This window comes from Pongo pygmaeus, chromosome X, assembly GCF_028885625.2.
Source record: "Pongo pygmaeus isolate AG05252 chromosome X, NHGRI_mPonPyg2-v2.0_pri, whole genome shotgun sequence".
NCBI lineage: Eukaryota > Metazoa > Chordata > Mammalia > Primates > Hominidae > Pongo > Pongo pygmaeus.
Window position 1 is genome coordinate 74,364,698 of NC_072396.2, and position 56,552 is coordinate 74,421,249.

A 56,552-nucleotide genomic window follows, 5' to 3' on the forward strand; every position below is an offset into this window, starting at 1 on the left:
CACAGCTTCCTGTCACCTGAAATGTTTGTCCCTCCATCTCCTTTATGACCCACGTCCAACTCTGCCTTTCTGTTAAACCTACCCTTTTCTTCTGCGTCTGAACTTCTGGCATCTCATATCTGCATATGGCATTTAGGAGAAACTCCCTTGTAGTTACTCAGGTGAGTGTCTCTATCTGTCCTGTTAGCTTAGAATCTTCTGGAGTCAGGGACTACCTCTAACTCAGATTCTCAGTGGGACCTTGTAGAGCTCATCAGCTGTGATATAGTGGCCAAGTGAACAAGTTCTGGAGCCAGACTGCCTGGGTTCAAATCCAGCTTTGTTATTTACCAGTAGCTGGCTAACCTCAATTATGTCACTTAACCTCTGTGTGCCTTAATTCCCCTGTAACATGAGAATATTAATAGTGCCTACTTTGTAGGGTTATTGTGAAGATCAAACAAAGTAATACAAAACACTTTGAACATTGCCTTTAATGCATTAAGTACACGGGAAACGGTAGTCCTCTCTATCCACTACAACTTGTACTCTCAGCGGGAAGAATGGTGTTCAGCCTGTCCCCAACCCACCATGATGTCCAGCTCAGTTTTGCCTTTTACCAAGTTTACCAGGCACAACTAAAGGATTCTCTATCTGGCTTTAAATGTCCTCCATACTCTAAGCCTCTTCACTGACTGACAGCTTCCTCCACAGCCCCTCAACACAGCCCTGCCTCCTTACTGGCTCCTAGATATGCCTTGCTCATTCCTACTCTGTGCCTTCACTCACACTGTTCCTCCTCCCTGGAATGCTAACCCGGTCCTTCCCCTTCCAGCTCCTACCTGTCTTTTACTTCTCCACTCAAACCTCACCTCCTCTAGGAAGCCTTCCCTGATTACTTCAGTTTATTCTCATCATTCCCTTCTCTGGATTCTCTCAGGAATCAAAGTTAGAACCACACGACTGAATACGCACTGATATTTTTCACAACAATTTATTGGGTCTTGGTCCCCTCTCCTCCAGAAGTTCGGCAGGGCATGATAGCTCACGCCTGTAATCCCAGTGCTTTGGGAGGCTGAGGCGGGCGGATCACTTGAGGTCAGGAGTTTGAGACCAGCCTGGCCAACGTGGAGAAACCCCATCTCTACTAAAAATACAAAAATTAACCAGGCGCCTGTAATCCCAGCTACTCAGGAGGCTGAGGCAGAAGAATCGCTTGAACCCGGGAGGCGGAGGTTGCAGTGAGCCAAGATTGCGCCACTGCACTCTAGCCTGGGTGACAGAGTGAGACTGCATCTCAAAAAAAAAAAGAAGTTGATAAATCTCTTATGAACAGCTGGGATGTTTTTACCTCCTTTGCCACCTGCACCCAGCACGTAGCCCTATGCTGGGTTCCTAGTAGGTGTCCAATACTCATGGATTGATGTATCCATATGCTCAGGTTTAGCTAAGGGAAGCTGAGGTCCTGGCTCCCTTTCTAGCAGTGAGCTCAAGCTGGAGTGAAGAACAGAAGGCAGGGGGCCAGTTTCTCTGCTAACTTCCCTTATTTCTCCACTGCCATTCAGGCCACAGAACCCAGCAGGGTCTTCAGGTAAGCCGTCAGTGGTGCAGACCTTGAAACTAGACTGATCCCTCAGTTAATGGTTGACATTCTCTGTTTACCTTAATGATTGCCAAGATTCATTGCTGCACATGATACACTTTGCAGTTCAACTGCCTTGGCCTTGAGGGTAGAAAGCAATTTCTGAGGTTTTAGGGTTAGGATTAGAAATACTTTGGTCCGTCCCCAGCCACTCAGGATGTGGACAATAAGCAAGTGGCCGAAGGGCACCCTGGTACTGCCATATGGGTGGGAAGCACTGCCAGCTCCCACCTTGACCTCAGGTGCCAGCAGGCATCACCCATGGCTTTTTCCTCCCCATTGTCATATAATGTTTTTATTTATTTATACTTTTTGTAGAGATGGGGTCTTACTATGTTGCCCAGGCTGGTCTCAAACTCCTGGCTTCAAGTGATCCTCCCGCCTTGGCCAAAGTGCTGGGATTACAGGCATGAGCCACCATGCCTGGCCCTGTCATATAGTTTTAGAGGCTGGGAGCTAGAAGGGTTGACCAGGATGGCAGCCTGTACAGGATCCCTCTCTGCAGCTTGCCCGCACTGTGGATCTGCCTAAGGCCAGGGCATGGGGGAAGCCTGAGGGATGCTGAGGAGCACAGGTCCAGCTCAGCCTCCCAGAGAGACTAAACATGGGTGGGTGACAATGATGCCTCTCTTCCTCTGGGACAAGGCAGTGACTCCAGGCTATGTGATCTGTCTCTCCAAACCCATAGGGAGCTCAGAGGATCAATCTTGTTTAATGATTGTATGTGGGAGGAGGTGGGGCTGGTTAATGTTTGTCTGGTTCCTCTTGGGCTGTGGGCCATTTCTGGCTCTGGCCCTGGGTTCGTTGTCCCTCCCCTGGGCTGGGCTGACAGTACTGGTGGCATAGGGCAGACACGCCTGCAGACATTCTCTGGGAAAGGGCAGCAGCAGCCAGGTGTGGCAGTGACAGGGAGGTGAGGAGACTGGGGGCTGAGGGAGGTGGGCCAGGGAGGGCTGATGTGGCACAGTGGGCCGGAAATAGGGGCCGGGTCTTGCCTTCTACTGACCTCCGCCTTCAGCCACTTAGGTCCCTTCCATGCTTCTCTCTGAAGCTGGGGTGAGGCCCCTCCTGCCAGGTGCCAGACTTGCTTAGCCTCTCTCTGCAGCTCTTTCCAGGTTCAACATTGCTTTTCCTCTCACTTTTTTTCCTCTGGCCAAAGATTCCCCTTATTCCCATAGGGCCAGATTCGCAGGAAGACTTGAGGGACCCCCTAGGTGCAAGGTGGCCAAGTTTGTCTCTCTGAGACATTTCCTGCCACACAGGGTTAGGGTTTAGTGGGAATGTTGGGCACTGCCAGGTGCTGTTTTCCTTCCTTGATTACAAGGCAAGCCAGGCATGCACCCAACACGGGGCTGCAAGTGGATGAATAAAGCGTGCTCAGTGGGCTGCAGAGGGCTAGCCAACAGGGCCAAGGATTTGGGAGCGTGTGTTTCCACTTTCTTGAAGGAGGCAGACTGACTCAAGCTGAACTTGGAGTAATTGATGGTTTGGAGATTTTTTTTTTTTTTTTTTTTTTTTTTTGTTTGAGACGGAGTTTCACTCTTGTTGCCCTGGCTGGGGTGCAATGGCGCAATCTCGGCTCACTGCAACCTCTGCCTCCCGGGTTCAAGCGATTCTCCTGCCTCAGCCTCCCGAGTAGCTGGGATTACAGGCATGCACCACCATGCCTGGCTAATTTTGTATTTTTAGTAGAGACGGGTTTTCTCCATGTTGGTCAGGCTGGTCTCAAACTCCCAACCTCAGATGATCTGCCCGCTTCGGCCTCCCAAAGTGCTGGGATTACAGGCATGAGCCACCACGCCCCGCCGGTTTGGAGATCTAAAGGAGGGGTGTTCCCCAGCTGTTTAAAAGTTGTTGCAGCTGTTGGGAATGGCACAGCAGAATGTGTAAACTCAGAAAATGAGATGAGGAGAGGAGAATACAGACAAGAGGGGTTTTAATGGAGAGAAGTATAGATTAGAATGCAGCCTGGCAATGGAAATGGGACCCAGGCGTGGGTGAGGGGCCAATACGATTCCTACTCTGAGCTCCAGCACTTGCTTACCACCTGTGTAGTAAGTTACTCAGCTTCTGTTAGCCTTCATTGCCTCACCTGTGAGTTGAAGACACTAGCTCCTGGCTCACGGGGTTGTTGTGAGCGTGAGAGTCTGTGAATATACACACAGGGGGCACTCCATAAATGGCAGCTGTTATAATAACCCAAGCAGAGAGCAACAGGAAGTCAGGTGGGTGATGGAGGAGTAAGGGAGTAGCGTCCAAACAATGGGGAAGGGAGCTGGCATGAGCAGAAGCTCTCTGAAAAGACCACAGCAGAGAGGGGGAAAGAACAAATTGGAATGAACTAGACTGGACCTGACCCAAGCCTGGCCACGGAATATGTATGGCAGGGTGGAGAGGCTAAGTCCAGTGACTGAGATACTGCAGAACTGCAGGGTGGAGGCAAGAGAGAGAAGCAGGGGAAGGGGAAGAGAGCTGGAGGAGTTTGGCCTTAGCCACACCAAACTGATGAAAGCAGCCAGAAATTCCTAAGGAAATCTCAAAGAAAGCCCCATGTCCCTTCCTGACCAGTGACTGCCTGTGAAATGGGGGAGGGAGCATGGAGTCCGAGGCTGAATGTAACCTCATCCATCCCAGCCCGCCCCTCTTCCCCAAACCCCAAATCACAAGAATTTTCCTGTAGTTGGAAGGATAGGGAGGAGGTGGGGGCAGAAACAAAGAGAGACAGACAGACTAGACGAATGTGTGTGTGTGTGTGTGTGTGTGTGCATGTGCCAGCACACGCAGGAAAGTGTATAGGTTTTTGAATAGTAGGCCTGGTCTCAGAATGCAAACTCCTTAAAGGAAGAGAGGCCGCCATAAGCAGCGCTATATACAAAGACTTTGAAGTAAGAAAATAAACTTGGAACTTGATTCTACCATTTAGCAGCAGTGCAATTGCCGTTGAGGCAAGTTTCTTAACCTTTCTGAGCCTCAACTTCCTTGTCTGAAAAATGGGGATAATATTACAGGACTGCTGTAAGGACTAAGTGAGATCACCTGATTTTGCACTGTGCTTGAGTGCTAGGGCAAATCTAAATTTGGGGACAGGGCCAGAGCCTGACAAGGCCAGAGAAGTCCTGTCTAATTAAACATGAGAGCAAAACACGTGTGCAGCAACACCAAGGATATCAATACGGGGACTTTAACCCGAAGTCACAGAAACAGTTTGGATTTCAAAATCAGGTCACTCCCCTGGATGTTTTTAGAATGAAATCCTTGAGGCATTGATATTGACATAGGGATCAGTTCTCCTCCCAAAGGTAACAGCAAAAATTGAGATCACAGCACCCAGACAAGGGTCCTTAGAGGCCCCACAGGGAGCTACTGGCTATGTCCCAGAAGCTTGAAGAAGAAAAAAGGCCGGGAGTTACAAGAACCTAGAAACTCAGGGGTGGCCAGGATGTCTGTGGCACACCCCCGAAGGGCAGAGAAAAGAACAGCTAAGGTTTGCTTTGCAGTTTGAGGAAGCAGCCCAAGAAAGGTAAGGAAAGGAAAAGCAGACCAAATCAAGAGGAAGCAGAAAATCCTGAGACAGCAGGAGAGGGAAAGAGTTGTCAATTGCTACAACAAAAGTACCTTAGAAAAAAAAGAGCTGGGCCAGGCACAGTGGCTCACGCCTGTAATCCCAGCACTTTGGGAGGCTGAGGCAGCAGGATTACCTGAGGTCAGGACTTCGAGACCGGCCTGGCCAACATGGTGAAACACCATCTCTACTAAAAATGCAAAAATTAGCCAGGCATGGTGACACGCACCTGTAATCCCAGCTACTCGGGAGGCTGAGGCAGGAGAATCGTTTGAACCCAGGAGGCAGAGGTTGCAGTGAGCCGAGATCGTGCCACTGCACTCCAGCCTGGGTGACAGAGAAGACTCCATCTCAAAAAAAAAAAGAAAAGAAAGAGTTGTCAATTGATAGGAAAGGGGAGAAGGAGCTAAAAGAAAATAAGACATAGCAGTTTTGAATCTCCCTGTTCCTTTTTTTTTTTTTTTTTGAATCTCCCTGTTCCTAAAAAATATCCACAGAAAGAAAAGTTATACCTGTAGCCAAGTAGAGCTTATGGGAAAGAGTATGTGCTCTGCGAGAATCACTTGAACCCGGGAGGTGGAGGTTGCAGTGAGCCGAGATTGCGCCACTGCACTTCAGCCTGGGCTACAGAGTGAGACCTTGTCTCAAAAAAAAAAGTGTGTGGCCAGGCACGGTGGCTCACGCCTGTAATTCCAGCACTTTGGGAGGCTGAGGCGGGTGGATCACGAGGTCAGGAGATCGAGACCGTCCTGGCTAACACGGTGAAACCCTATCTCTACTAAAAATACAAAAAAATTAGCCGGGCGTGGTGGGGGGGCCTGTAGTCCCAGCTACTTGGGAGGCTGAGGCAGAAGAATGGCGTGAACCCAGGGGGCGGAGCTTGCAGTGAGCCGAGATCGCGCCACTGCACTCCAGCCTGGGTGACTGAGCTAGACTCCGTCTCCAAAAAAAAAGTGTCTGTTCTGCAGTCATCTTGACCTGGCTCAAATCCCAGCTCTATCACTTACTGACTATGTGACTCTTAGATAAGTCCTTTCACCTTTCTTTGCCTCCGTTTGCTCATCTGTGATATGAAGATAAAACAACCCTTACCTCAGAAAGTTCTTTTGAGGATTAAATGACAGTGCATGTGCAGGGGCCTGGCATATAACAGGTACTCAGTAAATTTTTTTTTAATAAAAATGCTACAATGTTGGGGGGGTCTTATTATTATTATTATTATTTTCTGAGACAGACTGGAGTGCAGTTGGCACAAGTGAAGCTCACTGCAGCCTCAACCTCTTGGACTCAAGAGATCTGCCTGCCACAGCCTCTCGAGTAGCTAGGACTATGGGTGAATGGCACCAGCCACCATGCCTGGATAATTTTTGTGTTTTTTTTTTTGTAGAGATGGGGTCTCACTATGTTGCCTATGGCTGGTCTTGAACTCCTAGACTCAAGCGATACTCCTACCTCTGCCTCTTTTTAATTTTTTTTTAAGAGACGGGGGTCTCCATATGTTGCCAAAGAATAACCTGGCCAGGGGCCAGGTGTGGTGGCTCACGCCTATAATCCCAGCACTTTGGGAGGCCGAGGCGGGTGGATTACGAGGTCAGGAGATCGAGACCATCCTGGCTAATGTGGTGAAACCCCATCTCTACTAAAAATACAAAAAAAAAATTAGCCGGGCATGGTGGCGGGCGCCTGTAGTCCCAGCTACTCGGGAGGCTGAGGCAGGAGAATGGCATGAACCCGGAAGGCGAAGCTTGCAGTGAGTTGAGATTGCGCCACTGCAGTCCAGCCTGGGCGACACAGCAAGACTCCCTCTCAAAAATAAAATAAAATAAAATAACCTGGCCAGGTTATTCTTTTATTATTATTATTATTTCTTTTATTCTTTTTTTTTTTTTTAAGAGACAGAGTCTCGTTCTGTCACCCAGGCTGGAGTGCAGTGGTGGGATCTCGGCTCACTACAACATCTGCCTCCCGGGTTCAAGCGATTCTCCTGCCTTAGCCTCCTGAGTAGCTGGAACTACAGGCATGCGCCACCACACCCAGCTAATTGTTGTATTTTTAGTAGAGACATGGTTTCACCATGTTGGTCAGGCTGGTCTCGAACTCCTGACCTCAGGTAATCCACCAGCCTCTGCCTCCCAAAGTGCTGGGATTACAGGCATGAGCCACTGTGCCCGGCCTTTTTTTTTTTTTTTTTTTGAGACAGCCTGGCTAATTTGAGACACCTGGCTAATTTTTTGTATATTTAGTAGAAATGGGGTTTCACCATGTTAGCCAGGATGGTCTCAATCTCCTGACCTCGTGATCCACCCGCCTCTGCCTCCCAAAGTGCTGGGATTACAGGTGTGAGCCACTGTGCCCAGCTTTTTTTTTTTTTTTTTTTTTTTTCATATAATAGAGACAAGGGTCTTGCTATGTTGCCCATGATGGTCTCAAACTCCTGGGCTCAAGCAATCCACCCACCTCGGCCTCCCAAAGGGCTGGGGTTCCAGGTGTGAGCCACTGCGCCTGGCCTAGGTTTTTTTTGTTTGTTTGTTTGTTTGTCTTTTCTGAGATGGAGTCTCACTCTTTCCCCCAGGCTGGGGTGCAGTGACGGGATCTCCACTCACTGCAACCTCTGCCTCCTGGGTTCGAACGATTCTCCTGCCTCAGCCTCCTGAGTAGCTGGGATTACAGGTGCCCGCCACCACACCCAGCTAATTTTTGTATTTTTAGTACAGACGGTGTTTCACCATGTTGGTCAGGCTGGACTTGAACCCCTCAGTGATCTGCCCGCCTAAGCCTCCCAAAGTGCTGGGATTGCAGGCGTGAGCCCCTGCACCCAGCCGGTTATTCTTAATAATTCTCTGGCCAGCCGTTCTAGAGTGTAACACATCTCACCACCTGAAGCATTTCTTTTCTTTCTTTGTTTCTTTTTTTTTCTTTCTTTTTTTTTTTGAGACGGAGTCTCGCTCTGTCACCAGGCTGGAGTGCAGTGGCACAATCTCAGCTCACTGCAATCTCCGCCTCCAGGGTTCAAGCGATTCTCCTGCCTCAGCCTCCCGAGTAGCTGGGATTACAGGTGCGCGCCACTACACCTAGCTAATTTTTGTAATTTTAGTAGAGACGACGTTTCACCATGTTGGCCTCGATCTGCTGACCTCGTGATCCGCCCGCCTTGGCCTCCCAAAGTGTTGGGATTACAGGCATGAGCCACCGTGCCCAGCCCCTGAAGCATTTCTTTATGGCTAACTGTGGTGCCTAGTGCAGCAGCTTTGCATGTAGAATCCCAGGCTTGGGAGAAAGGGCACCCATAGCCCTGCTTCCCCATGCTGGTTGGCACATGACATGAACTCACTAAGGCTTTTTATTTATTTATTTATTTATTTATTTATTTATTTATTTATTTATTTAGCTAAATGAAGAAACCTTGTTCTGAGAAGTAACCTATGTCCTGTGGACTGTCCTTCTTTCCCCAGATTCTTTCATCCCATTTCCCAACTTTTGCAGTTGCTGTTACCCCACTCCTTTCCTCTACAGCATAGAGGACCACCCAGGGCTGAATATGAGGCTTCTTCCACAACCACTTGCTCTGCTGTGGAGCATGCACTGGGGTCAGGAAATGACTCCAGGGATCACTGCACCTCCTATGGTCCAGGGCTGCATGTCCTCCTCACATTCAGTTTCCTGCTGCTAGTATGATCTCTTTGCAACTTAATGGCAGAAGTGGCAAGAGGTGGGAGAAGCCTTCTTAGCCTGCCTAAGGGATAGAGGAGAATTTCCTCCCTAGAGCAACTGGCAAGCTCCTGAAACCACGAGGTTGCAATATGCACTTGGGGTTGGGGGCTGGGCAGCAATGGGGTCTCAGACAGACCCTATAGGTCAACAACAGCATTGGGGACTGCTCAAGGTGGCTCACACCTGTAATCCCAACACTTTGGGAGGCAAAAGTGGGAAGATCGCTTGAGCTCAGGAGTTCAAGACCAGCCTGGGCAACATAGCAAGCCCCCATCTCTACAAAAAAAAAAAAAAAAAATTACCTGTGGTCCCAGCTAATTGAGAGGCTGAGGTGGGAGGATCGCTGGAGCCCAGGAGGTCAAGGCTGCAGTGAGCAGTGATTGTGCCACTGCACTCTAGCCTGGGTGATATAGCCAGACCTTGTCCCCACCCTCTAATAAAAAACAACCCACAGCATTAGGGAGAAAAAAGAGAGATCTTAGGTTTGGCAGACCATTTATTCCCCAAAAGCAACTTTGTTATCTTTTCCTGAGAAGATTTTTTTTTTTTTTTTTTTTTTTTGAGATGGAGTCTTGCTCTGTCGCTCAGACTGGAGTGCAGTGGTGCAATCTTGGCTCACTGCAACCTCTGCCTCCCGCAACCTCTGCCTCCCAGGTTCCAGTGATTCTCCCACCCAGCAGCTGGTATTACAGGCATGCGCCACCACACACGGCTAATTTTTTGTATTTTTAGTAAAGATGGGATTTCACCTTGTTAGCCAGGATGGTCTTGATCTCCTGACCTCAAGTGATCCACCCACTTCAGCCTCCCAAAGTGCTGGGATTACAGGCGTGAGCAACGGCGCCCGGCCTTTTTTTTTTTTTATTTAATGGTTAGCCTTTGCTTTCTACAGACAGTCTGCAGAAGCACAGGGAGCCTGCTGTAGAAAGACTTCTGTCTCAGATCATTGTTTCATCCTACCTATCCTACCGCTTTGTAACAGTGTGACCTTGAGGAGTTACTTATCTGAGCTTCAGCTTCTTCATCTGGAAAATGGGATAACAGGCTTCCTAAATGGGTCGAAAGAAAAAATGTATGGAACAACACTCAGCACAGTTTCTGGCTTGATAAATGAGCTCTCTTTCCTGTCCTCTTTCCTCTCCATATTCCAGAGAGGATCTAAGCCTCAGGGAAAATCCTGCTGACCTTAAGCTTCTGATGGGGCCATGGGGGAAGGCCTCAGCCCAGAGCCTCCAGGTCCCCTGGGGTCCCCTCTTCACATCCACCTGCCTGTGTTTTATCTCCCTCCCCCCCCCCCCGGTGGCCATTCTTCTGGTGGGGCTATGGGGCGGGTGCGGCGATGGACCGGGCGGGCACAGAACAGGTGGGTGCAGGCTGGGTGTCCGGCGCTGGGACACAAGTGCTCTGTGTGTAGGGTGGGCGGAAGTCAGGGCGTTTGATCTGAATTCTAAAGGGCGTTGTTCAGAGCCCCACAAAGGTCTCATTGTGCAGACACTGGGTATAAAGCAGCATATGACTCCCCAGCACCGGGCGGTGATGAATTGGGACGCAGGCGCGGAGCCCAGGGACCACTCCCCCTGCACAGACATGAGACCATAGGGGACCTGTCTGGGTGGCCTCAGGGATAGGCGCTTCCCAAGGTAAGAGGGCTTTGTTCAGTTTGCCCCAGGTCTGGAGTTAAGGAGCTAGGGGACAGGGAGCCATAGGGGATGGCTGATATCGGAATAAGATGGGCTTGGCAAGGAAAGGGGCTGGCGAGAAAAGAATGTTGGATGAAAGCGAAGAAGGGGGATGGGGCTCAGGGAGGTCAAGTCAAGTGAGTGAGGAGGAGGAGAAGCTGGCAAGGGAGATGGGGTGACGAGGAAAGACATGACCATCCTTCCTTTCCTGCTACTGGCTCTTGGAAGAGTTGCGGGGGGCGGTGCGCAGGCAGTGCTATGGCGCCTGATTTTCCACCCCAGCTTTCTGACAGCTCGCTTCATGGCTGGTGTTTTGCAGGTGTGAATGAGGCAGGATGAACTGGACGGGTTTGTACACCTTGCTCAGTGGCGTGAACCGGCATTCTACTGCCATTGGCCGAGTATGGCTCTCGGTCATCTTCATCTTCAGAATCATGGTGCTGGTGGTGGCTGCAGAGAGTGTGTGGGGTGATGAGAAATCATCCTTCATCTGCAACACACTCCAGCCTGGCTGCAACAGCGTTTGCTATGACCAGTTCTTCCCCATCTCCCACGTGCGGCTGTGGTCCCTGCAGCTCATCCTAGTTTCTACCCCAGCTCTCCTCGTGGCCATGCACGTGGCTCACCAGCAACACATAGAGAAGAAAATGCTACGGCTTGAGGGCCATGGGGACCCCCTACACCTGGAGGAGGTGAAGAGGCACAAGGTCCACATCTCAGGGACACTGTGGTGGACCTATGTCATCAGCGTGGTGTTCCGGCTGTTGTTCGAGGCCGTCTTCATGTATGTCTTTTATCTGCTCTACCCTGGCTATGCCATGGTGCGGCTGGTCAAGTGCGACGTCTACCCCTGCCCCAACACAGTGGACTGCTTCGTGTCCCGCCCCACTGAGAAAACCGTCTTCACCGTCTTCATGCTAGCCGCCTCTGGCATCTGCATCATCCTCAATGTGGCCGAGGTGGTGTACCTCATCATCCGGGCCTGTGCCCGCCGAGCCCAGCGCCGCTCCAATCCACCCTCCCGCAAGGGCTCGGGCTTCGGCCACCGCCTCTCACCTGAATACAAGCAGAATGAGATCAACAAGCTGCTGAGTGAGCAGGATGGCTCCCTGAAAGACATACTGCGCCGCAGCCCTGGCACCGGGGCCGGGCTGGCTGAAAAGAGCGACCGCTGCTCGGCCTGCTGATGCCACATACCAGGCAACCTCCCATCCCGCCCCCGACCCTGCCCTGGGCGAGCCCCTCCTTCTCCCCTGCCGGTGCACAGGCCTCTGCCTGCTGGGGCTTACTCGATCAAAACCTTCCTTCCCTGGCTACTTCCCTTCCTCCCGGGGCCTTCCTTTTGAGGAGCTGGAGGGGTGGGGAGCTAGAGGCCACCTATGCCAGTGCTCAAGGTTACTGGGAGTGTGGGCTGCCCTTGTTGCCTGCACCCTTCCCTCTTCCCTCTCCCTCTCTCTGGGACCACTGGGGACAAGAGATGGGATGCTCCGACAGCGTCTCCAATTATGAAACTAATCTTAACCCTGTGCTGTCAGATACCCTGTTTCTGGAGTCACATCAGTGGGGAGGGATGTGGGTAAGAGGAGCAGAGGGCAGGGGCGCTGTGGACATGTGGGTGGAGAAGGGAGGGTGGCGAGCACTAGCAAAGGAGGAATAGTGCTTGCTGGCCACAAGGAAAAGGAGGAGGTGTTTGGGGTGAGGGAGTTAGGGAGAGAGAAGCAGGCAGATAAGTTGGAGCGGGGGTTGGTCAAGGCCACCTCTGCCTCTAGTCCCCAAGGCCTCTCTCTGCCTGAAATGTTACACATTAAACAGGATTTTACAGTAAATGAAGAGGTGGCTTGTGTGTTTGTCAAGTTCTTTCTCCTGCAACCTCTGACCTCCCCCAGGATGAGCTGGCCTTGGTTTTTTACTGATTAAGAAAGGAACAGGGCAAAAGAAGTAGTTACTTGAGTAGCTGAAGCTGCAAATGAGGAATCATTGCGCTTCTGGGCCGCAGAGCCAGCCCCTGAGCCATTCCACCCTGTTGTTTTTGTTGTTGTGGTTCTTGTCTTTTTCATTGTCTAATAACAGCTTTATTGGGATTTAATTTACATACCTCCTTCCTCTGATTTTGAAAAGATTAAAAATGACAACTCCCTCTGAAGAGACAAGAAATGATTGGGAAATTTCTCATGCCCCAGAGAGTGGCACAATTCCCTGGGTACCTCAGTGAGAGCCCCTCCCCCACACATCTGGAGACCTATCTCCTTACTCCCTCCAAACTCAGCATCCCCTACAAGCTGATGTCCCACAGTCCACCTGTTGGGTTGCACGATGACCCTGACCCCTTTCCGCTGGACATAGCCCCTAATTCCATCCTCTTTCCCAGTTTCCTTCTCTCAGGAATCAATGCTTCCCACTCCAGAGATGCCTCCACACAGGTCAAACATTTCACAGCAGCAGTTTCCTCACCAGCATCACCCTCCCCTGTCAGCTGTTGTAGGAAAAGCCCAAGGCTGAGACTTGGAAAAGCTGCGCTGGAGTCCTGGTGCTGTCACTTAGCAGCAGAGCATTCCCTTCCCCGAGCCTCAGCTTCCTTATGAGCAAACGAGAACTGGCCCAACACATCTCTCAGCTCCCTTCAACACTCTGTGCTTCTGGGATTCCTGAAAGACTTCCCCAAGTAACAGCGCATTATCTTCCCCCAGCCTCACAGGGGTTTCCTCAGAGTCACTGCCCCCACAAATAGCCTCTCAGAGTAAAAGTTTCCCCCATGGCAAGTTTGCCTCCTCAGCTTCCTTACCTCCGAACAGGAGAAATTATTTGCCACTCCCTCTCAGAGAATGAGGACTCCATGTAGGAAGTGCTGGATATCAGAAAGGGAGAGAAAAGCAGACACAATCTCATATGAATTGTTCTCCCTTGAAACAGTTTTTCCTCTTTGGAGAGAAAGCATGGAAGTGTTCTTTATTTGAGATTTCTCCTTTAGAAAAAAAAAAAAAGAAGGCTGGATGTGGTGGCTCATGCCTTGTAGTCCCAGCACTTTGGAAGGTCAAGGGGAGAGACTCACTTGAGCCTACGAGTTTGAGACCAGTCTGAGCAACATAGAGAGACCCCATCTCTACAAAAAAATAAAAATAAAAAAATTAGTCAGGTGTGGTGGCATGTGCCTGTAGTCTCAAGCTATTTCGGAGGCTGAGGTGGGAGGATAACTTGAGCCCAGGAGGAGGTTGAGGCTGCAGTCAGCCGGGATCATGCCACTGCACTCCAGCCTGGGCCAGAGAGTGAGATCTTGTCAAGAAAGAAACAAAGAAAGAAAAGAAGGAAGGAAGGAAGGAAGGAAGGGAGGGAGGGAGGGAGGGAGGGAGGGAGGGAGGGAGGGAGGCAGGGAGGGAGGGAGGGAGGGAGGGAGGGAAGGAGGGAAGGAAAGGAGACCTTTAGAGGCCGAAGCAAGAGGATTGCATGAGGCCAGGAGTTCAAGACTAGCCTGGACAGCATAGCAAGACCCTATCTCTATTTTTAAAAAATTGAAAGAAAGAAAGGAGAGAGTAAGTATTCCTTTCCACCACACTTAGTAATCCCTGAGAGAGAGCTTCCTCTCCCTTAAAAGAGGAACATACCTTTCCTACAAGAAATTTCCTTTCCCCTTAGAAACTGACATTATGTTCCATCAGAGGAGATGTCCCCACCCCCCCACGGTGAGAGAGATTCCTTTTCTTATCGAAATCCATCCTTTTCACCCATAACAATACAACAAACACATCCCCTCTCCATACAACATGCCATCGGGAGAAAGATTTTCTTTTTAAAATTCCATCCTGGTCCTGGTCGGAAGTAGGGAACCTCATGCCCTCTCCACATTGAGAAATGCTAACCCCCACCATCACATCAGAAATGTAGTTTCTCTTCAAAGATTCTACCAATCCCCTTGGAAAGAGGCTCCAACTCTAGATCAAGGCTTTCCTCTCCAGGGGGCAGTGGTGGAACAATAAAGCTATCAGGCTGGGTGTTACAGCCCAAGTGGGGGACACAGGATTCTTGGGTCCCATGAACCAGGTAGGAACAGGCCCAAAGAACCTTGAGGGGAGCTGGTGGACACACTGTCTCAGGGAGGTAGGAGGCAGAGTTAGACTGACTCCAAGACTGACTTTTCAAATCAGGCTCTGTCACAAGAGTATAAGAGAGAGACACAGAGGCAAATGAGGCAGCTCTCTGCCACGCAGTAGAAATTCAATGTGCTGAGTGACCTGGGTTATGAAGAGGACATTGGAATTAGGAGACCTCGTTCTCCACTGATGAGCTCTGTCCCCTTGGACACGTGATATTTACCCTCTCCAGGTCTGTTTCCTCATCTCCAATAGAGAGTTAATAATAACCTCTCTACCTCTTTCACAGAACTTTTGTGAGAATCAGACAAGATGTGTTCAAAAGCTGGTTATGAACTAACGATAAAGTAAGGTAAGATAGTATCATAAGCACTGAGACCATGGCCTTACAACATGCTAGAATTCTCAATGAGCCAGAAAGGAGTGAGGCTGGTTCAGGTAGACTGAAGCTAGTTAAAACAATTTGGCAGTAATAGTGTTGGCTCCCCCAGGGAGTGGACACCAGTCCAAACAGCAAAGTCCAAGAGAGGTTGCAAACCTGAGCATGATTCATTTAAGGGTCAATATTCAAGGGGTCTGATCAGGGGGCAGAAAAGACCTAGTAACAGGAAGCTCTTGCATGCTGTATCTCATGGAACTGGTCCTTTTAGGAATGTCTATGATCTTTTAGAGGTGTCTATGCACAGAGATGCCAGGAGCTGGGGGGCAAAGGAACAGAGGCAGATGAACTAGGAGAGTAATCAAGGCCTCCAGCCAGCTGAGTTGGGATTTGAAAGCAAGCTGCGGTATCCATAGAGAATTGGCATGGCAACCACAAACTGGTTCAGATGTTCAATCAGATAGCCTGGGTGCACACAGTGGGGGCTAGAGGGGAATGCTTGCTCCATTTACTGATTCCACAGTACTTAAATGCCAGACCTGGCCTATGGTGCAGAAGGGGCTACACAATCGTACCAAGCTAAGCTCCTGTTGATTCCTGGAGTAGGCCAGGGAGAATGTACAGGGTCAAATGGAAAATGGATTGGGACATTCCAGCAAGGGGCAAATAAAACAGACAAAAAATACCCTACAGATATGACAGGAGTTGGCTGGGCACAGTGGCTCATGCCTGTAATCCCAGCAATTTGGGCAGCCAAAGCAGGTAGATCATTTGAAGCCAGGAGTTCAAGACCATCCTGACCAACATGGTGAAACGCTGTCTCTGCTAAAAATACAAAAATTAGCCAGGTGTGGTGGCACATGCCCATTGTCCCAGCTACTCAGGAGGCTGAGGTGGGAGAATTGCTTGAATCCGGGAGGTGAAGGTTGCAGTGAGCCGAGATCGTGCCACTGCACTCCAGCCTGGGTGACAGAGTGAGTGAGACTCCATCACAAAAAAAAAAAAAAAAAAAAAAAAGCCAGGCACGGTGGCTCACGCCTGTAATCCCAGCACTTTGGGAAGCCGAGGCAGGTGGATCACTTGAGGTCAGGAGTTTGAGACCAGCCTAGCCAACATGGTGAAACCCCGTCTCTACCAAAAATACAAAAATTAGCCCCGTGTGGTGGTGGGCGCCTGTAATCTCAGCTACTTGGGAGGCTGAGGCACGAGAATCACTTGAACCTGGGAGGCAGAGGTTGCAGTGAGCCGAGATCATGCCACTACACTCCAGCCTGGGTGACAGAGCGACTCTGTCTCAAAAAAAAAAAAAAAAAAGTATGACGGGGTGACACCTTCAAACTTGTGTGTTTGGAAGGTCAGCCAGCAGCTGCATGGAGACTGGATTGGGGATTGAAGACTGAGACAGATTGACCAGGTACTGCCAGGTGCAGTGGTACACCTGTGGTCCCACCTACTTGGGAGGCGGAGGTGGAAGGATTCCTTGAACCCAAGAGTTTGAGACCAGTCTGGTCAACATAGTGAGACCCTGTCTCTAAAAAAAAAGACCAGTTATGGAGCTGTTGTAATAGCCCAAGTGGCGCCTGTAGGACTAGGACAGTGGCAGAGGAATATGAAGAGGAGACAGGTGTGAAAGACATTTTGGATGTAGAACCTACAACAGGACTTCATGTCTGAGTTGTGGGGTGTGGAAGATCCAAAGGTAATCTGAGGTTTCCTTTCCCTCCTTTGACTGGAAAACTCCTAATCATTCAAAACTCATCTCAAACGTCGTTTCCTCTGTGAAGCCATCAACTCTTCTCTCCCCTCGGATCAAGTCCCTCGGAGAGAACGAGTCTTCACCTCCACTCTGAATTCCCACAATGACTGTGGTGCCAGGTGCGGTGACTCGCACCTGTAAATCCTAGCTGCTCAAGATGAGATGGGAGGATTACTTGGAGACCAGCCTGGACTACACAGTGAGACCCCATCTCTAAAAAATACCACCACCACCACCACCACCACACACACAAAAAAGAAAAGCACACAGGCCAGGCACAGTGGCTCACGCCTGTAATCCCAGCACTTTGGGAGGCTGAGGCAGGCGGATCTGTTGAGGCCACGAGTTCAAGGCCAGCCTGGTCAATATGGCAAAACCCTGTCTCTATTAAAAATACAAAAATTAGGCAGGCATGGTGGTGGGCGCCTGTAGTCCCAGCTACTCAGGAGGCTGAGGCAGGAGAATCAGTTGAACCTGGGAGGCGGAGGCTGCAGTAAGCCGAGATTGTGCCACTGTACTCCAGCCTGGGTGACAGAGTGAGACTGAAAAAAAAGGAAGGAAGGAAGGAAAGAAGGAAGGAAGGAGGGAGGAAGGGAGGGAGGGAGGGAGGAAGGAAAGAAAGATTAGCTCATAAAATCTGTGTCTTAAAAAAAGAAAGAGGCCAGGCGCGGTGGCTCACGTCTGTAATCCCAGCACTTTGGGAGGCCTAGGCAGGTGGATCTCTTGAGGCCAGGAATTGGAGACCAGCCTGGCCATCATGGCGAAACCCTGTCTCTATTAAAAATAGAAAAATCAGCTGGGCCCGGTGGCACACGCCTGTCATCCCAGCTACTTGGGAGGCTGAAGCAGAATTGCTTGAACCCAGGAGGCGGAGGTTGCAGTGAGCTGAGATCATGCTATTGTGCTGCAGCCTGGCTGACAGAGCAAGACTCCATCAGAAAGAAAGAAAGAGAGAAAGAGAGGAAGGAAGGAAGGATGGAAGGAAGGAAGGAAGGAAGGAAAGAAGGAGAAGGGGAAGGGGAAGGGGAAGGAAGAGGGGGAAGCGGGAAGGGGGGAAGGGCGGGAGGAAAAGAAAGAAACTATTGTGTGGTAATCACTTGCCTAAACTTAACACATAGTAGGTGCTTAGTAGCCTGTGGGATTCAGGGCAGTGGGGAAGAAGACATATGCATGTGCAAAGGTTCAGAGTCGTGAGAGAGTAGAGTGTGTTCACTGTGACTAGAGCAGAAAATGCATGGGATGGGGAGTGGGGTGCTTGCAGTAGGAGGTGAGACTGGCAAAGCAGGTTGGGGCTGGTCAGTGAAAAGTGTCATAGAAATGCATGCAGGTTTGCGCAGGAGTCTGGACTCCAGTATCATGTGTAGAAGCCCTTCTGACACAAAAGTTAAGCCCCTACTAGACTAACAGGCAATTCTGTACTCATGATCATGGATGGACTATAGAGGTCTTCAGGAGATCCAGATCAGGGCAGTTCTTTGCACAAGCAGATGTGTTAAAGTTGACAGTGAACTATGGAAGAAAGACCAGAATTATTTGAAAGTGGACTTCAAGGAGAAAGGGTAATTTACACAGGATGGTGACCAATTGTTCTCCATTTTTTTCACCACAACTGAAGCCCCTGTGAAAAGTCAGTGTCACATAGTGATCAAGAGCATTGTTGGCCAGGTGCAGTGGCTCACGCCTGTAATCCCAGCACTCTGGGAGGCTGAGGTGGGCAGATCGCCTGAGGTCGGGAGTTGGAGACCAGCCTGACCAAGATGGAGAAACCCTGTCTCTACTAAAAATACAAAATTAGCCAGGCGTGGTGGCACATGCCTGTAATCCCAGCTACTCAGGAAGGCTGAGGCAGGAGAATAGCTTGAGCCCGGGAGGCAGAGGTTGCAGTGAGCCGAGATTGCAATGAGGTTGCAATGAGCCGAGATTGCACCATTGCATTCCAGCCTGGGTAACAAGAGTGAAACTCTGTCTCAAAAAAAAAAGCATTGTTTACTTCCTACCTGTGTGAGTTTGACCATGTTACTTGGCCACTCTAGGCCTTAGTTTCCTCATCTGTAAAGCATGAGTACCTGTGTCACAGGGCTGTAGTGAGGATTAAATGTGTTCATTATATATAAAGCACTTCAAACAAGGCCTGGTCGATAGTAAGCCCTACACAAGGGTGTGCTGTTATTATTTCATCTCGCCATCTTCGCTGTTTCTCCAGCTATTCACCAAGTCTCTCAAACACTGAGTTAAACTCTGTCTCACCTAATTAACATGCTTGCTTTTTTTTTTTTAGACAGGGTCTCACTCTGTTGCTCAGGCTGTAGTGCGGTGGTGCCATCATAGCTCACTGCAACCCCAAACTCCTAGCTCCAGTGATCCTCCCTCCTCAGCCTCCCAAAGTGCTGGGATTACAGGCGTGAGCCACTGTGCCTGGCCTAACATGTTTTCTTGACTGTCTAACTGTCCATTGTCATGTGCATGTGCTTAAGCAAGCAAGTCTGTATGTTTGCATGCATATGATGTATCATTGTATGACCACATTCACATGTATGTGGGAGGACAGCTGTGAGGGGAGTGCCTTTTTTTTTTTTTTTTTTTTTTTTTTTTGAGATGGAGTCTTGCTCTGTCGCTCAGGCTGGAGTGCAATGGTGCGATCTTGGCTCACTGCAACCTCCACCTCCCCGTTTCAAGTGATTCTCCTGCCTCAACCTCCTGAGTAGCTGAGATTACAGGCATGTCCCACCACACCTGGCTAATTTTTGTATTTTTTTTGTAGAGATGGGGTTTTGCCATGTTGGCCAGGCTGGTCTGGAACTCCTGCCCTCAAGTAATCCGCCTGCCTTGGCCTCCCAAAGTGCTAGGATTACAGGCGTGAGCCACCGCACTCTGCCAAGTGCCTTAACTCTTAATGTAGTTTTAATGAAAAGGATGTGTCCCAATCATAATATGGTCTGAAACTTTATTACCAGACTTAGAAATGACTTAGGTGGGCCAGGTGCACCATACTATGGAGCACCTAATATGTGCCAGATTTGGTGCTAAATTAAGCACTGACATGTATAATCTCAGTACTGGCAAGGTAGCTATTATTATCCCCATACTTGTAGATGAGGAAATGGAGACTCAGAGAAGTTAAGTAATATGTCCAAAGGTTGCACTGCAGAGCTAGAATTAAAACCTAGTCCCATTCTAATCCAAAACCTGTACTGTTTCCTCTGTTCCAAAGTAACCACTCTGGCTGGGCACGGTGGCTCACGCCTGTAATCCCCACACTTTGGGAGGCCGAGGCGGGTGGATCGCTTGAGAGCAGGAGTTCCAGACCAGCCTGGCCAACATGGCAAAACCCCGTCCCTATGAGAAATGTAACAGTTATCCAGGTGTGATGGCACACACCTGTAATCCCAGCTACTCGGGAGGCTGAGACAGAAGAATCGCTTGAACCTGGGAGGCGGAGGTTGCAGTGAGCCGAGATCGCGCCACTGTACTCCAGCCTGGGTGACAGAGACTCCCTCTCAAAAAAAAGCAAACACAAAAACAAACAAACGAAAAGCCAAAGTAACCACTCTATGCTGCTTTAGGAAGTGTTTCACGATATGTGGGGTGGGGTGGGGGTGGGGAGCTCAGTATGATATGAAAATATCCCTAAGTACTAATGTGCTGGAAAACAACATGTTTGTACAGGATCCCTAAGGTTAAGAGAGAGAAATGGTGAAAGTTGAGGAAGGGGCTGCCCTGCACTCAGGCAGGGAAGGGCAGTTTTGTGGGGAGAGGGCCCTTCCGAGGATGTTTACCTGGAGCAGGATCCAGAAATTGTCCATCCCTGGGAAGGGAGGCAACTTGGGGAGTGCAGGGAAGATGTGGAGAGACAGTTATTCGGAACCCCTTAACCTTCTTTGGCCTAAGTCAAGATAAGCTGTTGAAACTGTCACCCTTTCTCTTTCTTCACCTTATGGGTCCCAAACACACTTTATTTTCCCACAGTCTCCCCTAACCCCTTTCTGTTTCTGCTCCAGCTTTCTTCAAAGGACAAAGCCTTTCATTCCTCAGTTAGAGATAATTGTCTTGAAATGCAGATACCTGGGAGAACTCATTCACACTAAAATATAATCAATTAACAGACAAACAAGTTCTGGTAATTCTGCTTCTCAAATCTTTCTCAAATCCCTTTTCTCCTCAGCATCCCCGTTGTCACTGCTGCTTTCCTTCAAGGCCTTGCCAGAATCTAACTGATAATGTGGACGAGAGTGAACTTGGATTAAAACACTTGCTCCATGCTGGGCACTGTGCTAAACATTACCTCCTTTAATCCTCATTATCACTGAGGCAAGCTCCGTCTTGTTTGCATTTGACAGATGAGGAAACCAAGGCTCAAGTAGGTTAAGTAACTTGTCTTGGTCACACAGGAAAGAAAGGGCTGAGCTGGGGAACTGGAATTCACATCTGGTGGATGCCAAAGGCAAAGCACTAACCATTTATTTTTCTTTCTTTCTCTTTCTTTCTTTCTTTCTTTCTTTCTTTCTTTCTTACTTTTTGAGATGGAGTCTCGCTCTGTCGCTCAGGCTGGAGTGCATTGGCATGATCTCTGTTCACTGCAACCTCCACCTCCCAGGTTCAAGTGATTCTCCTGCCTCAGCCTCCCGAGGAGCTGGGATTACAGGTGCTTGCCAGCACACCCGACTAATTTTTTTTTAATTTTATGGTACAGACAGGGTTTCACCATGTTGGCCAGGCTGGTCTTGAACTCCTGACCTCAGGTGATCCACCCATCTCAGCCTCCCAAAGTTCTGGGATTACAGGCGCGAGCCACTGCACCCGGCCAGCACTAACCATTTCTATGCCATACTTCCTCCCCGTAACTGGCCCCTCGAGTTTCTTCAGTACCCAGTTCTACATCTCCCCCAGACGTACTAGAGTCACCTTAAAACATGAAGCATACCCTGCCAATTCTTAGTGAAAGTCCTTTCATGGCTTTCCACTGCTTGTAGGAGAAAGTATGACCATCCCAGCTTGCCAGGACTGAGGGATTCTCAGGATGCTGAACTTTCTTTCTTTTTTTTTTTTTTTTTTTTTTTTTTTTTTTTTTTTTTTGAGACGGAGTCTCGCTCTGTCGCCCAGGCTGGAGTGCAGTGGTGCAATCTCGATCTCGGATAACTGCAAGCTCCACCTCCCGGGTTCACGCCATTCTCCTGCCTCAGCCTCCTAAGTAGCTGGGATTACAGGCGCCCGCCACCACGCCTGGCTAATTTTTCTATTTTTTTAGTAGAGACGGGGTTTCACCGTGTTAGCCAGGATGGTCTCGATCTCCTGACCTTGTGATCCGCCCACCTCGGCCTCCCAAAGTGCTGGGATTATAGGCGTGAGCCACCACGCCTGGCCAGGATGCTGAACTTTCATTGCTGAAACTGGGGAAGTCCTGGGCAAACTGAGATGGTTGGTCACTCTAGCAGGGTGTAGCATGGCATAGCATTCAATGCCTTTCACAACCTGACCTCTATTTATTTTCCCAGCAACACCTCTCACCACTCTCAGCCTTTCCACTATGTCCTCTCCACCTTCTTTGCAGCCCAGCCACCCTTTCCTGCAGACACTCGGTGCTGTGTTATGCCTCCGTGCCTTTGTTCACACTGATCCCTGAACCTCTACTCTGCCTGACAAGCTATTGCCCACTCTTCATGAAACCTCAGCTCCCATGTCACCTCTGTAATCTTTCTCTTTCTTTCTTCCTTCCTTCCTTCCTTCCTCTCTCTCTCCCTTCCTCCCTGCCTCTCTCTCTCCCTTCCTCCCTGCCTCTCTCCCTTCTTTCTCTTTTCTCTCTTTCTTTCTTTCTTTTCTTTCTTTTTTCGTCCTTCCTTCCTTCTTTTCTTTCTTTCTTTTTGAAACGGAGTTTCACACTGTCACCCAGGCTGGAGTGCAATGGCGCGATCTAGGCTCACTGACACCTCTGCCTCCCAGGCTCAAGCGATTCTCCTGCCTCAGCCTCCCGAGTAGCTGGGATTACAGGTGCCCGCCAGCACGCCTGGCTAATTTTTTGTATTTTTAGTAGAGACGGGGGTTTCACTATTTTGGCCAGGCTGCTCTCGAACTCCTGATCTCGTGATCTGCCTGCCTCGGCCTCCCAAAGTGTTGGGATTACAGGCATGAGCCACTGCACCCTGCCTCTTTTTTTTTTTTTTTTTTTTTTCGATGGAGTCACATTCTGTCGCCCAGGCTGGAGTGAGTGGCAACCTCCACCTCCCGGGTTCAAGTGATTCTCCTGCCTCAGCCTCCCAAGTAGCTGAGATTACAGGTGCCCACCAAATCCAGCTGATTTTTGTATTTTTAGTAGAGAAGAGTTTCACCTTGTTGGCCAGGCTGGTCTCAATTACAGGCATGAGCCACTGCACCCGGCCACCTCTAACCTTTCTTGATTTCCTAGGAGAGAGTGAGAAACAATTACATTCTACCTTGGCTATTTTATTGACATGTGAGTCTTTCCCAGGGTCAGGATTGGGGTGAGGCAGTCGAGGCACCTAGAAGGCAAATGTAAGGAGGCACTCCCTCTCGGGGTCATACAAATGCCAACCCTGTACGTATGTAACCCCGAGAACAAGTGCCCTTACATTTTTCACCCTAGGTGCCTCAATTGCCTCACCCAGTCCCAGCCCTGGTCTTCCCTATCAGACTAGGAACTTCTCAAGAGTAGACCCCAGGTTTTTGTTGTTGTTGTTGTTTTTGTCTGTTTGTTTTGGAGACAGAGTCTTGCTCTGTCACCCAGGCTGGAGTGCAGTGGTGCTATCTCAACTCACTGTAACCTCTGCCTCATGGGTTCAAGCGATTCCCCTGCCTCAACCTCCGGAGTAGCTGGGACTACAGGGGCCAGCCACCATGCCCAGCTAATTTTTGTATTTTTAGTAGAGGCGGGGTTTCACCATGTTGACCAGGCTAGTCTCGAACTCCTGACCTCAAATGATCCACCCACTTTGGCCTCCCAAAGTGCTGGGATTACAGGCATGAGCCACTGTGCCAGCCGACCCCAGGTTCTTATTCATGTTTGTATTTGTAGTAACATGAGGCTCAGAACAGAGTAGATATCTAGTTGAACAAATGACATCAGGCCCTTCTCTGTTTCAACAAGGGAAGAAGGTAAGAGGCAGTGGATAGTTTGGCACCCTTCTCCCATTGTGAATGGGAGAAAGAGAAGGTCAATTTAAGACTTCATCCTGGCCTGGACTGTAAGGACAGTTTTTCATCAGGTGGTTATGTCTTTGGCGTCTGTCAGATTTGGGGCTCCTCCTACTTCTCTGGTCTCTCCCTCCCAGTGCCTTTCTCTGGTTAACTGGAGACATTCTCCAAAGTACTGTGTTTGGGTTTTTTGTCCTCTTCTGTCTTCACTCTATGTTCCCAAGTGACCTTGTGTACTCCCAGAGCTTCAGTGAGAAGCTCTGCAGATGACTTCTAAATTAACACCTCATCTCTCTCCTAAGCCTCAGACTTGAATTTCTAACTGCCTAGTACATACGGTAACATGTAGCATCAATATTTGCTCTTTTGGGTCTGTTGTCTCATCTGACCTTCTCAACACTTCTGTGAGAAAGTCAGGGCAGAATATGAACTCATTTTTTAGGAGAGGCTCGAAAAGATTGTCTTGCCCAAGATTTTATGGCAGACCTCTGATTAGAAACTCAAGTCTGGGTGTTCTCTCTGCTGTGCCATGTTGCCTGGTGCACCACAAGGGTGTTTCAATGGAGTCTCGAAACCAACGTGATAAAAATCTCGACTTATTAGCAACCTTCTCCTGTCCCTCACAGAACACACACATACACACACCTAAACAAAAAAAATTTGGCTGGGCATGGTGGCTCATGCCTGTAATCCCACCACTTTGGGAAATCGAGGCAGGCAGATCACGAGGTCAAGAGATCAAGACCATCCTGGCCAACATGGTGAAACCCCGTCTCTACTAAAAATACAAAAATTAGCTGGGCATGGTGGTGCGTGCCTGTAGTTGCAGCTACTCGGGAGGCTGAGGCAGGAGAATCGCTTGAACCTGGGAGGCGGAGGTTGCAGTGAGCCGAGATCACGCCACTGCACTCTAGCCTGGCAACAGAGCGAGACTCCATCTGAAAAAAAACAAAACAAACAAAAAAAAACTTGTCCCTGTGCTACCCATCTTGGTTAAAGGCATCTCACTCTCCCAGTCATCAAGGCTAGAAGCCTGGGGTTCATGCTCAATTCTTCCCTTTCCCCTAACCTTTATAACCTTTACCTTTTATTATTATTATTATTTTTGAGACAGAGTCTCACTCACTCTGTCACCCAGGATGGAGTGCAGTGTTATGGTCTTGGCTCACTACAACCTCCACCTCCCAGGTTCAAGCAATTCTGCCTCAGCCTCCTGAGTAGCTGGGATTACAGATACCTGCCACCATGCCTGGCTAATTTTTGTGTTTTTGGTAGAGATGGGGTTTCACCATGTTGGCCAGGCTGGTCTTGAACTCCTGACCTCAAATGATTCACCCAGCTCTGTCTCTCAAAGTGCTGGGATTACAGGCATGAGCCACCCCCCCAGAACCTTTACTTCGAATGATTCATCAGATCCTGCAGACTTGACCTTCAAAATGCGTGAAATTTACTTTGAATCTATCTTTTTTTCCCTTCCCTATCCCCACGGTCCCCATTGAGGTCCACAGAACCTCTTAGCCATACTCCTTCCACCAATCTCCAGGCTTTCAGGCCTACTCCCACTCGCTATTCTTCATATTGTTCCGGGGATTGTCTCCCTAAAGAAATAGATCTGAGCCTACCACCCCTTGGTTGGAAAAATCTCAGCCTTGCACTTCCCACCCCTACATCTGTGGCCTCCCAACCCTTTCCACTTTTTGTCTGAGGCCCAGGTCTAACGCCACCTCCCTTGGTAAACCCTCACATAGCCTCCCTATAGACGTGTGTTGTCTGTTTTTGAGACAAAGTTTTACTCTGTCACCCAGAATGGGTACAGTGGGGTGATCTCGGCTCATTGCAACCTCACCTCCCAGGCTCAAACGATCCTCCCCAGCCTCAGCTTCCTTAATAGCTGTGACTACTGGTGTGCGTCACCACGCCCAGTTAATTCTTGTATTTTTGTTAGAGATGGGTTTTTGCCATGTTGCCCAGGCTAGTCTTGAACTCCTGGGCTCAAGGAATCTTCCCACCTTGGCCTCCCAAAGTACTGGGATTACAGACGCAAGCCACTGCACCCAGCCTCCCTGTAAGCCCGAAGTGAGTTATTTATTCCTCTGTCCTCCCATAGCACTATTCATTTTATTCTGCCTGTATTATGACTAATTGTGTACTCTTTGGTCTCCCCTATAGCCTGGGAGCCTGCTGGGGATTGGATCCTGGTCTAACCAGTCTTTGTATTTTTTGAAGCACGTAATCTAGGTCTTTAAACATAATAGGTCCTTAATACATAGCTAGTGAGTATTTTTTTTTTCTTAAGTGTTTGGAAACTTGTTATAAAAAAAAAAAAAAAAAAAAAAGACCACATTCCCAGTAGATTCAAAGTAAGACAGTAAAGTAAGAACGATTCTCAAACACCTGACTTGTTTACACTTGGAGAGATTTGAAGTTATCCAGTGCTGCTCCTCTATATCCATCACCCAGAGAAGACAAAAGACAATTTTAACTCTTTATTTGAAACAAACAATTTCAGAGACAGAAGGTTAGTTGTGACAACAGCTTCTCACTACAACACAAGGGTGGGCATGGCTCACTGAAGGGACAGGCCAGGCGCCTCAGAACAATATATACAATTTAAACAGTGGCTAACTGGTGACAGTTATAAAAACACAAAAAGGAGCCTGGGAAACAGCAAAGTCAACAGGGGAAGAACTGGGTACCCCCTTTTCCAGAAGCTAATTGTTTTCTGGGACCTCCAACGCAAGATGGGGAAAAGAGAAGATGTAGGCAGTGGGGGCAGGCCCTGCGCCCACAGCTCCTCGCCTGTCCTTTGACCACAGATCCCATCCTGCATGACTCAAGCTCCCACAGGCTTGGCCTAGCTCTTATGATAGGGGAACAACAGAGGGGAACCCAGCCTTAACCCAAGTCAGAAGGTAGTTTTTGCCTTGGGAGGTCTGTCCATTGAACTAAAGGGAGGCAGTTACGGAGGGGGCTAAGCATGTTGACACCATGGCTCATGGCAACCTAAGATGGCAGAGAGACAAACACAGAAACCAAGGGGACAGGAGTCTGCACAACAGGAGTCTGCTCCCCGTACTTAGTCATTCTCTGCCTCTGAGGAAAAAAAGGCATTTGGAAGATTTTAAAAACGGCAGCACCAAGGATTGGTGCTTGCCGAGGGGGTGAGGGATATGCGGTGGTGAGATGGTGCCAACAACCAATTATTTCATAGGAGGGGAAGAGTGTCTAAGCTCTGTGTTTTATGTAAATGGTCCCCTCATCGCTTTCATTGTTTATTTCATACCTTTCAGATAAGACCTTTTTGCGTGGTGCTGGGGAAGAGTAGAGAAGGGAGTGGGCACAGGGCAGAGAAGGCAGCTGGGTTTTTCCCTAGGTCATGCCTAGGAATAAGAGGCTCTACCTATGCGGGATGGGTCAGGAAACCCAAAGCCAACAGGATCACCAGAGCTATTAACACTCCACCCAGAGTCTGGACCCAGAAGGAGGGGTTTACTCTGAAGCATAAAGAAAACGGGCAAGCTGGCTTTTGCCCATCACTGGGAGACCAGCCCCTGAGTACAGAAGACCAGGGCCCCATGGTTGTCAAGTGGTATGGAAGAAGATAAAAGCCAGGGTTCCTAGAGAAGGCAGGGAATGGGTGAGCGGAAAGGAGCAGTCAGGGCCCTTCAGAATGAGTAGCATTGGTTCCTGGGCCTGTCACCCTGAGGGACATGGCCACAGGACAGACATTGACGTGAAAGATGGATATGGATGGCACACGAGCTCAGTCCAGGTCTTCCTCCCCAGGACGACCCAGTTCCTCATAAATCTCGCGCACAGCCAGGATGCGATTGAGCATGCTCTCCAACATGCTGCGGTCCATGGGGATCACAGAATACCAGAGAGGTGACTCGGCGATGCAGGACCGTTCAGGTTGCAGGTAGAACACATCATTGCGAGTCCGGAGGCTTTCAGGACTGCAACATCGGGGGTGGGGGTGGGAGTGGGGGTGGCAGGACAGAAGATCAGTACCAAGGCAAAGTAGATCCCTTGGGTCCCCATGCTAACGCTTTTCCTGCCAACCCACCAACTCACCATTTTGAGAGATAGAATTCATAGAACTTGACAGGGCAGCGGAGGGGATTCATGCGGTTCTCACGCTGCTCTAAGATAGGGGCTTCATCTTCTCTCTTCCGTTTTCCAGGACCCGTGTCTGTAGGGGAGGGAAATGACTCAGACTCATTAAGAACACAGGCTCCATGAGCCACATCCAAGAGCACAGTCCAGGGCACAGGGAGAAGGCGTCACGACACAAATTACAGTCTCATCAAGACGGAGAGGTGGAAGAAGAGGTCAGTCTCCCTTTCCCACGCCAACCCAACATCCTGTCGGGCTGTTGTTATGCAACCCTCCCCAGTTCCCACTGCCAAAGACTCTCTTTAAAATCTCCCCCAAGTTGCTATCTTGAAGAGGTGATCTCAGAAGTTATTCAAAAAACCTGATAAAACAGACCCTACTGCAAGGGTGGGCTTGCCTTCTGGGATAGAGAAACAGCAATGACCCCAACCCCTTGTGCATTAGTACAGGTAGAAGCATGGGTCCAGAGAAAGGACCTTGGAAACTTCACTCAGACAGGACAGAAGTCCAGGGACAGAAAAAATGGAAACCAAGGTGCAGTTGTTGTTAGGCCCGATAGCAAAGAATCACAGAAAGCCTGTCATTCATTCAGTCTACCCTCCCCCACAGCCAAACACACCCAGTGGTTTCCTACCTGTCTACCACCCAGAAAAAGCAGGCAAGCAAGTAAACTGCCTTAAATGAGGAAAAGGGGGAAACAGGCCACAGGGTGACCTCTTACTTATGCGACAGCTACTGCCTATCAGGTAGGAGGACGGGCTGTTTCTACCCCTTCTGCACACAGGAACAGAAGGAGAGGGAAGCTAGGGGCCAAGGAGAGGGCCGACCTGGCAGGTATGGTGGGTTATGGCAGGGCATGGAAGGGGAAGGCAGAGAAGGGGCAAAAGCACAGGGGAGGGGGCAGCCTCGTACCTCGCCCTTTCCTCTGGCGGACTGGGGCATAGTAGCGGATGCTCACCACCTTGGTGGTGCCCCGAGGGGTGGTACACTTGCGGGACTGCCGCACCACATTGGTGAAGGAGAGTTGCATGTGTTCCTCAGCTGTCTGCAGCCCAAAAAACTTAGTGTTGAAGAACATGAGGGTGTTGAGGAGGACAAAGGGCGAGTAGACCCCCAGCTGCTTACACTCCCAGAGGTGCTCCTCCTCCACTCGAGAGAACACTGTATCTACAATGGTCAAGGGGGAGAGGCCGGTCAGGAGGGAGTGGCTACCCAAACCCAACCACTTCCCGTCCCATGTGCCCTGCTCATTTCCCACACAATTCTCATTGGTGAGTAACCTTTGTATATAAAACACTGTCACTTCGCTACACTTGCTACACTACACAGTGGGACTGGGCTTCAAAAAATATATACTTTCCACACCTGCATTTGGAACGCCTCTCACCACCCTCAAGTTGTAGACAGGTAAATGTAAACCTTGAGGAGTCCCACAATTTCTTGCTTTCTTTCTTTACTTACCACCCAAACCCAGGCCATCTTTTTCTGGTCCTAGAGATAGCTCTTCAGACCTAAGTCTTGATCCCCTCCTCATGTTCAAGAACAGGCGCTCCTGTGCTCCTTTAACTCTAAACCCTGAGGCATCCAGCTACACGCTCCTGCCCTCGGGCCCTTTGTGAAGAGTGGCAGACCAAACAGCACAGGACTCTCGGGATGGTGGATTGGAAGAATGGAGAAAGGGGGTAGGGGTTGCTACGTCCCTGTCCCTTACTGTTGGGGAGGAGTGTGGGCTGCCAGGTACTCAGAGACTTGTTGAGTTCTTGAACAAAAGTCAGGTAGTAAAGGTCCGTGAAAATGTTCACCATCCGGTTATTTTCCAGCAAGTACTGGGGAAAGAAAAACAAACACACCTAAGGCTAGACTGTAGGTCCTAGAAGAAAGATAATGATGCTGAAGCCCCCAGGTACGGTGTCATTGATCATTAGGAGACGATGGGAAACAGTTGCTTGATTAGGTGGCCTCGAGTGCTTTCCCCCAGGTATACCCACAGCTCTGCGCTACTCAGGCTTTGCTGGAAGAGGAGGCTTGGAGGAGACGTTCTTTAGAAGCCCACACCTCCTTCTCAGGTAATACATGGTTGACTTCTCCCAGGGGGAACTAAACATTACCCCAGCACTCAAGGATCCCAGCTCCACCCATCCCTCCTCTCCTAGAATGGGCTTAAAGATTACAAAGGGGACCTGGATAGCAATGAAGACTGCTCCTTGGCCAACAGTCCTGGAATGCAGTTTTGATTTTAGAAGAGTATTGATATCTCATGTTCTATTTGGCGTAGGAGATTAAAGGTAAGCTGCCTGCTTCAGGTAGGGGACAAGATGAGGATCAGGGAGTGCAACAGAATAACTGCTTTTTTTTTTTCATTAAAAAAATATTTTTTGGGTAGATGGTTATCACTTTGTTGCCCAGGCTGGTCTCAAACTCCTGGCTTGAAGCGATCCTCCTGCCTCAGCCTCCCAAAGTGTTGGGATTACAGGCGTGAGCCACCGTGCCTAATCCAGAATCATTTCTGGTTAGACCCTGCCTGTTGTGTTAAGAGTAACAGGAAGCGAGGTGGTGCACAACAGGTACCTGCTGGATGCCAAGACACAAATAGTAGATACTGTCAGGTTCATATCGTTCACCATTGGGCCGAGTGATTTCTCTCACAAACTGGGCCAGACCGTAGTTGAGCTCAGCAGCTGAGCAGGCGAGAATATCCTCTTTGATACGCATGGGTTTGGCTGCAGTGATATGTTGTGCAGGGACAGGATTAAGAAAAACTCTACATGGAGAATTTCACTTAGCTCCATCACCATTAACCCCTTCATCCCTTAGTCATGCCTAGCTCCTGAACAATTACAGAAAGAGCCCCTAACCTTAAACCTAGACAGCATTTCCCTTTAATCTACAACTCCTCCCCATCTTCACAGGGCATCCTTAAGTGATCACACCCTTATCACTTCTAGACATCTTCAGCTGAATCACAGGCCCAGCCCCTTCTCCCCTTTCCCCTCCTCCTCCCTGTCCCTGCCTCCCAACACCTTCCATCTCCAAGTACTTACGGCCAAAGCGCAGCTCATCACCCTTGCTGGTTTCTCCATTGGCATATTTTGACTGCACCCAGCACTTCCAAGCATTGACACCATATGAATAGTTGAGCCCGGTACAACTAGGCTGACTGCTCATGGAGTCCCGGGAGCAGCTTTCGGAAAGCACCAGCCGCTTTTGACCCTGGAGGGGAAGAGAAAGCAGGGGTGTGGCAGAGGTAAGGCCAGAGGCAAGGTGAAAGCTAGTCAGCACCATATTTACTGCTGGCCGGGGCAGGGGCTGATGTAAGCACACAGCAAGCTTCCATAGCACAGAGCCCAGGAACAGCTTTGATGACCTTGTGAGATGCGGGGAGAGCAAAGTTTGGCTTTATCTCAGTACTTCTAGTGTTGGAGAAAGGAGGTTAGGGAAGGTCAAACTATGGTTGCTGGCTTGGCTCTTGCATCCTCTCCCCTTTGGGCCTCCATACTTCTTTTGTACATATAGTAGCCCCAGCCCTACCTTCCTCATGGTTCGGGGAAGGTCTTGTTCAGTAGACACATCCTCAGGCCCTACCAGGCCACAATCAAAGAGGAAGTCTACACTGGGATTAATGTCCAGAGGATCTAATGAAAAGGAAAGAAAGAAGAAATCAATTTCTTAAGATCTCAACCCTGCAGCCCTCCTGCCCCACCCCTGCTACTTGCCCACTTGACACTAAATGAGCCAAAGGAACCAGTAAAGCTATACCAAAAAGCATGCTCAGAGGCACAGAAACGCAAAACACAGCAATGTGAACTACTGAAAACATGTTGAACATGGTGAAATTTTATGTTTTTTTACAGCTTAAAAATTAAAAAAAAAAAAAAAAGCATGACTCAGAAGTCTAAAAGAGTGCACCTGTCCTGGTGTCTCTGGCACTGCTCCCTGTGAGAACCTTCCGTCTTAGAATCACAGTGAACAACTTTTCAGGGTCATGCTCAGGGACACAAGGGACACTCCCTTCCTGATGGCACAAATGCTACCATACTCAGTGGGCACGGCTCCAATCTTACTCACTCTTAGGGAAGTCTGCCTCCAAATCTTGCCCAGGCTCATCCAAGACATTGGCCATCTTGACTGCCATGGCCAGGACATCATCTCGAGCAGGCCCAAACAGGTCACAGTCTTCCAGGAGTCCCTCTGCACTCTGGTTGCTCACAAGATCTGAGAAGCAGAGAAGTTGGCTCAGTGGTTACAAGCTCCTGCTAGCACCCTCACAAGCTTTCAGGGACTGATCCCAACTATCCTCCCATTCTACTAGGCACCAAGATCACCAATACCACCCCCTCGGGCAGAGACATGCTGGTAGCACCCTGTCTCCCTCGTTGCCACCATCTATGGCATACCACAAAGGTCAGATGAGGCCTTGTCTAACTCCTCAGCCTCTGCAATCATTTCTGCCATAGCCAGGATGTCGGCCTCCAAGGGGTTGGAAGGGATCTTCACCTTCAGCTCCTCAATGGTCTCTACAATCTTGTCTGTGCTCTCCAAGGTAGTGGGCAAGAACATGGGCACAGGCACCTGGAGGCACAAATCCCAACTAAATGCCAAGAACCACACCAGCAGTTGGGGGGAAGTAGGGGGGACAGATGATAAGAGTGAAGGGGGACAGTCGATGAGAGTAAGGGGAAAGGGTGGATCTCAACCTGGAAGGGGAAAGGAGGACCCAGCCAGGAAGGGCAGGGAAACTTACCGGGATAGGCATTGAGAAAGGCACCGGGACTTTCTGGCAGTACAGATGCATAGGCACTGGCACGAAGATGGGCACTGGGATGGGCAGCACGATCACCTGTGGCTTCCACTCTTCTGTGGATAAGAAAGGGGTCTTCTCAGAGACCTTGCTGGACTGGTCACATCTGACCCACCAAAAGCTCTAACGTGCTCAGTGTCACAAAACTGCCCTGGAATCAAAGGCTGAAAGACATCTCTATGATTCTAGGACAACCATATGAATGAGGCTTCAGCTACCTAAGAAATCCCCTTGTCCAGCTCATGGACATAGGGCTGGCAGGCCTAGGACTCTGGAATACAGCCTGTGGCATCGAGGTACCCTGGCTCACCTGTCTGACTTCCTTTGGACTTCATCTCCACCTTGCAGGAGACGCCCCGATTCTGCATCAGTGGCTTACACATGGCAGCCTTGTTTTTGCGGGGTGTTGCTGGGGGTGGTGGGGGTGGAGAGGTGGGAGCAGTGGGAGCTGATCGGGTCTTCACAGGGATCTGCAAAGACAAAGGAACATTTGTGCCGCCAACCGCCGTACCCTCCTCTGAGATTATCCTCCCCCTTGGCTTTTGCCCCGACCTTGCCCAAATTCCCATTTTCCTCTGGGGTCCTCACTGTGTTGCTGTTCTCCACTTTGGTTTGAGAGGGTGTCTGGGGTTTTGACTCAGGAGACTGACCTGTAGATCAAAACAAATGAATGCTCTCATCCAAGGGACTAGCTCTCCATTTTCCTTACCCCTGTTCCAGGAGAGCTTCATTAACAGGTACACAAAATACAGATGGGAACTTCTAGGATTTTCCCCTCTTGCCATCCCAGATCTAGTCTCTTCTATGCTCCAGCAATAGCAGCCTAAAAGATTCTTTGCTCCTGGGGAATGAAACATTACATTTTCCCCCAAAACCCACATTTGAGACCTTCCATTTAGATAGCCTGAAGAGTCTGTTATCCCTGGAGTTGTGGAAGGGCAGGGGTAACATTCTAGAAATAGCAGTCTTCAGTCTCACTAAACGTGGAGTTTATGCTGAGATTTCCTTATCTCAGAAAAGTAACCATAACCCCTATATGCCCCATCCTATGAGGAAAGGCACCCACTCCCTAACAATATACATTTCATAGACAATCAGTAGACGCTAACCCCAAGAAGCTTTAAATAAGACTGCCCCTGGTACCTGCAGGGTTCAGAAGCTAAAAGAGAATACAGTTCACAGTACTAGCACCCTATCTGGCCAGGGATGAGGTGAACGCAAGAGGAAGGAGAAAGGGGCTAGGCTTAGGATTAGGAGAGTCCAGGCCCCCTCTAACAGAGTGTACCCCCTGCCCAGGACTCACTGTTCAGGAGGCTCTCGGGCCCACTCTGGGTATCCAGGTTGGGTTGGTTCTGCTGGCTATAGAAGCGCAGAAGACACTGCTGGTTGCAGAAATGACGGATCTGCCCACGCCAGTGGATGGTCTCCAGCAGCTTCCCCTGGCGCTTACACGCATGGCACCGGGCAGCCTGAGGATGTCAAAAGGATGGTCAGACCTGCCTCCCTAAAATGCGTTGGGCCCTTTCTTTCCCCCGGGATAAGCCATGCTCCTCCCCTTGGAGATCGGGCCGGCTTAGAGATGGAAGGCTGGCTGCCCTCCCTGGAGATCTGTCCACACCCCGAGCTCAGTACCACAGCCCGTGCTCCCCACCACCCTCTTTCCCGCCTCACTCGCATGCTGACCCTCCTTACCTTGCAGTACCACAGCAGGTATTTGCTCTTACAGTCCTCACTGCAGAAGTCCCAGGTGCTGCCATCCAGTTGCTCAGTGACTCCGCGCTGGCAGGTCTGGGAGCAGTAAGTACAAGTGATACAGCACAAGCCTAGCTTCTTAGTGAAGTCCTGTTTGTACAGCAGCACACAGCCTGGAAAGAGAAGAGGAAAGAGAGTCCAGAGACACAGATACCCAAGGGCAAGAGACCCAACCTTTTCAAGGTGCTATACCTGAAACCTCTCTCTAAGCAGCCCCTTGTGCCCAAAGCTTTAGGGGAGATGGGGGTAGAACATCCCGGGCAGAAGGCCCTGCCTCATGGACCACTTTCCCGGCCTCCCTCCCTTCTCCTCCATTCTCCCTGGCTGGGAGTTATAGTGTCTTCTGCCCTTCCCCATCTCCTTACCTTCGCTGCAGAAACTTTTCTCCACTCCGCTGAATCGGAGTTTCTCATGCAACAGTTTCTCCTGCCGACAGTGCTCACACTGGGACACCACACCCCGAAGCCGCTTGAAGTCCTCACAGCAATCACGGCAGCAGAACTGGAACACTTGGTCCTGAGGTGGGGCACAGGGCAGGGAGGACAAGCTGTAACATCTGGCCCCAGCAGGGGCCAAGTGGAAGGACCCCTTCAGACAGTCTGGTCGTGTGGCAAGATGTGGGTGGGGGTGGGGCTCTTACCTGCCAGTCCAAGACCTCAGGCTTGCCACTGAAGAGGCTGTGACAGTAGTGACAGCTCAGGTGAATGCCCCCCTCGGGGCTTGTGCGCTGGAGGGAAGGAAGACAAGTAAGGGAGGGGCAAGATGTGTGCAGCGGTGGGGAAGGGGAGTCAGGCTTGTTCTTTGCTCTGCCCAGGCCTGCCTACCCCAATTCTCCAACCCTCTTTACGTTGCCAAACCCTTCTATCCCTGGTCCAGGGTCTGGAGTACCTGGAACTTGGTCCAGCAGCTGGGGCTGCAGAACTGGTAGACTGTGCGGTCAACCTTGTTGTAGTAACAGGGGTCAGAGAGGCTGCGGCGGCAGAAGCTGCAGGGTCGGGGAGGGCCTGGGGCATAGAGAGAAAGAGAGAGAGGAAAAGAGAAAGAGAGAGGGAGAGAGAGCGCACACAGAAGGTGTAAGGCAGTGTAAGAGACGAACAGAAAATCCACGGGGAGATGTGGTTGGGGCTGAGGTCGGGCAGCAAGGATTACTCTGGAAGAGGGGAGTATGGGAGGTAGAGAGAAGGCCAGCAGGGGACTCAGAGAAGAGGGCTTTGCACCTACCAGTGAGCCCTGCCTGCTTCACTTTGTAAGAAGTGGTACAGCACAGGGAACAGAACAAGCTGGTCTTGCCATTACGATCCACATGTGATAGCATCTCAAAGTTCTTACACAGGGTCTTGCACCAGACACATGGGTACACACGTGTGTTTTTCTGTGAGGATGGGGAAGGAGAGGCTGAGGCTGGATTTGTCCCTTCACTTTTATTTTTTAAATGTTTTAAACATGAAATATTTCAGGCATACAAAAAAAGTATAGATGATGATGTAACAAAGACCTGTGTATCCACCAGCCAGCTTCAAAAATAAAACATAACAGATACAATTGAAACCCCCTTTATTTGTTTTATTTCTCCCAGCCCTTGACCCGTCAGCCACCTTTATTTATAACCCAAGAACCACACCCCCTTCCACAGCCCTCTAATGCACTACTCCCTCGGCCCCACCTTCTTGTACGCCCCCAAGCAGGTTGTGTTGCAGAACCGCTTTTGTTGGCCCTCGTGGAAGAGGAGCTCAGGGCCAGGGCTCCCGGTCTTGGTGTAGATGTAAGCCCCACACTGGTCACAACAGTTGGTTTTCAGTCCCTTGTTGGCCCGGAATTTGGAGAAGCAAGAATCGCTGCAGAGCCGGTGCACCACGCTGCCATTGCTGACCTCGTGCAGGACCTGCCACACACATACACGCACCCTGAGCTAGGGCCTGGCCACCACCGCCCACCCCAATGCAAGGTCATCCCCCGACCTCACCCTAGACCTTCACAGCAGACAGTGGGCCCAGGGACCCCCCAACCTGCGCTGCAGGCTGCCGACTTGATGGTGAGGTCCTGGGAGGTAAGGAAGGCCAGCTGTGCACATCCTGGAGAAGCTCTGTCCTTGAATACGCTCCCTCATGATGGCCGCCTTTCCTCCCCACTCCCCTTTCCACAGGGCCTGGACCCTGCAGCCCCAGGATGGGAGGGGCAGGTCAGGGCTGGCCAGGCTCTGTAAATCAGCCCCCACTGAGTGTCCTCACCTCTCCAGTCTTCTGGCATATGCTGCAGCGAGTAGCATCGGCAGGATCCCCAGACTGGGGGATCGGGCGCTGCTGCTGGGCCTCATACAGGGAGAGACAGACGGACGTGCAGAACTCATGGAAGGAGCCTCCAGAACCAGTCTGCGCCACAACCGAGTCCTTGGTGTTCCAGATCTCCCTAGAGGTGGGAACAGGTTTGAATATTCACTCAAGACCACCCTCTCATTTCCTCAGCTTCCGCCCCTCCTCCAGGATCAATGACCACAGAGCCAAATACTCTGACTCCCTCCCTACATCACTCTCTCACCCAGCTCCATCCTGCTAGGTTCTTACCAACAGTCTCTGTCTTACTCATACTCCTGCCCAGATCCCTGCCCTCTGCACAGCCCCCAAGACCCTCACGCACTTCTTGCAGAAGGTACAGGTCTTTTTGCCCGAGGGCTTCTTGGAGAAAGTGGTGAGGCAGGATGACGAGCAGAAGAGCTGAGGCAGCCCCTTGCGCTGATAGGCAGTCTGCCCCTTCTGCAGTGGTGTCCGGCAATGTGCACAAGTCATCTTGGTGCCCACTGCAGAGCGCCCAGCCCTTTGTGACACACTTGAGCGTAGGGACATGCGAGGAGAGCGCCGGGGCCGGAATGGCACAAAGTCCTCATCATTGGGGTCATCTACCATGGCATCAGAATCCTCATCTGACACTGGAACTGAGACAGTGGGGGGATGGACATGAGAAAGGCCACCAAACCAGGTCTCCAACCATCCCCTGACCAACAGTTCAGTCCCTCTCCTGGGATCCCTGTTGTTCCGGCCTTTACACCCTGGCCCTTATTACATTAGTATCTTAAGACCTTGGTGTCTCTCTCCCTTGGTTACTCTGTAACCTCCCAGGGAGGGAAAGGGAGAGGCTCTAAATGAGAAGATTCGGAGACAGAGATGGCATAGCTGAAACAGGAAACTCGCCATTCTCACTGCTCTTGTTTTCAATTTCCCCCACTGCCCCTGGTTCCCATGCCAACCCATAGCGGAGACAGGCACTTCATGCGCTTCATGGAGCAGGACTGCAGGAGCTAGAAGATCCATGCCCTGTTGCATGCCACTTTCGGACCTTTTCCACACCCAGAACTCCCAGGTCACACTTCCTCAAATCCTACTTACTGCTCTCAGTGGAATCTACAACCTCAGGTTTTGGAGGTTCTGCTCTCCTAACGCGCTCGCTTCTCTTCTGTACCTCGGAAAGATGGGAGGGGAGGAAAACTGACACCCTGGCCAGGCTAACACTAGTACAGGGTTTGGGGGGGGATAGAAGATGGGAGGGGGAAGGGAGAGTGGGGACCCATGGCCCAGCCCTTAGGAGGAGGGAAGAAAAGGAGGCTGGACTTTCTTCCCAACAAGCAGTAGACACTAGTGCTCCCTCCCTCCTCCTAACTCTCCTTATATACACTCTCTACAGAACAACATCTGGGAGGGAAAATGAAGGGTCTGTCCTTCCCAGAGCTAAGGGGGAACCAGACTCCTTCCAATCCCCTCCCCCTCACCCGTTCAGGCGGCTTCTCACTCGCCTTCGCAGTCAGGCCATCTCCTGCAAAGGAAGCAGAAGGCAGCCTAAATGTTGAGCCTGCCCTCACCACCCTCTCCCCGGCCCAACCCCCGCCTCCATTCCTGGGGAAGGACTTACTCAAAACTGAAAGGGAAAACTCGAGTGCCTGTGGCTTCTTGGGGCCCCTCTCAGGGTTACCTCAGGCTCTGTACTAAGGGTGGGGGGGTGCACGTGCAGCTATTCCATGAAAAAAAAAAAATCTATCCTTCTACCAGCTTTCTGTCCCAATCTTTGGGGGTTAAGGAAACACAGGTAATATACCTTTCATTAAGAATTTATATTTTACCAATGAAAAACACACAACCACCCAAAGGTAGCAAAAGGAAAAGGAAGCATCAGTGTATGGGTAGCTTCCCCTGGATTCGGGTGGTTATATAAGCCCTAAGACCCTCGTCACAGCCTGATAGAGGCACACCACTAGGCAGAAGAGGGGAGAAACTAGAGCCTCTCAAGTCAAGGTTGTCCCTCCCCTATCAGAGACGCAATCCTAGACCCTGCATTTCTATTGCTCTGCTGAAATCCTTATGCTGTTAGGGGCTCCAGAACCTAGTTACCATTCATCAAACCCAGAAATCCCACTCCCATCTAGAGCCAAAAAGCTGTAAAGGTCTTAGAACCAAGAAGCCTGGTGTACTCCCCCAAATCCTGAAGGAAGGACTCTGGCACCAAAAGCCCACTGGGGTAGGAAAAAGGGAACCCTTCCCACCAAATTCACTCCTCCCAACCTACGCTCCCTGAAACCTTACCCCATTCCTCCCCCACAGCCTGTGCCCACCCCTACTTTCCTTAATCTTCCTCTACACACCACCCCACTCCTCCCTCGTAAACCCCAAGTCCTTCCCCACACACATCCCTACACTTATCTCTCCACCCTCTTCCTCCCCACTACTTCCCAAAGCACATAGCCACCCCTCCTTACCACCACCTTTTCCCAGCCCTGATTCTCCAGATAATTAGGCAACCTACCTGGCAAGGAAGGATGTGCAGGGGGGCTAGAGCCCCCAGGTTTGGTCTGAGAACTGTTGATTCCATCCCCCAGAGTCTCTCCCACTGAAGGGCTAGGGGGGGCATTTGGGCTCTGTGGCTGCCCTTGGGGAAGCTCCTCCTCCTGCCCAGGGGAGCCCCTTCTCGCAGTAGCTATGGAGGTGGTCTCCTCCTCTTCAATATGCGGGGACTGCAGTGTTATTGGAGAATCTGGAGCCAAAGGCTCTAGTAGCCCCTCGGGTGAACAGGAATTTGCCCCAGTCCCCAGATCGGGTGGTACCACCTCAGGGGTCTCGCCCCCTGGTCCAGGCTCTAGGGTCTGATCCCCCGCATCCCATGCCAGGGTTCCCTCAGGACCGTGGTCCACCTCCGGGGGAGAGGGGGCTTTATAGAGCAGCCCCCCCAGCCCCAGCAACTCAGTGGCTCCATCCAGGACTCCAGGGTCTTTTTCCAGGCCAGCAGGGGTATCAAGCAGGTCCAGGGCTCCCGAGGATGGAGAAGGGCCAGCGGGGGCCCATCCTCGAGTTGGGGCAGTCTGGGATTCCAGCAGATCCTCTCCAAATTCCATGTCTACTGGTAGGTCTCCAGCCAGGGGCTTCTCTGGCAGGGTCAATGGGTCAAATGGACTGGGGAAATCACTGGGGTCCATGAGTATGGCTGGATATGTACTGCAGATTAGGAGTAGAAGAGGGGGCAGTAGAGGTGGTCTCAGCCAGAATTCCTTCTTCTATAGGCTCTGAGACACACCCCATCATCCACTTGGATTTCTCATGAGCAGCCCCCACCACCACAATCTACAAGCATTTCCGAAGGCTTTAGTCCTAATGACCACTCCCCCCAATACAGCGCCCCCAGTGGGGAGAGGCGTTCCCCGCCCTGGCCCCGTGCCCACACTGGCCAGGCAGTCGGTCGTTCCACCCGCCCACCCCCCTACTCGACTGCAACTCCCATTCCCTTCCCCCCTTACCTTTCACCCCCCGCAACTCAGGCTGAACGCCCCCTTAGAGTCTCCTAAGGCCGTCGCCACCAGGAGCCTTTCCCGCCCCCGCGATCTCAGTTTCTATTCCCTCCCCACTCTGCAGGAGCCCCCCAGCTCCCCAGTCTTTACCCACCCTGTCTGGCCCCACCCCCCCTCCCCGCGTTGCTAGGTCCTCCCTCGGCCCTTCCCCCGCCCCCACAAACTGCCCTTCGCAACCCCTTCCCCCCAGTTACCTTTCAGGTCGCCCACTTCCTCAGCCCCGTCCCCCTTTCCCATTGCTCCTCCAGTCCTCCCTTCTCCTGTTGCCCACCCCCAACCTCAGGCATTTACAGGAAGACATTTTGGAGCTACGATCTCTCCTTAGACCCCCCCCCCCCCACCGCCTCCCGGCTACTGCAAGATCCCGCTTGCAGGTTCGGTTCGGCTTGAGCAGGCCCGACCCCTACCTGCGGCAGGGTTAGTGCAAAGGCTACAAGCCTAGAACTGCAGACAGCGATGGCCCCGCGCTCCTTCTCCACCTCCCTCCCTAGCAGCCGGGACAGGGGTCGCGGCCCCTTTAAATGGCAGCGCCGCTCGCAGCGCCCAGCGCTCTGCACCAGGCGGGCGGGCGGTGCCAGCAACCAACCCCATTGGCTGGCTCGAGGAGGGGGCTCGCGAGACAGCGCCGGCCCCCGGCGCGAGACTCCCAGTCCAGTGGCCGCCTGGAAATTGCGGAGTGGAGTACAGCCACTAGAGACGGCGCCTGAGCCCCCGCCCGGGGCCCCGTTAGTTGAGAAGGAAAAGATAGCCTCTGGAGCTTTGAAGCCGGCCCCCCGGGAAAGGCAGCGTCCCCTTTCCACCCAAGGGCCGAGTGCGCTCACCCACGAAAAACACAGATCTACGCACCTGCTCCCCTTACCTGGCTCAAGAGTCTGGCCCCCGTCACACCCTGCCCGCCCTACCTCCTGGAGCCCACTCTACCCGTGATCCCCTCCTCTCATTCAAATGGTTCCCGGTCCCCTCCCCCTCCCCGTGTCTCTCTTCGCTTCCCACTCGTGTTCACCCCCCCGGCGTCCGCCCCCCTCAATAGTCCCTACCTACGCCATGCAGCAGGCGCCTGCCAAGATTACCCTCCCCCATCCCCACCTCTCCGGGGCCCGCCCCCTGGGCGACTGTTGGGGTAGTGAGTGACAGCGGAGGATGGGGGGAGGCAGGGACCCAGCCCTCACGTGCCCCTCCTTCCCTTGTCTGCAGCCACGGGGCCCCCAAAACAGTCTGAGAGTCAGAGTTATGGGGTATCTGAAGCTTGATCCCCAGCCACACAGGTCGGGTTAAATGGCTCTGGCTCAGTGGCAACGCCTGTGCAGTAACCGTTACTGCTTGATGACCCCCAAACCAGGTCCTGCAAAGCCACCCCCTACTCTCTCAACAGTCTTAGGGTAAGTTCTGGGATCTTCTCCCTGAGTCTTCCTGCAGGAGCTCCCTGTATTATCTATGGAGTTTTCCTCCCTCACCAGGGCTGATCTCTCTCCCTCTGTCTCTCTCTCTCTTTCTCCTCCCGCCCCCTTTCTGTCCTTGTCTGTCTCTCTCTTCTCGCTCTCTCTTTCTCTCTCCCCCCTATCTCTTTTTGTCTCCGTCTCTGTCTCTCTGCTTCTCGTGCGCACGAGCACGCAGGCGCGCTACACGCTCCCCCCTCCTGGATGGTCCTTAGCATGTGGGTGTGGCTGAGGTTAGGCTAGAGAAGTGGAGTAGGGGTAGGTGGCACTAGCGTTAAGCCTACTGCTTTTAAAAAATGTGTGCCAGCATCCATTCTCAGTCCGCATTATATTAATAGTTAGAGCACTTTACAATCCCCGCTCCCCACTTCCCACCCCAGCCTCTAAGGGCTGAGAGCATTTAGTAGCCGAACTACTAGAGGAGGCTCAGGCTGGAAGGAAGTCTCCTTAGGAACAGGAAGGTTTGGTATCCAGTGCCTATTCTAGCCTGCCTCGTTGACTTCTGGCCTCTCCTCCTGGCCACACAAAGCCTCTCCTGCTCTTGTAGTCCTCGGGAGTTTACCCTCCCTTTTCTCATTCCTTTTCCCAGAAACCTTATCCTTCCTAGCTCCCCACATGGCCTTGAGGTTATCTTTGCTCCCTCCTACATACAGAGATAAAAGCCAGAGTTTCTTACTTTTAGATTTCCCAAATCCAGCTTTCTCTTTATCTTAACCAGCATTCTGTGTACCCATCTCCTACCTCCTGTTTATTTCTATTCCTGGACCTCCCCTTTGCATTTTCTGCTTGTTCCATCTCAGTTGAGCCACCTAGTTTTTTCTGTATTGCCTGCCTTCCTCAACATGTACTTGAATCCTTGGCTGCTGTGCTTGTGGAGGTGCCTGGTCACTATCTTTCAAGTTGAGGGGAGCTGATCTAACGGGGTTAAGTGGTGTATTATTAATTCTAGACGCAGTGTGGTGGCCTAAGAATGGGTTCTAGAGTCAGACCAGATTTCTAATATCAGTTCTGCCTACTTTTTAGCCAGGTGACTTTGGACAAGTGACTTGTCAAGTGAAGGGCCTTAGTTTTCTCCCCTTTAAAACAGATAAGGAAACAATCTAAATGCCCAATAATAGGGGATTTTGGTTATGCAACAGACGTAGTCATTAACAACCACATTTTAAGTCTGGCGCAGTGACTCACGCCTGTAATCCTGGCACTTTGGGATGCCGAGGCAGTTGGATCCTTTGAGCCCAAGAGTTCCAAACCAGCCTGAGCAACATGGTGAAACCCCTTCTCTACAAAAAATACAAAAAATTAGCAAGGTGTGGTGGTGCGCACCTGTAGTCCCAGCTACTCAGGAGGCGGAGGTGTGAGGATCACTTGAGCTGGGAGGCAGAAATTGCAGCGAGCTCAGATGGCGCCACTGCACTCCAGCCCGGGGCGACAGACGAGAGCTCTGTCTCAAAACAAACAAAACCTCACATTTAAAAAAAAAAAAAAAAACTAATGGCAGACAGCACAGAGGATTTTTACGGTAGCGAAAATACTCTCATGATACTGTAATAGTGGATACTTGTAAGTATACATTCGTTCAAAGATACAGAATGTAAACACCAAGGGTGAACTAACTCTAATGTAAACCGCAGGCTTTGGTTAGTAATGATGTGTCAATGTAGGTTCATCGATTGTAGCAAATTTACCACTCTGATACGGATGTTGGTAGTCAGGGAAGCTGTGACTGCATGGGGGAAGGAGGTATATGGGACTCTCCGGACCTACCTGTCAGTTTTGCTGTGAAACTAAAATTGCTCTTAAAAAGTAAAATCTTTATTTAAAAAAATTAAAACCCATAGAATGTACAACACCAAAAGGAAGCCCTTATGTAAACTATGGGCTTTGGTTGATAATGTGTCACTGTATATTCAAAACTCCAACAAATTTACCACTCTGGACAGGATGTTGATTGGGAGGCTGTGTCTGTGTGTGGAGAGGGGTACAAAGGACTCTTGATATTTTCAGCTCAATTTTGCAGTGATGCCAAAACTGCTCTAAAAAATAAAGTGGGCCCGGCGCGGTAACTCCTGTAATCCCAGAACTTTGGGAGTCAGGAGAATCGCTTGAACCCGGGAGGCAGAGGTTGTGGTGAGCTGAGACTGAGCCACTGCACTCCAGCCTGGGCCACAGAGCGAGACTTCATCTCTCAAATATATATATATATATACACACATATATATATATATATTTTTTTTTTTTTGAGACAGAGTCTTGCTCTGTCGCCCAGGCTGGAGTGCAGTGGCCCAATCTCAGCTCACCGCAACCTCCACCTCCCGGGTTCACGTCATTCTCCTGCCTCAGGCTCCCGAGTAGCTGGGACTACAGGCGCCCACCACCACACCCGGCTAATTTTTTGTATTTTTAGTAGAGACGGGATTTTACCTTGTTAGCAGGATGGTCTCAATCTCCTGACCTTGTGATCCACCCGCCTCGGCCTCCCAAAGTGCTGGGGTTACAGGCGTAAGCCACTGCGCCTGACTGTAAATAAAATTTTTATTTAAAAAAATTTAGGCCGAGCGCAGAGGCTCACGCCTGTGATCCCAGCACTTTGGGAGGTCGAGGTGGGTGGATTGCTTGAGCTCAGGAGTTGGAGACCAGACTGGGCAACGCGGCGAAACCCCATCTCTACCAAAAGCACAAAAAATTATCCAGGCGTAGTGGTGCATGCCTGTGGTCCCAGCTACTCAGGAGGGTAAGGCTGGAGGTTGCAGTAAGCCGAGATTGTGCCTCTGCCCCCAGCCTGGGCGATAGAGCAAGACTCTGTCTCAAAAAAATAAATAAATACATAAATAAAAATAATTTTCTGCATTTTGTATTTACTAAACTTTTTTTTTTTTTGAGACGGAGTCTCACTCTGTCTCCCAGGCTGGAGTGCGGTGGCATGGTCTCGGCTCACTGCAACCTCTGCTTCTCAGGTTCAAGCGATCCTTGTGCCTCAGCCTCCCGAGTAGCTGGAACTACAGGCGTGTGCCACCACACCTGGCTAATTTTTGTATTTTTTTTAGTACAGATGGGTTCCACCATGTTGGCTATGGTTGGTCTCGAACTCCTGACCTCAAGTGATCCGCCCACCTCGGCCTCCCAAAGTGCTGGGATTGCTAAAGGCGTGAGCCACCACTCCTCCCAGCCTTGTATTTTCTAAACTATTCTACTGAGCACATATTGTTTTTATAATCGTGAAAAAATATTAGCACCTAAAAATAAGGGCTGGCCAGGCACAGTGGCTCACGCCTGAAATCCCCGCACTTTGGGAGGCCGAGGCTGATGGATCATTTGAGGTCAGGAGTTCAAGACCAGCTTGACCAACGTGGTGAAACCCGTCTCTACTAAAAAATACAAAAATTAGCTGGCGTGGTGGCAGCTCAGGAGTTCGAGACAAGCCTGGGCAACATGGTGAAACCCTGTCTCTACCAAAAATACAAAAAATTATCCGAGGGCAGTGGTGCATGCCTGTGGTCCCAGCTACTCGGGAGGGTAAGGCTGGAGGTTGCAGTGAGCCAAGATTGTGCCACTGCCCTCCAGCCTGGGTGATAGAGCAAGACCCTGTCTCAAAAAAATATATATATATATATATAAATAAAAATAATTTTCTGCATTTTGTATTTCCTTTTTTTTTTTTTTTTTTTGAGATGGAGTCTCGCTCTTGTTGCCCAGGCTGGAGTGCAGTGGCGCGATCTTGGCTCACTACAACCTCCACCTCCCAGGTTCAAGCGATTCTCCTGACAGGCTTAATTTTTTTTTGTTTTTGTTTTTGTTTTTTTTTTGAGATGGAGTCTCCCTCTGTTGCTCAGGCTAGAGTGCAGTGGCGCAATCTTGGCTCACTGCAAGCTCCGCCTCCCGGGTTCACGCCATTCTCCTGCCTCAGCCTCCCTAGTAGCTGGGACTACAGGCGCCCGCCACCATGCCCAGCTAATTTTTTGTATTTTTAGTAGAAACGGGGTTTCACCTTGTTAGCCAGGATGGTCTTGATCTCCCGACCTCATGATCTGCCCGCCTCGGCCTCCCAAAGTGCTGGGATTACAGGCGTGAGCCACCGTGCCCTGCCAACATTTTGTTTTTTAAGGAGTCGATGTGCATAGAAAGAGGCTGGCTTTTACAGTCAGAAAGATGAGGATCCAAATCCTGATTCTACCATTGAGTATTTATACAGCCACTTTGAACCTCAGTGTCCACAAATGTAAAATGGAGATAATACCTCATAGAGATGCTATTAAGTGAAATGTACACCTGCCTGACCACAGGTGCTCAATAGATACTGGTTATTATTATTATTTTATTTTATTATTATTATTTTGAGATGGAGTTTCGCTTTTGTCTCCCAGTCTGGAGTGCAATGGTGTGATCTTGGCTCACTGCAACCTCTGCCACCCAGGTTCAAGCGATTCGCCTGCCTCAGCCTCCCAAGTAGCTGGGATTACAGGCATGGTCCACCATGCCCAGCTAATTTTTGTATTTTTAATAGAGATGGGATTTCGCCATGTTGGCCAGGCTGGTTTTGAACTCCTGACCTCGGATGATCCACCTGCCTTGGCCTCCCAAAGTGCTGGGATTACACATGTGAGCCACCGCACCCAGCCTCGTTACTGTTATTATAAGAGAAATACATCTGGTTCCATGGAAGGTCTAGGATTTCCCAAACTGGAGCTTTTGTATCCTTAAAATGAATATATATTTTGTCTTTGACTAGGCCAAGAGTGGCCACAGTTGGTAAGTTTGAGTATGTAGCTGCCATATATGAAAGGCTCTAACATAGAATGGGCTAATATTTTGGGGGAAGAGGATAGCCTGCAACTCATCTCTCATTTTCAGCCTTGTTACAGTTATTGTATACTACTTTATACTCAGTGGTAGTATACTACTATACTCAATTCTTTTCTTTTCTTTTTTTTTTTTTTAAGACAGAGTCTCGCTCTGTCACCAGGCTGGAGTGCAGTGGTGCGATCTTGGCTCACTGCAAGCTCCGCCTCCTGGGTTCACGCCATTCTCCTGCCTCAGCCTTCTGAGTAGCTGGGACTACAGGTGCCCGCCAGCACGCCTGGCTAATTTTTTTGTATTTTTAGTAGAGACGGGGTTTCACATGTTAGCCAGGATGGTCTCCATCTCCTGACCTCATCATCTGCCTGCCTCGGCCTCCCAAAGTGCTGGGATTACAGGCGTGATCCCCAAAGTGCTGGACTACTCCCAAAGTAGTGATTACTCCCAAAGTGCTGGACTAATTTTTGTATTTTTAGTAGAGACGGGGTTTCACCATGATGCTCAGGCTGGTCTCGAACTCCTGAGCTCAGGCAATCCGCCCGCCTCAGCCTCCCAAAGAGCAAGGATTACAGGTGTGAGCCACCATGCCCAGCCCCCACTGGGTACTTTAGAATGCTACAAAACACTAACAATGAGAATAAGAGTGGCTGGGCGCCGTGGCTCACGCCTGTAATCCCAGCACTTTGGGAGGCCCAGGCAGGCAGATCACCTGAGGTCGGAAGATCGAGACCAGCCTGACCAACATAGAGAGACCCCCATCTCTACTAAAAATACAAAATTAGCTGGGCATAGTGGCACATGGCTGTAATCCCAACTACTAGGGAGGCTGAGGCAGGAGAATTGCTTGAACCTGGGAGGAACAAGTTGCAGTGAGCCAACATCATGCCATTGCACTCCAGCCTGGGCAACAAGATTGAAACTCCATCTCAAAAAAAAAAAAAAAAGGATAAGAGTAAGAATACAGATGGGCACGGTGGCTCCTGCCTATAATCCCAGCACTTTGGGAGGCCAAGGTGGGCAGATAACCTGAGGTCAGGAGTTCAAGACCAGCCTGGGCAACATAGTGAAACACTGTCTCTACAAAAAATACAAAAATTACCCGGGCATAGTTGTGCACGCCTGTAATCCAGGCACTCCGGAGGCTGAGGCTGGAGAATTGCTTGAACCTGGGAGGCTGAGGTTGCAGTGAGCCGAGATCATGCCACTGCACTGCAGCCTGGGTGACAGAGCAAGGCTCCATCTCAAAAAAAAAAAAAAAGAATCCATGGCCAGGAGCAGTGGCTCACACCTGTAATCCCAAATCCTTGGGAGGCCAAGGCAGGATATAGTGACTCTGTCTCTACAAAATAAAAAACAAAAATTAGCTTGGAATGGTAACATGTACCTGTCCTCCCAACTACTTAGGAGGCTGAGGTGAGAGCGTGGCTTGAGCATGGGAGCTCAAGGCTGAGGTCAGACATGATCATGCCACTGCATTCCATCCTGGGCGACAGAGTGAGACCCTGTCTCAAAAACAAACAGGGCCAGGTGCGGTGGCTCACTCCTGTAATCCCAGCACTCTGGGAAGCTGAGGCTGGTGGATCACCTGAGGTCAGGTGTTTGAAACCAGCTTGACCAACATGGTGAAACACCATCTCTACTAAAAATGCAAAAATGTGCTTGGCATGGTGGTGTGTGCCTGTAGTCCCAGCTACCTGGGAGGCTGAGGTAGGAGAATCGCTTGAACCCGGGAGGTGGACGTTGCAGTGAGCTGAGATAGCGCCACTGCACTCCAGCCTGGACGACAGAGGACGGAGCGAGACCCTGTCTCAAAACAAACAACAACAACAGCAAAAACAAACAAGAAACAAGCAAACAAACAAAAAACACAACAGAATCCATGTGGTTCCATAGTTGGTTCTACAGAGTGAACTTCACCCTAATCAAATGACCACTAAAGAGTCTGCAGTGTAATGCTTCTTCAGAGTTAACCATTCCCATTCAGATGTTTACTTGGGGTTCTACAGAGTCCCTGTTGATGTCCATGGAAATCCTTGAATTCAGAAAACATTATACCTCCATTTGTTTGATCAAATTATATGTGAGTTTGCCTGTTGTGAAAAAATAAAGTTTGGGCCTGGCACGGTGCCTCATGCCTGTAATCCCAGCACTTTGGGAGGCCGAGGTGGGCAGATCACGAGGTCAGGAGTTTGAGACCAGCCTGGCCAACATAGTGAAACCCTTCTCTACTAAAAATACAAAAAGAAATTAGCCAGGCATGGTCGTGTGCACCTATAATTCCAGCTACCAGGGAGGCTGAGGCAGGAGAATCTAGTGAACCCAGGAGGTGGAGGTTGCAGTGAGCCAAGATTGCACCACTGCACTCCAGCCTGGGCAACAGGGCGAGACTCCTCAAAAATAATAATAATAGTAGTAATAATAATAATAGTAATAAAGTGTGACCTCCATCAGTAATTAGTTAAATAAAGCATGGCACATCCAAATAATGGAATAATACACAGAGGCAGAGGTTGCAGTGTGCTGAGATCACGCCACTGCACTCCAGTCTGGGCAACAGAGCAAGACTCTGTGTCAAAAAAAAAAAAAAAGGATAAATAAAATGATGAAATGTAATGAAAAGATACTTCATCCTCCTTATCATCAGTAATTCCAATGGTGGTAGTCAGACTTCATGGTGTGCTTCTAACTATACTCCACTCATTAACATTTACTCTGTACTGTTTCAAACATCTCTCCCAACTTTGGAGGCAACATTTCCTAGCTTCTTCCCAGAAAGTCTACTGATTTTCCTGGGGATTTTGTGGGTCCCAATGTCCCTACAGGATTTTCTGCTATGGCACTGTCCCTTGGGAAATCAAGTTAGGTTAATACTATTTCTTCAATTCATACTTATGGTTATTTACTTAAAATAAAAGCTTTATTGAGATACAATTCATATACCATGCAACTTGCCCATTTAAAGTATACAGTTCTGTCAGCACAGTGGCTCGTGCCTGTAATCCCAGCACTTTGGCCAAGGCAGGAGGATCACTTGAGCCCAGGAGTTTGAGACCATCCTGGCCAACATAGGGAGACCTCATCTCTATTAAAAAAAAAAAAAAAATGCCGGGCTGGGTGGCTCACACATGTAATCCCAGCACTTTGGGAGGCCAAGGTGGGCGGGTCACTTGAGGACAGTGTCAGGCCTTTGAGCCCAAGTTAAGCCATCATATCCCCTGTGACCTGCACGTATACATCCATATGGCCTGAAGCAACTGAAGATCCACAAAACAAGTGAAAATAGCCAGTTCCTGCCTTAACTGATGACATTCCACCATTCCTGCCCCACCCTAACTGATCAATTGACTTTGTGACAATACAACCTCCCTGCCCCGTGATAATGTACTTGGTGATATTCCCCCACCCTTGTGAATGTACTTTGTAGATATACCCTCCCCACCCTTGAGAAGGTACTTTGTAATATTCTCCCCACCCTTGAGAATGTACTTTGTAAGATCCACCCCCGCCTGCAAAAAATTGCTCCGAACTCCACTGCCTATCCCAAACCTATAACAACTAATGATAATCCCACCACCCTTTGCTGACTCCTTTTTCCGACTCAGCCCACCTGCACCCAAGTGAAATAAACAGCCTTGTTGCTCATACAAAGCGTGTTGGTGGACTCTCTTCACATGGACGTGCGTGACATTTGGTGCCGAAACCTGGGACAGGAGGACTCCTTCAGGAGACCAGTCCCCTGTCCTGACCCTCACTCCGTGAGGAGATCCACCTATGACCTGAGGTCCTCAGACCAACTAACCCAAGGAACATCTCACCAAATTCAAATCGGGTAAGTGGTCTTTTCACTCTCTTCTCCAACCTCTCTCGCTATCCCTCCACCCTTCAATCTCTCCCTTCCTTAATTTCGGTTCCTTTCCCTTTCTGGTAGAGACAGGAGATGTGTTTTATCCATGAACTCAAAACTCCGGCGCCGGTCACGGACTCGGGAACACAGTCTTCCCTTAGTGTTTAATCACTGCGGGGATGCCTGCCTGATTATTCACCCACATTTCAGAGGTGTCTGATCACTGCGGGGATGCCTGCCTTGATCCTTCACCTTGGTGGCAAGCACCACCTCCCCTGGGTGGCAAGTACCACCCCCCCACTCCGTGTCTCTACCCTCTCTTTTCTCTGGGCTTGCTGCCTTCACTATGGGCAACCTTCCACCCTCCATTCCTCCTTCTTCTCCCTTAGCCTGTGTTCCTAAAAACTTAAAACCTCTTCAACTCACACCTGACCTAAAACCTAAACGCCTTATTTTATTCTGCAATACTGCTTGACCCCAATACAAATTCAACAACAGTTCCAAATAGCCAGAAAACAGCACTTTCGATTTCTCCATCCTACAAGATGTAGATAATGCTTGTCGTAAAATGGGCAAATGGTCTGAGGTGTCTGATGTCCAGGCATTCTTTTGCACATCAGTCCCTCCCTAGTCTCTGCTCCCAATGCGACTTGTCCCAAATCTTTCTTTTTTCTCTCCTGTCTGTTCCTTCAGTCTCCACCCCAAGCTCTGAGTCCTTTGAATCCTCCTTTTCTACAAACCCGTCTGACCTCTCCCCTCCTCCCCAGGCTGCTCCTTGCCAGGCTGAGCCAGGTCCCAATTCTCCCTCAGCCTCCACTCCTCTACCCTATAATCCTTCTGTCACCTCCCCTCCTCACACCCAGTCCAGCTTACAGTTTTGTTCCACTACTAGCCCTCCCCCATCTGCCCAACAATCTCCTCTTAGAGAGGTGGCTGGAGCTGAAGGCATAGTCAAAGTTAATGCTCCTTTTTCTTTATCCGACCTCTCCCAAATCAGTTAGCGTTTAGGCTCTTTTTCATTAAATATAAAAACCCAGCCCAGTCCATGGCCCGTTTGGCAACAACCCTTAGACACTTTACCACCCTAGACCCAGAGGGGCCAGAAGGCCGTATTATTCTTGATATGCATTTTATTACCCAATCTGCTCCCAACATTAGAAAAAGCTCCAAAAATTAGATTCCGGCCCTCAAACCCCACAACAGGACTTAATTAACCTCGCCTTCAAGGTGTACAATAATAGAAAAGAGTTGCAATTACTTGCCTCCACTGTGAGAAAAACCCAAGCCACATCTCCAGCACACAAGAACTTCAAAATGCCTAAACCGCAGTGGCCAGGAGTTCCTCCAGGACTTCCTCCCCCAGGATCTTGCTTCACATGCTGAAAACCTGGCCACTGGACCAAGGAATGCCCGCAGACTGGGATTCCTCCTAAGCCATGTCCCATCTGTGCAGGACCCCACTGGAAATCGGACTGTCCAGCTTGCCTGGCAGCCACTCCTAGAATCCCTGGAACTCTGGCCCAAGGCTATCTGACTGACTCCTTTCCAGATCTTCTCGGCTCAGCGGCTGAAGACTGACGCTGTCCGATCACCTCAAAAACCTCCTGGACCATCACGGAAGGTTTGGGTAACTCTTACAGTGGAGGGTAAGTTCGTCCCCTTCTTAATCAATACAGAGGCTACCCACTCCACATTACCTTCTTTTCAAGGGCCTGTTTCCCTTGCCTCCATAACTGTTGTGGGTACTGACAGCCAGGCTTCTAAACTTCTTAAAACTCCCCAACTCTGGTGCCAACTTGGACAACATTGTTTTTTTTTGTTTGTTTGTTTGTTTTGAGATGGAGTCTTGCTCTGTTGCCCAGGCTGGAGTGCAGTGGCGTGATCTCAGCTCACTGCAAGCTCTGCCTCCCGGGTTCACACCATTCTCGTGCCTCAGCCTCCCGTGTAGCTGGGACTACAGGCATCTGCCACCACGCCTGGCTAATTTTTTATATTTTTAGTAGAGACGGGGTTTCACTGTGTTAGCCAGGATGGTCTCGATCTCCTGACCTCGTGATCCACCCGCCTTGGCCTCCCAAAGTGCTGGGAGTACAGGTGTGAGCCACTGTGCCCAGCCGACAACATTCTTTTATGCACTCTTTTTAGTTATCCCCACCTGCCTAGTTCCCTTATTAGGTCGAGGCATTTTAACTAAATTACCTGCTTCCCTGACTATTCCCAGGCTACAGCCACACCTCATTGCAGCCCTTTTCCCCAGTTCAAAGCCTCCTTCACATCCTCCCCTTGTATCTCCTCACCTTAATCCACAAGTATGGAACACCTCTACTCCCTCCTTGGTGACCAATCATGCACCCCTTACCATCCCATTAAAACCTAATCACCCTTACCCCACTCAATGCCAATATCCCATCCCACGCTTTAAAAGGATTAAAGCCTGTTATCACTCGCCTGCTACAGGATGGCCTTCTAAAGCCTATAAACTCTCCTTACAATTCCCCCATTTTACCTGTCCAAAAACCAGACAAGTGTTACAGGTTAGTTCAGGATCTGCATCTTATCAACCAAATTGTCTTGCCTATCCACCCCGTGGTTCCAAACCCATATACTCTCCTATCCTCAGTACTTCCCTCCACAACCCCTCCACAACCCATTATTCTGTTCTAGATCTCAAACATGCTTTATTTACTATTAATTTGCACCCTTCATCTCAGCCTCTCTTCGTTTTCACTTGGACTGACCCTGACACCCATCAGTCTCGGCAACTTACCTAGAGTGTACTGCCACAAGGCTTCACAGACAGTCCCCATTACTTCAGTCAAGCTCTTTCTCATAATTTACTTTCTTTCCATCCATCTGCTTCTCAACTTATTAAATATTTTGATGAACTTCTACTTTATAGCCCCTCCTACAAATATTCCCAACAGGACACCCTCCTGCTCCTCCAACATCTATTCTCAAAAGGACATCGCACATCCCCCTCCAAAGCTCAAATTTCTTCCCCATCTGTTACCTACCTGGACATAATTCTTCATGAAAACATGCGTGCTCTCCCTGCCAATCATGTCCGGCTGATCTCTCAAACCCCAACCCCTTCTACAAAACAACTCCTTTCCTTCCTGGGCATGGTTGGATACTTTCACCTTTGGATACCTGGTTTTGCCACCCTGACTAAACTCACAAAAGGAAACCTAGCTGACCCCATAGATGCTAAATCCTTTCCCCACTCCTCTTTCTGTTCCTTAAAAACAGCCCGAGAAGCTGCTCCCACACTAGCTCTCCCTAACTCATCCCAACCCTTTTTCATTACACACAGCCGAAGTGCAGGGCTGTGCAGTTGGAATTCTTACACAAGAGCCAGGACCACGCCCTGTAGCCTTTCTGTCCAAACAACTTGGCCTTACTGTTTTAGGCTGGCCCCCACATTATTCCTGATACCACACCTGACCCCCATGACTGTATCTCTCTGATCCACCTGGCATTCACTGCATTTCCCCATATTTCCTTCTTTCCTGTTCCTCACCCTGATCACACTTGGTTTATTGATGGTAGTTCTTCCAGGCCCAATCACCAATCACCATCAAAGGCAGGCTATGCTATAGTGTCTTCAACATCTATCATTGAGACTACCGCTCTGCTCTCCTCCACTACCTCTCAGCAAGCCGAACTCATTGCCTTAACTCAGGCCCTCACTCTTGCAAAGGGACTACATGTCAATATTTATACTGTCTCTAAATATGTCTTCCATATCCTGCACTACCATGCTGTTATATGGGCTGAAAGAGGTTTCCTCGCTATGCAAGGGTCCTCCATCATTAATGCCTCTTTAATAAAAACTCTTCTCAAGGCCACTTTACTTCCAAAGGAAGCTAGAGCCATTCACTGCAAAGGCCATCAAAGGGCCTCAGACCCCATTGCTCAAGGCAACAATTATGCTGATAAGACAGCTAAAGAAGCAGCCAGTATACCTACTTCTGTCCCTCACTGCCAGGTTTTCTCCTTCTCATCAGTCACTCCTACTTACTCTCCCACTGAAGTTTCCACCTATCAATCCCTCCCCACTCAAGGCAAATGGTTCTCGGACCAAGGAAAATATCTCCTTCCAGCCTCACAGGCCCATTCTATTCTGTCGTCATTTCATAATCTCTTCCACGTAGGTTACAAGCCGCTAACCCGTCTCTTAGAACCTCTCGTTTCCTTTCCATTGTGCAAATCTATTCTCAAGGAAATCACTTCTCAGTATTCCATCTGCTATTCTACTACTCCTCAGGGATGTCTCAGGCCCCCTCCCTTCCCTACACATCAAGCTCGGGGATTTGCCCCTGCCCAGGACTGGCAAATTGACTTTACTCACATGCCCTGAGTCAGGAAACGAAAATACCTCTTTGTCTGGGTAGACACTTTCACTGGATGGGTAGAGGCCCCTCCCACAGGGTCTGACAAGGCCACCACAGTCATTTCTTTCCTTCTGTCAGACATAATTCCTTGGTTTGGCCTTCACACCTCTATACAGTCCAATAATGGACCAGCCTTTTTTTTTTTTCCTCCAATTTAAAACCTTTAATTGAAAAGTAAACTTTAATATCGAAAATGCAAACTTGGGGAAGGCAGAAAGATCACATACAAGGCTGTCACTTCACACTTGGAGGGTTGCACAGTGGCCAGGCAGAGGCGCTCCTCACTTCCCGGATGGTTGGCAGCCAGGCAGAGGTGCTCCTCACTTCCCAGTCAGTTGGGCGGCTGGGCAGATGGGCTCCTAGCTTCCCAGAAGGTGGGCGGCCAGGAAGAGGTGCTCCTCTCTTCCCAGACAGGGCGGCGACCAAAGAGAGGCGCTCCTCACTTGCCAGATGGCGTGGTGGCCAGGCAGAAGCGCTCCTCACATCCCAGATGGTGGGGGTGGGGGGCCTGGGCAGAAGCGCTCCTCATTTGCTAGACAGGGCAGCAGCCAGGCAGAGGTGCTCCTCACTTTCCAGACAGGCAGCAGCTAGGCAGAGGTGCTCCTCACTTCTCAGACAGTGGGGCGACCAGGCAGAGGTGCTCCGGACTTCCCAGATGGTGGGCAGCTGGGCAGAGGCACTTCTCACATCCTAGACAGGGCGGTGGCTGGGCAGAGGCACTCCTCACTTGCCAGACGGTGGGCAGCTGGGCAGAGGCGCTTCTCATATCCCAGACGGTGGGCAGCCCGGACCGGCCTTTATTAGTCAAATCAACCAAGCAGTTTGCCAGGCTCTTGGTATTCAGTGGAACCTTCATACCGCTTACCATCCTCAATCTTCAGGAAAGGTAGAACAGACTAATGGTCTTCTAAAGACACACCTCACCAAACTCAGCCTCCAACTTAAAAAGGACTGGACAGTACTTTCACTACTTGCCCTTCTCAGAATTCGGGCCTGTCCTCGGGATGCTACAGGGTGCAGCCCATTTGAGATCCTGTATGGATGCTCCTTTTTATTAGGCCCCAGTCTCATTCCAGACACCAGCCCTCTAGTTGATTATCTTCCAGTCCTCCAGCAGACTAGACAGGAAATTCGCCAGGCTGCTAATCTTCTCTTGCCTACTCCAGATTCCCAGCCATATGAAGACACCCTAGCTGGACGATCAGTTCTTGTTAAGAATCTGACCCCTTAAACTCTACAACCTTGATGGACTGGACCCTACTTAGTCATCTATAGTACCCCAACTGCCGTCCGCCTGCAGGACCCTCCCCATTGGGTTCACTGTTCCAGAATAAAGCTGTGTCCGTTGGACAGCCAGCCTGATCTCTCCTCTTCCTCCTGGAAGTTGCAAGTACTCTCCTCTACTTCCCTTAAACTCACATTTCTGAAGAACAGTAATAACCCTGATAAACCCAATACATCCTTTCATTTTTATTAGGTCTCTTCTTCCCTACCCTACTCTTTACAATAGGGCTTTACGCAGTCACCCCCCACTAATTGGACTGCACCACAAAAACTTGTCATCCCTACTATCTTCTGTCTAGTCATACTCCTACTCACCATTCTAAACTACTCGTAAATGCCCTGCCCTTGTTTACACTACCAGTTTATACTTT

At 50.1% G+C, this 56,552-nt stretch overlaps 2 protein-coding genes across 11 annotated transcripts; one reads left to right on the plus strand and one right to left on the minus strand.

Annotated features, from left to right (window-relative positions):
• Positions 1–2,482: 2,482 nt before the first annotated feature.
• GJB1 (gap junction protein beta 1) lies at positions 2,483–12,403 on the plus strand. 3 transcript variants are annotated; one of them, XM_054470788.1, is made up of 2 exons: positions 2,483–2,534; positions 10,893–12,403. In XM_054470788.1, exon 2 carries the CDS (start codon positions 10,909–10,911, stop codon positions 11,758–11,760), a length of 852 nt encoding a protein of 283 aa, XP_054326763.1. In that variant the 5' UTR covers positions 2,483–2,534; positions 10,893–10,908; the 3' UTR covers positions 11,761–12,403. The 3 variants fall into 3 exon arrangements, with proteins under 3 accessions (XP_054326763.1, XP_054326762.1, XP_054326761.1); XM_054470787.2 differs by lacking the exon at positions 2,483–2,534 and adding an exon at positions 5,122–5,141; XM_054470786.1 differs by lacking the exon at positions 2,483–2,534 and adding an exon at positions 10,400–10,534.
• A 14,007-nt stretch (positions 12,404–26,410) lies between these two features.
• ZMYM3 (zinc finger MYM-type containing 3) lies at positions 26,411–41,603 on the minus strand. 8 transcript variants are annotated; one of them, XM_054470796.2, is made up of 25 exons: positions 41,276–41,603; positions 39,394–40,079; positions 38,366–38,409; positions 37,986–38,052; positions 37,240–37,534; positions 36,834–37,011; positions 36,269–36,487; positions 35,827–35,977; positions 35,494–35,609; positions 35,246–35,332; positions 34,971–35,121; positions 34,546–34,718; positions 34,157–34,322; positions 33,442–33,503; positions 33,164–33,323; positions 32,797–32,909; positions 32,450–32,624; positions 32,121–32,267; positions 31,584–31,687; positions 31,097–31,265; positions 30,624–30,775; positions 29,767–29,881; positions 28,968–29,222; positions 28,014–28,131; positions 26,411–27,895 (listed from the first exon to the last, which is right to left on the minus strand). In XM_054470796.2, the coding sequence occupies exons 2-25, from the start codon at positions 40,058–40,060 to the stop codon at positions 27,703–27,705; spliced, it is 4,077 nt and encodes a 1,358-aa protein (XP_054326771.1). In that variant the 5' UTR covers positions 40,061–40,079; positions 41,276–41,603; the 3' UTR covers positions 26,411–27,702. The 8 variants fall into 8 exon arrangements, with proteins under 8 accessions (XP_054326771.1, XP_054326765.1, XP_054326770.1 ...); XM_054470790.2 differs by having other exon boundaries at positions 33,406–33,503; XM_054470795.2 differs by having other exon boundaries at positions 41,467–41,533.
• Positions 41,604–56,552: the final 14,949 nt, after the last annotated feature.

Coding starts and splice junctions, on each gene's coding strand:
- GJB1 (XM_054470788.1), top strand. CDS start 10,909: ATGAACTGGACGGGTTTGTACACCTTGCTCAGTGGCGTGAACCGGCAT.
- ZMYM3 (XM_054470790.2), bottom strand. CDS start 40,060: ATGGACCCCAGTGATTTCCCCAGTCCATTTGACCCATTGACCCTGCCA. Junction 37,535..37,985: donor TGTAGATTCCACTGAGAGCA/GTAAGTAGGATT, acceptor CCACTGTCTCAG/TTCCAGTGTCAGATGAGGAT. Junction 37,012..37,239: donor ACCTGTACCTTCTGCAAGAA/GTGCGTGAGGGT, acceptor TCCCACCTCTAG/GGAGATCTGGAACACCAAGG.